Source organism: Bubalus kerabau, chromosome 1 (genome assembly GCF_029407905.1).
Source record: "Bubalus kerabau isolate K-KA32 ecotype Philippines breed swamp buffalo chromosome 1, PCC_UOA_SB_1v2, whole genome shotgun sequence".
NCBI lineage: Eukaryota > Metazoa > Chordata > Mammalia > Artiodactyla > Bovidae > Bubalus > Bubalus kerabau.
The window spans coordinates 90,899,070-90,971,158 of NC_073624.1; the positions used below are offsets into that span (position 1 = coordinate 90,899,070).

Genomic DNA, 72,089 nt, shown 5'->3' on the forward strand with positions numbered 1-72,089 from the left:
CAATCATCCCACCCTCTCCCTCTCCCACAGAGTCCTTAAGACTGTTCTATACATCTGTGTCTCTTTAGCTGTCTCACATACAGGGTTATCGTTACCATCTTTTTAAATTCCATATATATGCATTAGTATACTGTATTGGTGTTTTTCTTTCTGGTTTACTTCACTCTGTATAATGGGCTCCAGTTTCATCCACCTCATTAGAACTGATTCAAATGTATTCTTTTTTAATGGCTGAGTAATACTCCATTGTGTATATGTACACAGCTTTCTTATCCATTCATCTGCTGATGGACATCTAGGTTGCTTCCATGTCCTGGCTATTATAAACAGTGCTGCGATGAACATTGGGGTACATGTGTCTCTTTCAATTCTGGTTTCCTCGGTGTGTATGCCCAGCAGCGGGATTGCTGGGTCATAAGGCAGTTCTATTTCCAGTTTTTTTAAGGACTCTCCACACTGTTCTCCATAGTGGCTGTACTAGTTTGCATTCCCACCAACAGTGTAAGAGGGTTCCCTTTTCTCCACACCCTCTCCAGCATTTATTGCTTGTAGACTTTTGGATTGCAGCCATTCTGACTGGCGTGAAATGTACCTCGTTATGGTTTTGATTTGCATTTCTCTGATAATGAATGATGTTGAGCATCTTTTCATGTGTTTGTTAGCCATCTGTATGAGAATTTTAAGTGAAAATGCAAAATAATAAAATAGGCAAGCAATGGCCTCCACTCCCATATGACATGTTTCATTTCTTCCTAATCTTGAATATCTTTACTTTAGTATGCTAGAATTCTCACTAATACACTTACCTTTCTATTCATCTTTTCTTTTTGCTATAGATTAATAACTCGAGTACTCCATTGTATTTTGGGGTACCTAATATATAAGAACATATTCACCTCTTTTCCTGCTTGTGACTAGATACCTCTATATACAGCTATTTTCACTCCTTGCTTAAATTTATAGATGCTATGGACTGAATGGTATCTCCACAAAATTCATACACTGGCCTTAAACCCCAATGTGATGCTATTTGGAGATGTCACCTTTGGGAGCTAACTAAGTTTAGATGAGGTCATAAGGATGGAGCCCTCACTCATGGGATTAGGGCCTTCACAATAAAAGACACAGGAGAGCTTGCTCTCTCTGAATCTCTACCACTCAGACTATGGCATTTTGCTACGGAACTTGAGCTAACAGTCCTTCTCAATCAAAGACAAATCCCTCTACTTATGCTTTAGTTATTTAAAACTTGCTATTTTTTATAGTTGGTATTAAATTCTTCCTCCCCATTTGTCTTTACATTTAACACTCAGCACATTCAAACTATTTCATTTATTTGCATGTGTGTTTCTATAACATGGGCTTCCCTGGTGGCTCAGATGATAAAGAATCCACCTGCAGTGTGGAAGACCTGGGTTTGACCCCTGGGTTGGGAAGATCCTCTGGAGGAGGGCATGGCCACCCACTCCAGCATTCTTGCCTGGAGAATCCCCATGGACAGAGGAGACTGGCAGGCTACAGTCCATGGGGTCACAAACAGTTGGAGATGACTGAGTGACTAAGCGCAGCACATACAGTGTGTATATGTCAGATTTCAGATTTCCATAACATACATTATTTTCTAAAACTACTCTCCCTGTCCCATATACCCTACAGCTTCTGACTTAATTCTTGCATTTTTCATATCCAAGTATACTGATGTAAACTATATTATCTGGCAACCATTTCTACATCAACCATTCTTCTGAAGCTTTTCTATGTTTTTTTTTTTTAAATCTCTGAAGCCAGTATGAACTTGTTCTAAAACACCAAGATGCATGAAACACCATTTTCTATATTTTTAAATGTTTTTGTTTTTCATTTATTTAAAATTTTTTTGTTTTTATTATGTACTATTTCAAATATACATAAGACTTGAAAAATATAAATAACATCCATGATACACCATACATATTTAACAAATCTTAACTTTTACCAGATTTACTTCAGATTATTTTTTAAAAATATAACATTACAGATTTGAAGTCCTTTTTTTAATGCCATTTCCCAATCCCTTCCTTCCTACCCATAGATAATCACCATCCTAAAGTCAGAGTGTAGCTTCCTGTGGTAGGCAGAATGGCTCCCCAAAGATATTCACTCTCTAACCTCTGGAACCTGTGAATACCTTACATGGCAAAAGGTATGCTTTGTACAGACTTTAAAATAAGGAGTTATCATGGATTATCCAGGTGATCCCAATCTAATAACATAAGTTGTTAAAAGCAGAGAACTTTCTCCCACTGGCATGAGAATGCTGAGGTAGAAATGGAAATCAACGAGTTTGGAACCATGAAAAGACCCAGTTCATTTTCTCTTGAGGAGGAATATGAAGAAAGGATGAGAAGTGATATGACCAGCTTCTAGAAGCAGAGCCTAGCCCCAAGCTGCAAGCCAGCATAGAAACAGGGGCCTTAGTCCTACAATGTCTGAACTCAGCCATCAGTGTGAGCCTGGATATGGATTCATCCCTGGAACTTCTAGAAAGGCAAGTAGCCCTGCTGATATCGTGATTTCTACCTTCTGAGAATCCATCCAGAGGACCCAGTTGAGAGCACTGTAAATGAACTTCTAAGCTATAGGACCTTGAGATAATAAACAGGCATTACTTTAAGCTGTGAATGTGTGGTAATTTGTCACAGCAGCAACAGAAAACTAATACAACTTCTTTATGCATGCTTTTATATTTTTTATTAAATACGTGTCTGTGTATTTAAATTCTACATAAATGTCTCCCACTATATGAAACTTCCTGAAATTAGCTTTTATTCTGTAAGCCTGTTGTAGAAATTCATATAGGTTAATATGTAGAAATAATTTATCCATTTAATTGTTAGATATTACTCTGCTGTAAAGATGTACCACATTCTAGGTACTTTCCCAAAGATTAGAGCAATGTGATAACTTTGGGTATGTTCTGGTTTATCTGTAGACTCTATAGGATTTTCTATGCAGAAAAGCACATCCTCTTCAAATAACCTTTTTTCTTTCTTTCCAATTCTTAAATTTTAAGTTCTTTCATTTTCTTATCTTATTGTATCAATTGGGAATTTCAATATAGTATTAAATTGCAGAAGTGAAAGTAGCTGTCCTTTTCTCAACTGAATACAAATTTCCAAAATGTATTATTTAAGCAAAAGTTTACTGTAAGCTTTGTAATTACTCTATTATATTAAGAAAGATCTCTACCATTCCCAGTTTTCAAAGACCTTTATTTATAATGAATAAGTGCTGAATTTTATCGAATTCCTTTTTGCACTATTGAGAGAACATACAAAGCCAGAATAAGAGAAAAATACTGCCTTTTAATCATTTACATTATTCCTTTTTAACATTAATTCCAAATATCACATTTTTAAAATAGTGTTTGAGTAACCATTGTAAAAGAGATTTACATTTTTTTTCTTTATAACTGAATTATATGAAGCTCAAGGTTATAAACCTGGGGAGGAATAGAGTAAATGGAATTCTCAGGTGGCACAGTGGTGAAGAATCTGCCAGCCAATGCAGGAGATGCAAGAGACATGGGTTTGATTCCTGGCTGGGGAAGGTCCTCTGGAGCAGGAATGGCAACCCACTTCAGTATTCTTGCCTGGAAAATTCCATGGACAGAGGAGCCTAGCAGGCTGCAGTCCATGGGGTCACAAAGAGTGAGCTATGATTGAGCATACAGGCACATAACAGTAAATATGCCAGCTGGTTTGGATCTAATGGCTACGACTCCACTTCCTCTTCATGGTAAAATTCCAGAATGGCAAGTTCTGATTGAACTTCCCTGCTGGCTCAGATAGTAAAGAATCAGACTGCAGTGTAGGAGACCTGGGTTCTGATTACTGGGGGTTTAGTTTTCACACCATGGTTTTGACAACAAATGTCACAGAAGCAATTACTGGGGTAAAGAGAATGTTGTTACAGATCTCAGAGAGACATGAGAAAAACAGAAATTTTGGACAGAGAGTTATCCAGGTTTTTCTTTAAGAATTTCCAGGTATGGGGACACAGAAACTGAAGAAAATATTTGAGTTGGCAGGGGATCAAGATGGTGGAGTAGAAGAGGGACTGGGCTCACCTCCTCTCATGAGCAAATCAAAACAACTACATATAGAGCAACTTTAGCTAAAATTAACTTGGGAACTAGCAAAACAGCTCTCCTACAGGCAAGTTATAAAGAAATGTCCACATGTAGTCTGGCAAGAAGAAAAGAAAGTGACCTGGTCAGGACCCACAAGTACAATAGGGGACAAAAAGAAGAGAGGGATATCACATGCTAGGGGATCCTCCCTGGGAAACGAGAGGTTCGAGCTTACATATTAGGCACCTCAGCCCTGGTGTCCAACACCAGGAAGACAAGCCCCTTGGCTGGATTGAAAAAACCAGTGGGGTTTACCAGAAGGCTGTAAAAAACCAAGGCTCTGTTCTTGAAGAATGCATACAAAGATTTGCCTACTTCTGGTCACATCATAAAGGCAACAGACTGAAATCTGCCTAGGGATCTAGCCAAGACCATCCCAGCATGCACCCAGCCCACACTGGGATACTGCTTCAGCCACTCTTGCTCAGGCACTGCTCCCCACTAAATGGGAGCCCGCTGCTGTCAACAAGAGTGTGCACACTTGGAGGGAACAGAGCCAGTCCAGACCACGACCCTGCCTCTGACCAAGGCAGAGGCAGCCATCACCAGCTCATGCTTCCTTGCACACAATCTGAAGGGAGTAAATCGAGCTTCCCTGTGGAGACCACCATCACCGGAACACATGTCCTTGTGTATACCTGGGGGCAGGGCTAGCTTGTAGTGTCCCATCTTCCCCTCCAGCCTCTACTACTACTGCTAAGTCACTTCAGTCGTGTCCGACTCTGTGCAACCCCATAAACGGCAGCTCACCAGGCTCCCCCATCCCTGGGATTCTCCAGGCAAGAACACTGGAGTGGGTTGCCATTTCTTCTCCAATGCATGAAAGTGAAAAGTGAAAGGGAAGTCGCTCAGTCATGTCTGACTCTTAACGACCCCATGGACTGCAGCCTACCAGGCTCCCCTGTCCATGGGATTTTCCAGGCAAGAGTACTGGAGTGGGGTGCCATTGCCTTCTCCAACCTCTACCCATCCTCTAACCAAGGTGTGCACACCAGAGTGGGGGAGAAAGTGAAACCAGCAGAGAAATAACTCAGTCCCAAGCCCTCAGGTACTAACCACATCCCAAACATAGGTGACTGCCATTCCACCCAGGAGAAACCCAATGACCTCAGGGTGCCTGCTCCGGAACAAACCTAATGAAGCAGATAAATAATTAAACTGGTAAAAGTTCAGAGCAATATAGTAAAAAAGAATTCTAACTTAATTGGGTAAAAGAATAGATGAACACAGTGAGAATTTTAACAAAGAAATGAAAAATATAAAAAGAACCAATGAGAGCTAAAACACCAATACAGTATACTAATGCATATATATGGAATTTAGAAAGATGGTAACAATAACCCTGTGTATGAGACAGCAAAAGAGACACTGATGTATAGAACAGTCTTATGGACTCTGTGGGAGAGGGGGAGGGTGGGAAGATTTGGGAGAACGGCATTGAAACATGTAAAATATCATGTATGAAACGAGTTGCCAGTCCAGGTTCAATGCACGATACTGGATGCTTGGGGCTAGCGCACTGGGACAACCCAGAGGGATGGTATGGGGAGGGAGGAGGGAGGAGGGTTGAGGATGGGAAACACATGTATACCTGTGGCGGATTCATTTTGATATTTGGGAAAACTAATACAATTTTGTAAAGTTTAAAAATAAAATAAAATTAAAAAAAATGATAACTAAATGTAAAAATAAAATAAAATGCCTTCTCTCTATCGCTAAAAAAAAAAAAGAAAACTAGAAGGAATTAATATCAGATTAGGTAATATAGAAGAACACAGTGCAATCTGGAAGACAGAATAATGAAAATCACTGGATCAGAACAGGAAAAAGAAAAACAAATTTTTTAAAAATGAGAATAGTTGAAGGAAACTCTGGGACAACATCAAGTGTACTAACATTTACATTACATGGGTCCCAAAGGAAAAGAGATAAAGAGGTAGAAAATGTATTTGATGAAATTATAATTGAGTATTTACTGAACCTAAAGAAGGAAATAAATATCCAGGTATAGGAATCACAGAGAGTCCCAAACCAGAGGAACCCAAACAGGCCCACAACAAGACATATATATCATAATTAAAATGGTAAAAAGTTAAAAGATGAAGAGAAGATTCTATAGGCAACAAGAGAAAAAGAAAGAGTCACATGCAAGGGAATCTCCATAAGGTTAAATTTTTCTACAGAAACTTTGCAGGACAGAAGAGAGTGGTGTGATATATTTAAAGTGTTGAAGGAAAAAACTGCAACCTAGGCTATTCTACACACAAGGTCAAGATTCAAAACTGAAGGAAGAGCTTCTTAGTCAAGAAAAAACTAAGAGTTCATCAATACTAAATGGATATTACAAGAAGAGTTAAAGGGAGGGTCTTCTTTAAGTGAAAACCAAAAGGCTACAACAAGAAATAAGAAATTATAGGAAGGGACAAATTCCACAGGTAAAGGCAAATATATACTAAAGGTTATGGATCACTTAATTAAGCTGGTACAAAGGTTCAAGGAAAAAAATTGTAAAATCAACTATAGCTACAACACACAGTTGAGGGAAATGAAGATGTAAAAAATGACATCAAAAACACAAAATGTGGTAAGAGGAGTAAAAAATATAGAGCCATTAGAATGTGTCTGAACTTAAATAACTATCAGTTTATAACAAGTAGATATAGATAGATAAACAGATATGAACCCCATGGTAACCACAACTCAAAAACCTATCAATGCAATAGGTACACAAAAACTAAAAAGAGAGGAGGATAAGCATATCACTAAAAAAAAAAAATCATCAAATCATAAGGGAAGAAATTAAAAGAAGAAAAAAGGAGCAGTTAGGAATTACAAAAACAAGCAGAAAACAAGCAAAATGTCAAGAAGCACATATCAACTAACAATCACTTTAAGTGTCAATGAAGTAAATACTCCAACTGAAAGACACAGTGTGACTAACTGGATTTTAAAAAATTCCCATCTATGTACTTCTTACAAGAGACCCACTTTAGAGCTAAAGAAAGTGATGGGATGGAGAAAGATATTCCATTGCTGGGGTAGCAATACTCATCAGGCAAAGTAGACTGGAAAACAAAGTCTATAATATGATACAAAGGAAGACATATAATAATAAAGAGATGAATACAAAAAGAGGATACATTAACAATATTCATAAACATATATGCACCTAATATTAGAGCATCTAAATATATAAAGTATTAATAGATGTAAAAGGGAAAATTGAAGATAATGTACTAATACTGAGAGACTTTAATATCCCACTTACATCAATGGATAGACCATTCAGACAGAAAAGCAATATGGAAACACTGAAATTAAATGATTCATTAGGCCAGGTGCACTTAACAGATATTTATATGACATTATATCCAAAAAAAACAGAACACACATTCTTTTCAATTATACACTGAGCACATACTAGACCATAAAACAAGTCCCATCAAATTTAAGAGGATATAAAATATATCAAGCATCTTTTCCTATCACAATGTATGCTACTATAAATCAAATGCATGAAGAAAAATGGGGAAAAAACACAAACATGTGAAGACCAAACAACATATTAGTAAAAAACTGATTGGTCAATGAATAAATCAAAGAAAATATCAGAAAATACTTTAAGACAAATGAAAATAAAAAGCACAACTTCCCCAAATTTATGGGATGCAGCAAAAGAAGTTCTAAGAGCAAAGTTTATAGTGATACAGGTATACCTCAAGAAACAAGAAAAACTTCAAGTAAACAACCTAACTTACCATCTAAAGGAATTATAAAAAGAATAACAAACAAAGCCCCAAATCAGAAGGAAGGATATATTAAAGATCAGATAGGCAATAAATAAAATAGAAACCCCAAAATAACAGAAAAGATCAATGAACCCAAGAGCTGGTTTTTTGAAAAGATAAAATTGATAAGGCTTTATCTAGGCTCATTAAGAAATGGAGAGAACCAAAATAAACAAAATAAGATATGAAAGAGGAGAAATAACAACTGGTATCACATAAATATAATCATAAGAGGATCTATGAATAGCTATATGTCAGCAAACTGGACAACCTCAAGAAATGGATAAATTACTAGAAACACACAATCTTCCAAGATTGAATCAGGAATAAATAATGTGAACAGAACAATCACTAGTACTGAAATTGAATCACTAATCAAAAAACTTCTAACAAACAAAAAACCAGGACCAGATGCCTTCACAGGAGAATTGTACCTAACATATGAAGAAGTTAATACCTATTCTTCTCAAACTACTCCAAAAAATTGAAGAGGAGGAACACTTCCAAATTCATTTTATTTGGCCACCATAACACTGATACCAAAAGCACATAAAGACTACATAAAAAGAATACTACAGGACAATACGCCTAATGACTATAGATGCAACAATCCTCAATAAAATATTACCAAACCAAATTCAACAATATGTAAAAAGGATTATATCATGATCAAGTGGGATTCATTCCAAGGATGGAAGGATGATTCATCCACAAATCAATCAATATGATATACCACACTAACAAAACAAAGATAGAAATCAGACGATCATGTCAATAGATATAGAAAAGGCATTTGACAAAATCCAACACTCATTCATGATAAAAATTCTCAACAAAGAGTATATTGGGAACATATTTCAACAAAATAAAAGCCACTTATGACAAACCCACAGCTAACAGACTACTCAATGGTGAAAAACTAAAAGCTTTTCCTCTAAAAGAAGGATCAAGGATGCTCACTCTGTTTCTATGTGACATAGTGTTAGAAGTTGCAGCTACAGCAACCAGATAAGAAAAAGAAACAAAAGGCATTCAGATTTGAAGGGAAGAAGCAAAAGTGTCACAATTTACACCAAAAAATAGAGTCATATGTATATAAAACTCTAATGTCTTCACCCCAAAACTATTAGAACTAATAAATGAATTCAGTAAAGTTGCAGGATGTAAGACTAATATACAGAAGTCTGTTACTTTTCTATATAGTGATAATGAACTATCAGAAACAAAGAGAAACAAGAAAACAATCCCATTTACAACTGCATCCAAAAGAATGAAATAGGGAATTTCCTGGTGGTACAGTGGTTAGAATTCACCTGTTAATGCAGGGGACACAGGTTCAGTCCCTGGTCCAGGAAGATTCCACACACCAAAGGGCAACTATGGCCACGCACCACAACTACCGAGCGTGCACTCGAGCCTGTGAGCCACACTACTGAGTCTGCATGCCACCACTGCTGAAGACCAGATGCCCTAAGGCACATCCTCCACAAGGGAAGCCACTGAAATGAGAAGCCCACAAACTGCAACTAGAGAGCAGAACTAGAGAAAGCCCACCTTCAGCAACAAAGAGTGTTCATTTCCACAAAACCAAGCACCGCCAACAAATAAATATATAAAATCTAATTTTTAAAAACAGAATTTAACTTAACCAAGGAATACACTAAATCAAGGAAGTAAAAGACCTATACTCTGAAAGCTAGAAGATACTGATGAAGGAAACTGAACATGATACAAATAAATGGAAGGATACTCCACATTCATGAACTGAAAGAATTAGTATTGTTAAAATGTCCACAAAACTCAAAGCAATCTGCAGAATTCATGCAAGCCCTATCAAAACACTCATGAAAATTTTCACAGAACTAGAACAAATAATCCTGAAATTTGTATGGAATCACAACAGACCTTGATAGCAACTTCTGGAGAAAAATGAACAAAGCTTAAGGTTCCAGGTTCCCTGAATACAGACTATATTACAAAGCTATATTAATTTAAAAAACAGTATGGTCTTGGCAAAGAGACATATGAATCAATGGAACAGAATATAGAGCCCCAAAATAAACACATATACATGTGGTCAGTTAATTTACAACAAATGAGGCCAAAATATACAATAGGGAAAAGACAAGCTTCTTCAGTAAGTGATGTTAAGAAAACTGGACAGCTACATGCAAGAATATGAAATTAGAACATTTTCTCATACCACATAAAAAAATAAACACCTATATACCTATGATTGACTCATGTTGATGTATGGCAGTTGTTCAGTCACTCAGTAATGTCCAACTCTTTGAGACCCCATGAACTGCAGCATGCCAGGCTTCCCTGTCCTTCACTATCTCCTGGAGTTTGCTCAAACTCATGTCCATTGAGTCGATGATGCCATCCAACCATCTCATCCTCTGTCATTCCCTTCTTCTCCAGCCCTCAATCCTTCCCAACATCAGGGTCTTTTCCAGTGAGTCGGATCTTCACATCAGGTGGCCAAAATATTGGAGCCTTAGCTTCAGCATCAGTCCTTCCAATAAGTATTCAGGGTTTATTTCCTTTAGGACTCACTGTCCAAGGGACTCTCAAGAGTCTTCTCCAGCACCACAGTTCGAAAGCATCAATTCTTAAGCACTCAGCCTTCTTTGTGGTCCAACTCTCACATCCATACATGAAGTAGAAAAACCATAGTTCTGACTATACAGGCCTTTCTATAGAACTTCCAAGGTGGCTCAGTGGTAAAGAATCCACCTGTCAATGCAGGAGATGCAAAAGACATGAGTTCGATCCCTGGGTTGGGAAGATCCCCTGGAGAAGGAAATGGCCACCCACTCCAATATTCTTTCCTGGAAAAATCCCATAAACAGATGATCCTGGCGGGCTATAGTCCATAGGGTCGCAAAGAGTTGGACACGACTTAATGACTAACACACACATATGGACATTTGTAGGCAAACCAATGTCTCTGCTTTTGAATACACTGCCTAGGTTTACCATGGGTTTCCCAGATGGTGCAAGTAGTAAACAACTTGCCTGCCAATGCGGGAAATGAAAGAGACACTGGTTCGATCCCTGGGTCAGGAGGACCCCAGGAGAAGGGCCTTGCAATCCACTCCAGTATTCTTGCCTGGAGAATTCCACAGACAGAGAAGCCCTGGGTGGGCTACAGTCCATAGGGTCTTAAAGAGTTGACTGAAGGGACTTTTTCCAGTGGTCATGTATGGATGTGAGAGCTGGACTGTGAAGAAAGCTGAGCGCTGAAGAATTAATGCTTTTGAACAGTGGTATTGGAGAAGATTCTTGAGAGTCCCTTGGACTGCAAGGAGACCCAACCAGTCCATTCTAAAGGAGATCAGCCCTGGGATTTCTTTGGAAGGAATGAGGCTAAAGCTGAAACTCCAGTACTTTGGCCACCTCATGCGAAGAGTTGACTCATTGGAAAAGACTCTGATGCTGGGAAGGATTGGGGACAGGAGGAGAAGGGGACAACGGAGGATGAGATGGCTGGATGGCATCACTGACTCGATGGAAGTGAGTCTGAGTGAACTCCGGGAGTTGGTGATGGACAGGGAGGCCTGGCGTGCTGCGATTCATGGGGTCGCAAAGAGTTGGACACAACTGAGCGACTGAACTGAACTGAACTGAGGGGACTTACACACACACACACACACACACACACACACACACACACTAGGTTTGTCATAGTTTTTCTTCCAAGCAGAAAGCATCTTTTAATTTCATGCCTGCAGTCACCATCTACAATGATTTTGGAGCCCAAGAAAATAAAGTCTGTCACTGTTTCCATTTTTGCCCATCTATTTACCATAAAATGATGGGACCAGATGCCATGATCTTAATATTTTGAATGTTGAGCTTGAAGCCAGCTTTTTCACTCTCCTCTTTCACTTTCATCAAGAGGCTCTTTAGTTTCTCTTCACTTCCTGCCATTAGGGTGATGTCATCTGCATATCTGAGATTATTGATATTTCTCCAGGCAATCTTGATTCCAGCGAGTGCTTCATCCAGCCCAACATTTAGCAAGTTGTACTCTGCATAGAAAGTAAATAAGCAGGGTGACAATATACAGCCTTGACATACTTCTTTCCCAATTTGGAACCAGTCCATTGTTCCATGTCCTGTTCTGTTGTTTCTTGACCTGCATATAGGTTTCTCAGGAGGCAGGTAAGGTGGTCTGGTATTCCCATCACTTTAAGAATTTTCCACAGTTTGCTGTGATCCACACAAAAGTTTTAGCACAGTCAGTGAGTCTGACTTTGAAAGTCAGCAGGATTTAACTACAGAAATTCCACAGGACTGGGGAAACAGAGACTGTTGGCAGGCATAAAGAAAGCCTTGTGCACATCAGGACCCAGGAGAAATGAGCAACCCCTCAAGAGACTGAATCAGACTTGCCTGTGAGTGTTTGAGTCTCTGGTGTAGGCATGGGTTAACGGTGGCCTGCTGTGGGGTCAAGGGCACTGACAGCAATCCTGGGAGGTGCAGCATGCTGGCATAATACTGCCATTAGCCCCTATCGTTTCGCCTGAGGCCAAAGGGAACACTTCCCCACCCATCAACAGAAAACTGGATTGAAGACTGACAGAAAACTGGATTAAAGATTGATTGACCTTGGTCCTGCCCACCAGAGCAAGACCCAGGTCTCCCCACAGCCAATCCTTCCCATCAGGAAGCTTGCACAAACCTCTTATCTTCATCCATCAGAGGGCAGACAGAATGAAAACCACAATCACAGAAAATTAACCAAAATGATCACACGGATCACACCTTTGTGTAACTTAATGAAACCATGAGCCATGCCATGTAGGGCCACCCAAGACAGACGGGTCACAGTGGAGAGTTCTGACAAAATGTGGCCCACTGGAGAAGGGAATGGCAAACCACTTCAGCATCCGTGCATTGATGTATGGCAGAGGCCAACACAATATTGTGAAGTGATTTTCCTTCAATTAACAATAAGTAAGTTTGGAAAAAAAAATAAACTAAAAATGGATTAAAGACCTAAATGTAAGACCAAATATCATAAAAATTCTAGAAGAAAATACATGCAGTAAGCTCTTTTACATAAAAACTAGCAGCAGCAGATTCTAATAAAGAGTCTGTCTCCTCAGGGAGGCTAAACAAAAGCAAGTACAAACAAATGGAATAAATAGGTCTAATTAAATCAAAAGCTTTTGCACATCAAAGGAAACCATCAACAAAATGAGAAAACAACCTACTGAATGGGAGAAAATATTTGCAAATGATATGTTTGATAAGAGGTTAATATATGAAATATATAAAGAACTCATACAAATCAAAATCAAAAAAGAAAACCCAATTAAAAATAGGCAGAAGATCTGAATAGACATTTTTTCAAAGAAGATATACATGAAACAATGAAACAATGCTCAACGTGCTATCCTTCAGGGAAATGCAGATCAAAACCAAATGAGATATCACCTCACAACTGTCAGAATGGCTAGCATCAAAAAGACAACAAATAATAAATTCTGGCAAGGATGTGGAGAATAGGGAACCCTCATTCACTACTGGTGGGGATGGAAATTGATAGAGTTACTATGGAAAAAAAGCATGAAGGTTCCTAATAACATTTAAATGAAACTAAAAACTATCACATGATCCACCAATTCTACTCCTGGGTATACACCAAAAGAAAATGAAAACACTAATTTGAAAAGATACTTACACCCCAATGTTCACAGCAGCATTATTTACAATAGCAAAATATGGAAGCAATCAAAGTGTTCATCAACCAATGAATGGATAAAGAAAATGAGGTAGTGAGATACACACACACACACACTAGAATACTACTCAGTCATAAAAAGGCATGAAATTTGCCATTTGACACAAGAATAAACCTGGAGAGTACTAGGCTTAGTGAAGCAAATTAGAGAGACAGACAAACACTGTATGCTTTTACTTATATGTGAAATCTAAAAAAAAAAAAAAAAATGAATGACTATAACAACAGAAACAGACTCATAGATACAAAGAACAAGCTAGTTATCAGTGGGGAGAGGAGCGAGGGGAGGGGCAATATGGAAGGGGATTAAGAAGCACAAACAGTTCAGTTCAGTTGCTCAGTTGTGTCCAACACTTTTCAACCCCATGGAATGCAGCATGCCAGGCTTCCCTGTCCATCACCAACTCCCAGAGCTTGCTCAAACTCATGTCCATTGAGTTGGTGATATCATACAGCCATCATATCCTCTGTTGTCCCCTTCTCCTCCTGCCTTCAATCTTTCCCAGCATCAGGGTCTTTTCAAATGAATCAGTTCTTCGCATCCAGTAGCCAAAGTATGGGAGCTTCAGCTTCAGCATCAGTTCTTCCAATGAATATTCAGGACAGATTTCCTTTAGGATGGACTGGTTTGATCTCCTTGCAGTCCAAGGGACTCTCAAGAGTCTTCTCCAACACCACAGTTCAAAAGCATCAATTCAGTATCAAAAGCATCAAGAAGCACAAACTGCTGCCGTTGCTGCTGCTAAGTCGTTTCAGTCGTGTCCGACTCTGTGCGACCCCATAGACGGCAGCCCACCAGGCTCCTCTGTCCCTGGGACTCTCCAGGCAAGAACACTGGAGTGGGATGCCATTTCCTTCTCCAATGCATGAAAGTGAAAAGTGAAAGTGAAGTCGCTCAGTCGTGTCCGACTCTTAGCGGCCTCATAGACTGCAGCCTACCAGGCTCCTCCGCCCATGGGATTTTCCAGGCAAGAGTACTGGAGTGGGGTGCCATTGCCTTCTCCGGAAGCACAAACTACTACCTATTAAATAAATAAGATACAAGGGTGTAATGTACAGCACATGGAATATAGCCAATTTTTTATAGTAACTTTAGATGGCATATAATTTATAAAACTATCAAATTACTATATTGTACACCTGAAACTTCCTTCAGACTTCCCTGGTGGCTCAGACGGTAAAGCATCTGTCTACAATGCGGGAGACCTGGGTTCAATCCCTGGGTTGGGAAGATCCCCTAGAGAAGGAAATGGCAATCCACTCCAGTACTATTGCCTGGAAAATCCCATGGACAGAGGAGCCTGGTAGACTGCAGTCCATGGGGTCGCCAAGAGTCGGACACGACTGAGCTACTTCACTTCACACCTGAAACTAACATTGTAAATCAACTATACTTTAGTTAAAAATAAAGAAGAAAATCTGGAGTTGAGCAGCAGCAGAAGCACATGAACATCCAGAGCACAATTATACAGAAAGAAAACGAACAGCCACGAAATTGTGTGTAGATTATAGTCAATACTTTTTCATAAAAAGTATGAAAAAATACACACACACACACATGCATGCATGCACACAAAAGAAGCCTGGTTCTTTTTCTCAGGTTTAAAATATTTTATTTCTGGTCTATTTGAATAAGTTGCTTGTCTTTCTACTACTCAGTTTTCCTATATATAGAATACTTAACAATGCTCAAACTACCGCACAATTGCACTCATCTCACACGCTAGTCAAGTAATGCTCAAAATTCTCCAAGCCAGGCTTCAGCAATACGTGAACCGTGAACTTCCAGATGTTCAAGCTGGTTTTAGAAAAGGCAGAGGAACCAGAGACCAAATTGCCAACATCCGCTGGATCATGGAAAAAGCAAGAGAGTTCCAGAAAAGCATCTATTTCTGCTTTATTGACTATGCCAAAGCCTTTGACTGTGTGGATCACAATAAACTGTGGAAAATTCTGAAAGAGATGGGAATACCAGACCACCTGATCCGCCTCTTGAGAAACCTATATGCAGGTCAGGAAGCAACAGTTAGAACTGGACATGGAACAACAGACTGTTTCCAAACAGGAAAAGGAGTATGTCAAGGCTATATATTGTCACCCTGCTTATTTAACTTATATGCAAAATACATCATGAGAAACGCTGGACTGGAAGAAGCACAAGCTGGAACCAAGATTGCTGGGAGAAATATTAATAACCTCAGATATGCAGATAACACTACCGTTATGGCAGAAAGTGAAGAGGAACTAAAACTAAAAAGCCTCTTGATGAAGGTGAAAGAGGAGAGTAAAAAAGTTGGCTTAAAACTCAACATTCAGAAAACGAAGATCATGGCATCTGGACCCATCACTTCATGGGAAATAGATGGGGAAACAGTGGAAACAGTGTCAGACTTTATTTTTTGGGCTCCAAAATCACTGCAGATGGTGACTGCAGCCATGAAATTAAAAGACGCTTACTCCTTGGAAGGAAAGTTATGACCAACCTAGATAACATATTGAAAAGCAGAGACATTACTTTGCCAACAAAGGTCCATCTAGTCAAGGCTAGGGTTTTTCCAGTGGTCATGTATGGATGTGATAGTTGGACTGTGAAGAAGGCTGAGCGCCAAAGAATTGATGCTTTTGAACTGTGGTGTTGGAGAAGACTCTTGAGAGTTCCTTGGACTGCAAGGAGACCCAACCAGTCCATTCTGAAGGAGATCAGCCCTGGGATTTCTTTGGAAGGAATGATGCTAAAGCTGAAACTCCAGTACTTTGGCCACCTCATGAGAAGAGTTGACTCTGGAAAAGACTCTGATGCTGGGAGGGATTGGGGGCAGGAGGAGAAGGGACGACAGAGGATGAGATGGCTGGATGGCATCACTGACTCGATGGATGTGAGTCTGAGTGAACTCCAGGAGTTGGTGGTGGACAGGGAGGCCTGGCGTGCTGTGATTCATGGGGTCGCAAAGAGTCAGACACAACTGAGCGACTGAACTGAAGTAACAATCATAGTAACTACTTAGTGCATTTTTGCAACTCAGTTTAGTAATTTTTCGCATAATGATAATAACAAAAATAACTAATATTATTGCATATTTCAGAGAAGGCAATGGCAACCCACTCCAGTACTCTTGCCTGGAAAATCCCGTGGTCGGAGAGCCTGGAAGGCTGCAGTCCATGGGGTCGCTGAGGGTCGGACACGACTGAGCGACTTCACTTTCACTTTTCACTTTCATGCATTGGAGAAGGAAATGGCAACCCACTCCAGTGTTCCTTCCTGGAGAATCCCAGGGATGGGGGAGCCTGGTGGGCTGCTGTCTATGGGGTCACACAGTCAGACACGACTGAAGTGACTTAGCAGCAGCATTGCATCTTTACAATGTGTCACATGCTATTTTAAGTCTTTTTACGTTATCTTATTTCTTCTCAAGACATTTATAAAGCATGTAAAGCTCTGAGTTTGAACTGAGGTGTTGAAGAAGACTCTTGAGAGTCCTTTGGACTGCAAGAAGATCTAACCAGTCAATCCTAAAGGAAATCAGTCCTGAATATTCACTGGAAGAACTGATGCTGACGCTGAAGCTCCAATACTTTGGCCACCTGATGTGAAGAACTGACTCATTGGAAAAGACCCTGATGGTGGGAAGGGTTGAAGGAAGGAGGAGAAGGGGATGACAGAGGATGAGATGGTTGGATTATGACTTGCATTAATGACTTGATGTGCATGAGTTTGTTTGAGCAAGCTCCAGGAGTTGGTGATGGACAGGAAGCCTGGTGTACTGCAGTCCATGGAGTCGAAAAGAGTCGACATGACTGAGCAACTGAACTGAACAGAAAGCTCTTAGTTAATAGTATGTCAGGAGTTATACTCAATAAGGTCTGGAAAGCTTTCTGCTTATCTCAACCAAGTAGGAGAAACACATTTACCTAAGCAGTTCAGTCAACAAAGACTGTTGTCCAGACACACTGTAACAAGGTACAAACTTATGTTAGCAGCTATAATAGAATACAATAATTTATATTCTAACAGTGTGACAAGACTGTCATGGGAGTTATAAGGAAGGGAAAAATCACTTCTATCAGAATCACTAAGGAAAGATACTATTTGACTCTGCTTTATCTAAATAAGCAAGTCTTAGGAAAAGAAGTAAAAGAAAAAAATCATCAAGACAAAAGGTAAACAGAGAGAACATATAATGTTTAGATGAAGACCATGGACTTTGAAGTTAAACACAGTTGAACTCCTCACCTGCCTTGTGACCTTGGGCATGCTGTCTCTTTCTGCTGTTTTCTTGCCTAGAAAATGGATTTGGTGATTACAACCTATCATAGATTGGTTGTGAGGATTAAATGAGTTGTGCATCAAGCACATCGTCTAGCCCATTAGTGTTAATATATATCCCTTTAAATTGCCATTCACTGTAAACAGTGAGGGATTCCCAGGTGGCACTAGTGGCAAAGAACCCGCCTGCCAATGCAGGAGACATAAGAGACGAGGGTTCAATCACTGGGTCAGGAAGAACCCCTGGAAAAGGGCATGGCAACCTACTACAGTATTCTGGCCTGGAGAATCCCACGGACAGAGGAGTCTGGCAGGCTAAAGTCCACAGAGTTGCAAAGGGTCAGACACAAGTAAAGCAAATTAAAATGCACACACGTAAACAATAAAGTGAAAATAGTTTAGTCGCGTCTGACTCTTTGTGACCCCATGGACTATACAGTCCACGGAATTCTGCAGGCCACAATACTGGGGTGGGTAGCCTTTCCCTTCTCCAGGGGATCTTCCCAACCCAGGGATGGAACCGGGGTCCTCCTGCATTGCAGGCAGATTCTTTACCAACTGAGCTATTAATTGTTAGATTAAATATATATATATTATCAAGCAGAACTAACCACATTAAACACATATATTAATTATAAGATGTGTCTTAATTTCAGAAATACTAAAATATGAAAAATGTGCATCTCAAAATCAAGGAAAGTGTATTATCATCATTATGAGGACCATTATGCAATAAATCTTTAATGTAATTCTGTGTATTTAGATATGATCCTATTGCTAAAATCTTTCCATTCTTAGTGGTTTCGGGACATTTTGTAGTTCTTAAATCACAAATTATGGTTACTGTTTAGTTTTCTCATTCACGTGGTCTCTCTGTAAATGTTCTCAGCACACAGTGGACACTCCAAAGATCATGGAGTTAGTATCTGACCAACTTGGGGGTGGTTGAGGGTGAGAGGTGGTCATCACAGTCCCATCCTAGAGCTCAAAGGAATAAGCATTTGGCTCAATGCCAAATGAATGCCAAAAAAGCATTTTTGCCTGAACTTTATAGCTGATAGCTCACTTCCTCCGTGTGCCTGGCAATCCTAGAGAAGTAACCAGTACAGCAGTGGTTACCAAACTTTTGTGAGCATCTGAGTCACATGTTAAAACCAATTGCTGAACCCCACCCCTAGAGTTTCTAATTCAGTAGGTCCAGGGGCAGAGCCCAAGAACTTGACTTTCTAACAACTTCCTTGGCAGTACCAACGCATCTGGTCTGAAGACTACTCTTTGAAAACTACTGATGTGGAGAAAGTTGAGCCTCCAGAGCCTCAGCCAGGGGCAATCTTTCTTTTGGGGGCCGTTGGCTCATCTAAATCTCACTCTAGTGGGATAAGTAAGTCTGCCTCAAGGCCCAGAAGACTTGTGAGTCTCTCCAGCCCGCTTCTTGCTCTGATTTTACCTCCGTTTTGTTTGGCATTCTCTGCATCCAAAATGACACTGATATATTGTCCTGGGAAGAAGTGACTCTGATCCCATTGAGCATTATTAACCAGAGGAAGAGATGACTGGGGAGGGAGACTGCCAGGTGTCCCAGCTGTTGTCACTACAAACTGCCCTTGTTGTCCCTGCAGGCTCTGGCAGCTTCTGCTGAGGGAAGCTTTTGAGGGAAGTCTGTGGAAACAGCTTATATCCCACATATGACAGGAAGCTGCTGAGGGAAGTCTATGGAAACAGCTCCCCAGCATCTGAACCCAGGAATTACTGCTTGAGGGTGAGAATGTAGCCTCCCTCATCAAGAGACTTCTGAAGAATTTGGCCAGATGCCCACTTTGTCTTCAGCTTCCTCTCAGCAAAAGTACCAAAATTAAAAAAAAAAAAAAAAGAGGGAATGCTCCTGAGGCTTTCCTAAGGAGCTTCAGCCTGACCTGCCAATTACATACACAAATTGCCTTGAGCCACTCTCGCTGCAATTGTTCAGAAACTAGCTGGGAGAATATTCTGGATTTAGAAAATATCTGTTGACTGATACACAGAGGAATTAGAACTGTCAAGACCCTGAACCATAAACATGTAAAACATATAACTCAAATAATTAAATGTATATGGCATTTTATTTGTGGGGTGTTTGGTCAGAATAGGCTTCTCTTTCTCGTAATTGTTCACATACACCTTCTCCTGCCTTGCTGTTGTAACAGTCCCTGCTTTGATGACCTTCATCCCTGATTAACTTTGTCATTTACTGCATGGTTCATCCAAGCATTACTGCTTCACTGCAGAACAGCAAGGGGCTTCCCAGGGGGCTCAGTGGTGAAGAATCTGCCTGCCAAAGCAGGAGATGCAGGTTCAATCCCTGGGACAGGAAGATCCCCTAGAGACAGAAATGGCAACCCACTCCAGTGTTCTTGCCTGGGAAATCCCATGGACAGAGGAGTCTGGTTCATGAGGTCGAAAAGAGTCAGACACAACTTAGTGACTAAATAACAACAGAACAGCTACTCAAGGACTGGGACCATTCTCCTCCATTATTCACTCCCAGTTTCCAACCTAGTGCTCAAAACACATGAGGTACTTAACAAATATTTTAAAAATAATGAACTAATGTTAACATCAACTTCCTGATGTTATTATCTAGTTATTATCTAGTCATTATCGTTTTATCCCTGATACCCATTCCACAAGTTTACCTCAGTTGCTTTCTAAATTTTATGCCACATGTAAAATAGATAGCCAAAGGGAACTTGCTGTATGACTCAGGGACTCAAACCGGGACTCTGTAACAACCTAGATGGGTGGGATGGGGAGCGAGGTTCAAGAGGGAGGGGATATATGTAAACCTATGGTTGATTCATGTGAACGTTGACAGAAACCAACACAAATTCTGTAAAGCATTTATCCTTCAATTAAAAAATACATAATTTAGAAAGCTTAAAAAAGGTCTCTATCCTGGTGATAACTGCTCTTTGTATTTCAGAAAGCAGACTGAGATGGCTCAGCATGGACGAACATACTCATATACTTCTAGTGTTCACCAAAACATGTAAATCTCTAATTAGGTTTAATTAGGTTTTTAAACAGATTCTAAGCACTTATTAGAGTTTTTCATATCTTTTGTCTTATTTCTACTGCTGTGCTTTTCAAAGCATGTCCAAGTATACTGACATTTCCTACCCAGCAATTCTTTTCTTAAACCCTAATTCCTCTGTAAGCTGGCTTTCATCTACCCTTTTCTTCAAGAACTGCATACTGTTCATTCACTAAAATTTTATTCTTAGCAAATTGTAACTACCTCTTTGTGGGGTTGAATGGTGCCCGCCCCCCACCAAGAGATAAGTCCACTCAAAACGTGTAAATGTGAAAAAGGCTCTTTGCAAACATAATTATGTTAAGTATCTCAAGATTAGCTCATACCAGATTAGGGTGGGTTTTAAATGCAATGACAATTGTCCTTAGGAGAGAAGGAGAGAGCCAGACATATCAGAGGAGAGAGTCATGTGAAGATGAAGGCAGATAATTGCTTTACAATGTTGTGTTGGTTTCTGGAGTACAATAATGTGAGTCAGTCATAAGTGTACATATATCCCCTCCCTCTGAAGCCTCCCTCCCACCTTCCCACACTCCATCCCTATCCAACCCCTCTAGATCATCACAGATGGCTTTTAATAATGATTTCATGGGTGTACAAATATGCCCAAATTTGCCAAATATGTGCTGTTTATTGTGTGTCAATTATAATTCAATAAATTTCTTTTGAGAACTAAACTTTTTAATTTAATCTGAATTTAATCTTCGTGTGCGTGTATGAGAGAGATCACATGTATTAAGTATTGCCAACTTACTTTTCTCCTTCTCACTCTTGGTGACCTCTGTTTGTAGGAGAAGGCAATATCATGGCAGAAGAAGGGTTCCTCTCCTCTGTGGGATACCCCTTGTATCCTTACCAATGGTTTCTATCCATTTCTTTGGGAGAAGTCTCTGTATTGTTGATTGGCTAATCATTCAACATACATTTGAGCTGTTTCTATATTCCAGACATGGTTCTTGGCATGGTAGATATAATCAATATTGAATAAGACAAAAGCTTTCGTGGCGCTTATGTTCTATGAGATGAAACATGCAGACAAACAAAACTAATAGGAATTTATATTAAAATGGCAAATGATGATTAAAATAAATGTAAATCAAAATAAAGGGCTAGTCAGTGGCAGCAACTGCTGCCTTAGAGAGGAGACACAGAAAGACCTTTCTGAGAAAACATCATTGCACAGAGACCCGAAGTAACCAAGGTCACCGAACCCATGTTTAGGAGAAGAATGTTCTGGGAAGAAGGGACAGCAAGAATGGAAACCATGAGCCAGATGCTCATGTGTGCTGGGCATCTGGAAAAGCAAGGAAGCCAGTGTGACTGGAGCAGAATGAGCAAGATGGCAGTGTGCAGGAAATGATGTCTAAGGAGTAGGCCTGACTTGGAAGCTCTGTGTACTTTGTTCAAAGCATGATGCAAAGGGAATACAGGGTTTTGAGAAGAAAGTTATGTGATTTGTATGCCTTTAAAGATGATCATTTTGGCTGCTGCAGGAAAATAATGGACAAATTAAAAGGTTTCAGCAATAGTCCGAAAGAGAAATGATATGGCTTGACCTGGATGAGAAGTGACCAGATTCAAGATACAGCCAATGAGATTTTCTGAACTGAGACAGAAAAAGAGGCAACTTGATGATTCCAGGGTTTTTTAATTAAGCACCTGGATGAATGGTGGCACCATATAATGTGGTGGAGAGGAACAGGTTTTCAAGGTGGGAAGAATCAAGAATTCAGTTTTAAAGGGTAAAAGATTTGGAGTGGTTAGAGAGAACTAGGAACTTGAGCTAGGCTATGGCATGTATCTGGCCATAAAAGACTAAAAGTTCCTGTATGTGGAGTCATGGAGGGAGGAGCTTAGACTTTTTGTGAAAACTGACGCAAACAGGGAGTCAGGTCATGATGGGAATGGCCCCAGTGGCCTCTGAGAGGGAGGGAGAGAGTAATCTCTAATCAGAGCTTCTTCTGGTAACCAATCTTTTAAGTAGTTCATAATAGTAAGAAGGTGGTATTCAGGGACAGCCTATGGTGGTCTTGGTGTGTCTCATTAGTAGCACTTAAAGCTCTAAAATCTCTCTTCAAAGCTAGGGGTGGGCAGTATAATAGATCTTCCCTAAATACTGCTGAAGACAGGTAGGGACAAGCAATGTCCATGCTTTTATCCATGAACCTACAATGGTCTTTTGCTATAGGGCTCACACACTGTGAGTCCTCGTCATATGTCAGACCTCTCCTCCTCCACTCTGTAATTTCTGCCTGAGGGATAGTCTGGATCTTTTCTGCCTGATGGATAGCCTGGGCAGGCTGTGGGGAACTGGAAGGTACCATGTTAGTCCCTGTCTGCCTAAGTACACACCACACCACAAGTCCCATTTTATCACAATCTCCTCCTGTTGGTGCAGCACACTCTCTGAGTCTGTTCTTCCTAGGGTTCCAGTTGCAGGGAAGAAGTAGGTCCTTGGTCCCTTCTCTTCTAAGATTTCTATACATATTGGGATATTTCACATGTGTGTGTATGTATGCTCAGTTGTATCTGCCTCTTTGTGACCCCATGGACTGTAACCCACCAGGTTCCTCTGTCCATGGAATTTTCCAGGCAAAAATACTAGAGTGGATTTCCATTTCCTACTTCAGGGGATCTTCCCAACCGACAGATCGAACCCATGTCTCTTGCATCTCCTGCACTGGCAGGCAGATTCTCTACCACTGTGCCACCTGGGAAGCCCCAATTTACATACACGATCACCAAATAGTAACAGGTTCCTCTCAGAGCTGCACATCTATATCTAACTTTTCTCTAATACTCATTTCCTGCCTTCTTTTTAGCACTATTACACCTATTTTTAATATCTATAGATAAAAACTATCTTTTTTTCTGCAGAGAACTGTTTTCATCCCTTCTAAAACTTTACAGCCACAACAATTCACCAATCTTTGCTGCTCTTTCAAATCAAAGACTTTTGGAATTCAAAACAAAACCATTTTTCTCAAGGTGCTGTGCTATGCTCAGTTGTGTCCAACTCTTTGTGACCCTATGGACTGAAGCCCACCAGGTTTCTCTGCCCATGGGATTCTCCAGGGAAGAATACTGGAATAGATTGCCTTGTCCTACTTCACGGGATCTCTTTGACCCAGGGATCAAAGCCAGGTCTCCTGCATTGCAGGCGTGTGAGTCACCAGGACCTAACTCTTTAGACCCTATTTTGAAATTCAAAATAAAACATGGATTCTTCTGGGCTCATTCCTATCATCTCTCAGAAGTACAGAATGTCTAAGGCAATGGGTGGTGGTCAATGATGTAACAAAAATTCCCAGAAATTAAAATTTAACAGTATTATCTCACTATTGTATCATTTGTATGAAATGAAGCCTGGGTTGAGGGTGGGAGGAGAGAGTCAATTGTCTCAGATCTATGAGGTCACAGCTGAGGTCACAGAAGAGTTGAAAAGGGCTAGGTTGATAGGCGAGATGATAGGAAGCTGTTGTGAGATGCGGCTCAAGGAGGAGAAATTCTAGGAGGTTAGGGGTAGGGAGAAGAGCTATTTGGGGTGCCCAGCTGGGTAAGTTTCTGGACATAATTTTCTTATTAGTTCCTGACTCAGGTTTGGAGATGGGAAGGATGGGAGGAGGGGTTCTGGGAAGCAACTTCTCAAAGGAGGATTTAACTCTGAGTCACTGATTTGACCTCTCAGCCCCACGTGTTTTTGACAGTATCAGCTGTGGGGTTTTCCTCATGCCTCCAAGACACTTGAAGGCTGGAGCTCACAGACCTCCAGCCTCTGGTGCTACCCTTAGCTGCCTGACTAGGATGGAGGATGGGATGGGAAACTGTCCATTCTTGAATTTATTACATTACTACTTCCTAACCTTGTCTTAGAGCCACCGTTACCTCAAGCAGCCACTGGCCCGCTCCTTCCCCCAATCCCAGCCAGCTATTATTTTTTCACTGAGTTTCTCTTTTCTCTACCCACCTTCTCACTGGAATTTCTTTATCTGGTGCAAACACTTCTTCCCTCACACCCTTATCTTTACACATATGTGTACATGCACATACACACACATTCACACAAACACACTGACCCATTCAAAATACAGGTGCTTCCTGAACTACTGAGACATCTGTCCTGGTAGTTCTCCAACAGGGAAGTCTCCTCTCATCATTTACCTGCCCTCTTCCCCTATTCATTTACTCCTCTCCAGGACGTGGAGCTATCTCCATCTTCAGCTCCAGAGCATCTAGTTTCCGTTCAGACTAATGGCACAGCATGCCTTCCAAGATCAAGAACAAGAGGGAGGAAGGAACTCCAGGCAGCAGAAAAGGTAAATGGGGCTCATGATGACCTTCAAATTCCTTAGACTGGATATTTTCTATGGGAGAAGAATCAAGGTCCCCTGTCTCCCATCCCTGCCACTGCTGCGCCTATTTCCTGGTTGGGAAAGTTGGGACTTTCACGTGTCTTTTCTCCTCTCCTTAATGGAAGGAACAAAAGCAAGTCATTCTCATTCTACTTAGAAGGTGGGCATGAATCTGAAATTCCTGTAGGAGGAGTTAGTTGTGAATACCACCAAGGGGCATTTATTTATCCCAAGACCAACTTTCTCTAAGAAGTTCTTATGTCCTCTACAATGTAAATCAAGGCCAGATGCCCGAAACTTTGCTTTCCTTGTCCTAGGGTACAGAGAACGGCCAGAATCTGCTGTTTTAGACTGAATATGAGACCCAGGAAATATTATCCATAAAATCTGAAAAAAAAAAAAAAAGTAGGTTTTCTGTGCAGGTATAGGTCAAGAAAGATTCAGAAAGGAACTGGAACCTTGGTTTGAGCTTTTAAAGTATGCAGGAGATGTTATAAGAATTTATAGGAAGCAAAAACTGACACAATATTGTAAAGAAGTTATACTCCAATTTACAAAAAGCTACCTAATGTATGATTGGAGAAGGCAATGGCACCCCACTCCAGTACTTTTGCCTGGAAAATCCCATAGACAGACGAGCCTGATAGGCTGCAGTCCATGGGGTCGCTAGAGTCGAACACGACTGAGCGACTTCACTTTCACTTTTCACTTTCATGCACTGGAGAAGGAAATGGCAACCCACTCCAGTGTTCTTGCCTGGAGAATCCCAGGGATGGGGAAGCCTGGTGGGCTGCCGTCTATGGGGTCGCACAGAGTCGGACACGACTGAAGCGACTTAGCAGCAGCAGTAGCAATGTATGATTATATTTATAGGACATTCTGAAAATGGTACAACTACACTGAGAAGAAATAGATCAGTGCTTAGTTAACAAGGTCTGGGAGTAATGGAAAGAGACTGATTCCAAAGAGATAAGAGAGAATTTTGGAGAGTGATGGGAGTGTTCTATACCTTTACTGTGATGGTGATTACATGATGTTTGCATATGTCAATGAGCAAAATTGTACATGATAAAGAATAATATTTACTGTATATAAACTATTCCTCATAAACCCAGCTTTATAAATTGTGATTCTAATTACTCAATGTCTTCAGCACCATTTTAGCCAACTTCCATGAAATGCACAGTTACCACTATTTCCAAATGTATTGAGATGTTTCTCATCATCAAAACTAAGAATGCAGGAATCAAAAAATCACAGGATTTTGTGTAGTAAAGACTTTAAAGACCAAAAAAAAAGAAAAAGAAATGAGTTTAAAGGAATTCAGGAAGAAAAAGAGTTAAAAGTGTCTTCTAAGGTTTCTAGGTGGCATATCTGATTAAGGTGCTCATAACGATTAACTGAGCCTCAAGTCTGAGAGCCATTGAGGAATTGCAAAGCCTGACACTTGGAGGTAGAAGCAAGTTCTAAGAATATGAGTAATAGTTATGTAGTTCCACTACAGAACTATGAGGAGAAAATAGTCAGTAGGTGTGGAGTCAGAGAGTTCTGTTTGGGAAAATGCATTCTTGTTGTTCCTGTTCAGTTGCTAAGTTGTATCCACTCTTTGCCACCCCACGAACTGCAGCACGCCAGGCTTCTCTGTCCATCACTATCTCCATGAGTTTCCTCAAACTCATGGATGCCTTTTAATCCTTATTGTTGCCTAATTGCTCTGGTTAGGATTCCCAATATCCTGTTGAATAGGAAGGTGAGAGTGAGATTCCCTGTCTTTCCCTAACCTTGTAGGAAAAGCTTTTAGCTTTTTACCATTAAGTATGACATTGGTTATAGGTTTGTCATATACAGCCTTTATTATAGTGAGGTGAATTTCTTCTATAACTAGTTGTTGAGAGTTTTACCTTGAATGGATATTGAATTTTATCAAATTATTTTTCTGCATCTATTTAGAACATTATATGATTTTTATCCTTCATTCCGTTGATTTTGGGCTTCCCTGGTGGCTCAGCTGGTGAAGAATCTGCCTGCAATGTGGGAGACCTGGGTTAGATCCCTGGGTTGGGAAGATCCCCTGGAGAAGGGAAAGGCTACCCACTCCAGTATTCTGGTCTGGAGAATTTTGTGGACTGTATAGTCCATGGGGTTGCAAAGAGTTAGACATGATAGTGACCTTCACATTCTGTTGATGTGGTGGTGTATCACAATTGATATCCATTTGTAGACTCATTCTTATAGCCCAGGGTACATCTCATCTGATCATAGTGTATGAGCCTTTTAATGCATTGCTGAATTCAGTTTGTTAGTATGAAGTTGAGGATTTTTGCATCTACATTCATCAGGAATATTGGTGTGTAGTTTCCTTCTTGTTGTATCCTTATCTGGATTTTGTATGAGAGAAATGTGGGCCTCATAGAGTGAGTCTGAGCATGTGCCTTCCTCTTCAATTTTTTGGAAGAGTTTGAGGAGAACTAGTGTCAATTCATTGTTTGGTAGAAGTCACCTGTGAAGCCATCTGGTTCTCAGCTTTTCTTCGTAGGGAGGAGTTTGATTGCTAACTTAATCTTCTTACTCATTATTGGTCTGTTCAGATTTTTGTATTTCATCATGATTTGGTCTTAGTAGGTTGTATGTGTGCGTGCTAAGATGCTTCAGTTGTGTCTGACTCTTTGCAACCCAATGGACAGTAGCCTGACAGGCTCCTCTGCCCATGGGATTCTCCAGATAAGAATACTGGAGTGGTGCCGGGAGCCAGCATATTGCATATGAGTGCATATTGCATATTGCATATTGAGTGCAGCACTTTCCACAGCATCATCTTTCAGGATCTGGAATAGCTCAGCTGGAATTCTATCACTGCCAGGAGCCAGCGTGAGGAACTCTGCCCGTGGCAAAGGTCATGAGGAAGGAGGCTCAGCATACACAAGGGCGGGATCGAGCCTCAGGAGTCCCCCTAGAAATTCTCGAGCATCTACCCCCAAAACCAGAGTCTGCCTACTTTCTGCTTTGTGCTTTCACCTACACCTCTGACTTTATGGGGGGCTGTCCCCCACTACCTCTCTCTGAAAAAAGAGTTAGCTTACAGCTCCAGTTAATAATTCCTAGGTGTGACAGTGTTTCAACCTACAAACTCCTTTGGAAATCCTCTAGCCTGCCTGAATAGGTTTTTCCGGCCACATGTGATCGTTCAGAGCCTCCCAACTGTGAGAGGCAGGAGATGTTCTAAACTGTCTAAACACAGATTCCTTTGAGTAGTTAAAAGATTGATTAGAAATTGTATTGGTGAAGGGTTTTTCACTTATTGGGCCAATGTTCGCTGCTAAGTCTCCATATCCCTTACCTACTGTGTCCCTGGCAGTGTATTGATTAATATAATTGGTGTAAGTAGTAGCTTTAATGTTTGTAACCTTGGACCCTTGAGTTAATTCTTTTTCTTGTTGTAGCCCACCACACCTTTGCCCTATAGGAATGCAACTTTAATGCTTTTGGAGGGTGGCGCCTGACTAATCACCTTTAGAGAAAAATAAGTTTTCTGAAGAAAGGGTCTTAAAATGTTAACAGGCCTCCGGGCCAGAAGATGATGCAAATCACCTAAACTTTTGCATATGATAAGTTTGCAGGAAGAAAGCCTGGCTTACTGCATGACTCTACCCCTTCCCCCATTATCCTCTATGCATAACTTAAGGTATAAAAACTACTTTGGAAAATAAAGTGCGGGCCTTGTTCACCGAAACTTGGTCTCCCCATGTCGTTCTTTCTCTCACCTTCTGGCTGAATTATTCAGCCTCTTTTCTCCACTGAATTTCCTCACTGAGCTATCCTCATTCTATTACTCTTTATATCTTTGATGAATATTTAACTAAATAGGTCGCCGATGCCATCTCTCCTTCGAATACCCTGGATCGGCCGGGGCTGGACCCCGGCAGAATGGGTTGCCATGCCCTTCTCCAGGGGAACTTCCTGATCCAGGAATTGAACCTGTGTCTCCTGCAACTCCTGCACTGCAAATAGATTCTTTTACTGCTGAGCCACCAGAGAAGCCTGAGTAGGTTGCATATTTCTAGGAATTTATCCATTTCTTCTAAGATATCTACTTTTTTTTGGTATATAGTTTTTCATAGTAGTCTCTTTGGTATTAGCTGTGATATCTTTTTATATCTTTATTGAAGTCTTTCTTTTTCTTCAACATATTTTTTGTTTGAGTGCTCTTTAATTTCCACATGTTGTTGAATTTTAAGAATATCCTCTTGTTATTGATTTCCAGTTTAATATCATTGTGGTAGGAAAAAAATACATGATATGTTATCAATATTAAGTTTGTTAAGCTTGCTTTGTGGCCCAGCATATGACCTTGCCTGGAGAATGTTCTGTGTGTGCTTGAGAAGAATGTGTATTTTGTTGTTATTGGACGCAGTGTTTTGTATAGATCCATTTTGTCCATAATGCCATGTTTGTTATTTCCTTCGTAACTCTGCCTGTATGATCTATTCATTATTGAAAATGGGGTATTGAGGTCTGCTCTTATTATTTTTGTCAGTTTTTCCCTTTGGTTCTGCTTACATTTGCTATATATATATTTAGGTGCTTCAAAATTGTATGTATATATATTTACAACTGTCATATCATCTTGATGAACTAACTCTTTATTATATAATGACCTTCTTTGTCTCATATGACAAAGTGTACAGTTTTTTACTAAAAATCTGTTTTGTCTGATATAAATATAGCTAGTCCTGCTCTGGTTGTGTACCATTTGCCTGAAATATCTTTTCTCATCCCTTTACTTTCAGCCTATGTGCATGTGTGATAGCATATAGCTGGATTGTGTTTAATCCATTTAACTCATCTGTTTGGAGAATTTAATCTATTTATGTTTAAATAATTATTGATATGTAACTATCAGTAATTACCATTATTATTATGTTGTTGTATTCTATTCTGTAGTTCCTTTGTTTCTTCCTTCCCTTCTTGCTATCTTGTTTTGTGATTTATTGAAATTCTGCAACAGTTTGCTCCGATTCCTTTTTTTAAATATAAATTTATTTATTTTAATTGGAGGCTAATTACTTTACAATGTTGTATCGGTTTTGCCATACATCAACATGAATCCGCCACGGGTGTACACATGTTCCCCATCTTTTGTGTATCTTCTAGAGGTTTACATTACCATGAGACATATCCTACAGTATGTCTTTTTAAGCTGGTAACAGCAACTGCATACAAAAACTCTACATTTTTTCATTTCCCTTCACATTTTATGTCATTGATATCACTATTTAGACCTCTTTATAATATGTATCCATTAAAAAATTATTGTATTGATAGCTATAGCTACTTTTAATACTTTTAACTTTCACACTAGCATTACAAGTGATTTAATAAGCACCACCCTTACAGTATTTAAGTCTTCAAATTTGACTATATATATATCCCATTTCCAGTGAGATTTATACTTATGTTTTCCTCCTGCTGTTTAATATCCTTTCAACTTGAAGAACTCCCTTTAGCGTTTGTTGTATGCCAAGTCTAGTCGTGATCAAGCTTTTGTTTGTCTGGGAAAGTCTTTATCTCCACTTTATTTCTGAAGAGTAGCTTTGCCAGGTAAAGTATTCTTGGTTAGCAAGTTTGTTTGTTTTCGACACTTAGATTGTATCATCTTACTCCCTCATGGCATACAAGGCGTCTGCCGAGAAGTACTCTTTTGGGACTTCTCTTGTATGTGGTAATTCACTTTCCCTTGCTGCTTTCCAAATTCTATTTGTCTTTGACCTTAGACAATTTTATTATAATGTGTCAATGAAGATTTCCTTATGTTCAGCCTCCTTGGAATTTTTAAGCATTGTGGATCTAGATGTTAACTTCCCTACCAGATTTGGGAATTCTTTCTGTCATTATTTCATTAAATAAGCTTTCTACCATTTTCACTTTCCCTGTTCCTTCTGTGGCTTTCAAATAGCCCATATTATGTCATTTGATGGTGTCCCATAGTCATATAGGCATTCTTTACTCTTCTCAGTTCTTTTCTTTTTATTCTTCTGAATTTCAAATTATTTGTCTTCAAGTTCAATCATTCTCTTTTCTTCTTGATCAAGTCTGCTGTTGAAGACCTCTATTGAATTTTTCATCACAGCCATTGTATTCTTTAGTCCCATGAGTTTGTCTGGTTCTTTTTTATAGTTTTCATTTCCTTGTTGAACTTCTCATTTTGCTGTTTTCTTGATTTCCATTCACTGGTCATCTTCTCTTCTGGCTTAAAGATTCTTTAATATAACTGTTTAGAATTGCAATTGATCTCTATTCCTTTGAGATCCATCACTGGATCTTTTTGTTCTTTTGGTGGTGTTATGTTTCCTTGATTCTTCATGTTCCTTGAATTCTTCCATTTCTGTCTCTTTATTTGAAGAAGTAGTCTTCTTCCAGTCTTTACTGACTGGCTTCAAAAGTGAAAGATCTAATGCCACAATAAAGAGAACTTCATAAACTGCCAGAATACAGAAAGGACACCCCAAACTCAGCAACTTAAACAAGATGAAGAGACAGAGGAATACCCAGCAGATAAAGGAACAGGATAAATGCCCACCAAACCAAACAAAAGAGGAAGAGATAGGGAATCTACCTGATAAAGAATTTCAAATAATGATAGTGAAATTGATCCAAAATCTTGAAATTAAAATGGAATCACAGATAAATAGCCTGGAGGCAAGGATTGAGAAGATGCAAGAAAGGTTTAACAAGGACTTAGAAGAAATAAAAAAGAGTCAATATATAATGAATAATGCAATAAGTGAAATTAAAAACACTCTGGAGGCAACAAATAGTAGAATAACAGAGGCAGAAGATAGGATTAGTGAATTAGAAGATAGAATGGTAGAAATAAATGAATCAGAGAGGATAAAAGAAAAACGAATTAAAAGAAATGAGGACAATCTCAGAGACCTCCAGGACAATATTAAACGCTACAACATTCAAATCATGGGGGTCCCAGAAGAAGAAGACAAAAAGAAAGACCATGAGAAAATACTTGAGGAGATAATAGTTGAAAACTTCCCTAAAATGGGGAAGGAAATAATCACCCAAGTCCAAGAAACCCAGAGAGTCCCAAACAGGATAAACCCAAGGCGAAACACCCCAAGACACATAGTAATCAAATTAACAAAGATCAAACACAAAGAACAAATATTAAAAGCAGCAAGGGAAAAACAATAAATAACACACAAGGGAATACCCATAAGGATAACAGCTGATCTTTCAATAGAAACTCTTCAAGCCAGGAGGGAGTGGCAAGACATACTTAAAATGATGAAAGAAAATAACCTACAGCCCAGATTATTGTACCCAGCAAGGATCTCATTCAAGTATGAAGGAGAAATCAAAAGCTTTACAGACAAGCAAAAGCTGAGAGAATTCTGCACCACCAAACCAGCTCTCCAACAAATACCAAAGGATATTCTCTAGACAGGAAACACAAAAAGGGTGTATAAATTCGAACCCAAAACAATAAAGTAAATGGCAACGGGGTCATACTTATCAGTAATTACCTTAAACGTAAATGGGTTGAATGCCCCAACCAAAAGACAAAGACTGGCTGAATGGATACAAAAACAAGACCCCTACATATGTTGTCTACGAGACCCACCTCAAAACAGGGGACACATACAGACTGAAAGTGAAGGGCTGGAAAAAGATTTTCCATGCAAATAGGGACCAAAAGAAAGCAGGAGTAGCAATACTCATATCAGATAAAATAGACTTTAAAACAAAGGCTGTGAAAAGAGACAAAGAAGGTCACTACATAATGATCAAAGGATCAATCCAAGAAGAAGATATAACAATTATAAATATATATGCACCCAACACGGGAGCACCGCAGTATGTAAGACAAATGCTAACAAGTATGAAAGGAGAAATTAACAATAACACAATAATAGTGGGAGACTTTAATACCCCACTCACACCTATGGATAGATCAACTAAACAGAAAATTAACAAGGAAACACAAACTTTAAACGATACAATAGACCAGTTAGACCTAATTGACATCTATAGGACATTTGATCCCAAAACAATGAATTTCACCTTCTTCTCAAGTGCACATGGAACCTTCTCCAGGATAGATCACATCCTGGGCCATAAAGCTAGCCTTGGTAAATTCAAAAAAATAGAAATCATTCCAAGCATCTTTTCTGACCACAATGCAGTAAGATTAGATCTCAATTACAAGAGAAAAACTATTAAAAATTCCAACATATGGAGGCTGAACAACACGCTGCTGAATAACCAACAAATCACAGAAGAAATCAAAAAAGAAATCAAAATTTGCATAGAAACGAATGAAAATGAAAACACAACAACCCAAAGCCTGTGGGACATGGTAAAAGCAGTCCTAAGGGGAAAGTTCATAGCAATACAGGCACACCTCAAGAAACAAGAAAAAAGTCAAATAAATAACCTAACTCTACACCTAAAGCAACTAGAAAAGGAAGAAATGAAGAACCCCAGGGTTAGTAGAAGGAAAGAAATCTTAAAACTTAGAGCAGAAATAAATGCAAAAGAAACGAAAGAGATCATAGCAAAAATCAACAAAACCAAAAGCTGGTTTTTTGAAAGGATAAATAAAATTGACAAACCATTAGCCAGACTCATCAAGAAACAAAGGGAGAAAAATCAAATCAATAAAATTAGAAATGAAAATGGAGAGATCACAACAGACAACACAGAAATACAAAGGATCATAAGAGACTACTATCAACAATTATATGCCAATAAAATGGACAAAGTGGAAGAAATGGACAAATTCTTAGAAAAGTACAACTTTCCAAAACTCGACCAGGAAGAAATAGAAAATCTTAACAGACCCATCACAAGCACGGAAATTGAAACTGTAATCAAAAATCTTCCAGCAAACAAAAGCCCAGGTCCAGACGGCTTCACAGCTGAATTCTACCAAAAATTTAGAGAAGAGCTAACACCTATCCTGCTCAAACTCTTCCAGAAAATTGCAGAGGATGGTAAACTTCCAAACTCATTCTATGAGGCCACCATCACCCTAATACCAAAACCTGACAAAGATCCCACAAAAAAAGAAAACTACAGGCCAATATCACTGATGAACATAGATGCAAAAATCCTTAATAAAATTCTAGCAATCAGAATCCAACAACACATTAAAAAGATCATACACCATGACCAAGTGGGCTTTATCCCAGGGATGCAAGGATTCTTCAATATCCACAAATCAATCAATGTAATACACCACATTAACAAATTGAAAAATAAAAACCATATGATTATCTCAATAGATGCAGAGAAAGCCTTTGACAAAATTCAACATCCATGTATGATAAAAACTCTCCAGAAAGCAGGAATAGAAGGAACATACCTCAACATAATAAAAGCTATATATGACAAACCCACAGCAAACATTATCCTCAATGGTGAAAAATTGAAAGCATTTCCTCTAAAGTCAGGAACAAGACAAGGGTGCCCACTTTCACCATTACTATTCAACATAGTTTTGGAAGTTTTGGCCACAGCAATCAGAGCAGAAAAAGAAATAAAAGGAATCCAAATTGGAAAAGAAGAAGTAAAGCTCTCACTGTTTGCAGATGACATTATCCTCTACATAGAAAACCCTAAAGACTCCACCAGAAAATTACTAGAACTAATCAATGACTATAGTAAAGTTGCAGGATATAAAATCAACACACAGAAATCCCTTGCATTCCTATACACTAATAATGAGAAAACAGAAAGAGAAATTAAGGAAACAATTCCATTCACCATTGCAACAGAAAGAATAAAATACTTAGGAATATATCTACCGAAAGAAACTAAAGACCTATATATAGAAAACTATAAAACACTGGTGAAAGAAACCAAAGAGGACACTAACAGATGGAGAAATATACCATGTTCATGGATTGGAAGAATCAATATAGTGAAAATGAGTATACTACCCATAGCAATCTATAGATTCAAAGCAATCCCTATCAAGCTACCAACAGTATTCTTCACAGAGCTAGAACAAATAATTTCCCAATTTGTATGGAAATACAAAAAACCTTGAATAGCCAAAGCGATCTTGAGAAAGAAGAATGGAACTGGAGGAATCAACCTACCTGACTTCAGGCTCTACTACAAAGCCACAGTTATCAAGACAGTATGATACTGGCACAAAGACAGAAATATAGATCAATGGAACAAAATAGAAAGCCCAGAGATAAATCCACGCACATATGGACACCTTATCTTTGACAAAGGAGGCAAGAATATACAATGGATTAAAGACAATCTCTTTAACAAGTGGTGCTGGGAAATCTGGTCAACCACTTGTAAAAGAATGAAACTAGAACACTTTCTAACACCATACACAAAAATAAACTCAAAATGGATTAAAGATCTCAATGTAAGACCAGAAACTATAAAACTCCTAGAGGAGAACATAGGCAAAACACTCTCTGACATACATCACAGCAGGATCCTCTATGACCCACCTCCCAGAATATTGGAAATAAAAGCAAAAATAAACAAATGGGCCCTAATTAACCTTAAAAGCTTCTGCACATCAAAGGAAACTATTAGCAAGGTGAAAAGACAGCCTTCAGAATGGGAGAAGATAATAGCAAATGAAGCAACTGACAAACAACTAATCTCAAAAATATACAAGCAACTCATACAGCTCAACTCCAGAAAAATAAATGACCCAATCAAAAAATGGGCCAAAGAACTAAATAGACATTTCTCCAAAGAAGACATACAGATGGCTAACAAACACATGAAAAGATGCTCAACATCACTCATTATCAGAGAAATGCAAATCAAAACCACTATGAGGTACCATTTCACACCAGTCAGAATGGCTGCGATCCAAAAGCCTACAAGTAATAAATGCTGGAGAGGGTGTGGAGAAAAGGGAACCCTCTTACACTGTTGGTGGGAATGCAAACTAGTACAGCCATTATGGAGAACAGTGTGGAGATTCCTTAAAAAACTGGAAATAGAACTGCCTTATGATCCAGCAATCCCACTGCTGGGCATACACACTGAGGAAACCAGAAGGGAAAGAGACACATGTACCCCAATGTTCATCGCAGCACTGTTTATAATAGCCAGGACATGGAAGCAACCTAGATGTCCATCAGCAGATGAATGGATAAGAAAGCTGTGGTACATATACACAATGGAGTATTACTCAGCCATTAAAAAGAATACATTTGAGTCAGTTCTAATGAGGTAGATGAAACTGGAGCCTATCATACAGAGTGAAGTAAGCCAGAAAGAAAAACACCAATACAGTATACTAACACATATATATGGAATTTAGAAAGATGGTAACAATAACCCTGTGTACGAGACAGCAAAAGAGACACTAATGTATAGAACAGTCTTAAGGACTCTGTGGGAGAGGGAGAGGGTGGGAAGATTTGGGAGAATGGCATTGAAACATGTAAAATATCATGTATGAAACGAGTTGCCAGTCCAGGTTCAATGCACGATACTGGATGCTTGGGCCTGGTGCACTGGGACGACCCAGAGGGATGGTATGGGGAGGGAGAGGGGAGGAGGGTTCAGGATGGGGAACACATGTATACCTGTGGCGGATTCATTTTGATGTTTGGCAAAACTAATACAATTATGTAAAGTTTAAAGATAAAATAAAATTAAAAAAAAAAAAAGTGAAAGATCTTCACCAGTCAGCCCAGCCAAAGATTTTGGGAGTCTTTCAGGTCTTTCCTATGGGTGCGCTCATCTCTGTTTTCTTGTTGCCTCTTGAGGAGAGGCCTTCTCTTAATCCCAGAAAGTCAGTCTGGGTACTGAGAGCCTCCTGTTTATTTTCCCCAGAGTATTCAAGATTCTTTCAAATGTTCCTTCTCTCATTCTCACATAGTTGTGCCAGCTGCTGATATCTTCATACCATCTGAAGAGGCTTTTACTTGCCATCTGCGGAGGCTAACATGTTACCATCTCAAGGTTATGTGAAATACTAGGAGCATTTGTGGAGAAGGCAATGGCAACCCACTCCAGTACTCTTGCCTGGAAAATCCCATGGACAGAGGAGCCTGGTAGGCTGCAGTCCATGGGCTCGCTAAGAGTTGGACACGACTGAACGACTTCACTTTCACTTTTCACTTTCGTGCATTGGAGGAGGAAATGGCAACCCACTCCAGTGTTCTTGCCTGGAGAATCCCAGGGACGGTGGGGCCTGGTGGGCTGCTGTCTATGGGGTCACACAGAGTTGGAAACGACTGACGCGACTTAGCAGCAGGAGCATTTGTCAGTCAGTCGAGGGATGTAACTGACAGGTGAGAAGTCAAAAGGTGTTCTGGATAACCCTCTTGGTGGAGTTCACCTAGATCTAATAGGTGATCTCAGCTGGTTCTGGAGATCCATGTAGTGAATGCCATGAGTGCCCACCCCTTTCTTCTGTTCCCAACTCCCCCAATACTATTCAGCTGTGCCAATCACCTTAGCCATCTGGGTGGGATGAGACAGAAGTGGGCCTCCTAGTCAATGTCTTATAAGCCTGGACAATCAGAGAGCTAATTCCACTCTCACTTCCCTCATAGGAGAAATCATAGGTTGAGAAGGTCCCTACCAGCACTAAGCTATGCTGCCTTTGGGGAGGAGTGTCTTGGGTGGGGGGGGTGGTGGAGTGAAACTGTCTTTCTTACCCTCTTCAATGCATCTATTTATGGATTTCTTTTGCTTAAATGAGGTTTTGGAAGCTCTCCCCTGGACTCCTGATTTCCCAAAAGGTATTTCCATCCATGGATGGTTGTCAAAATTGATGTTTATGCTGAAGATATGAGGGCTGTAACCTCCTATTCTGACACTTTTTTTATGTCACCTATCTAGTGACTCATCAGATTTTTATCACCCTTTCTTTCCAGAAAATCCTTTGAAGACACAGTGAAACCAAAGGTGGGTGAGACTTCCAAATATACTAGTTCCTTTGGGCTTCCCTGGTAGCTCAGACAGTAAAGCATCTGCCTGCAATGAGGGAGACCTGTGTTCGATCCCCGGGTCAGGGAGATCCCCTGGAGAAGGAAATGGCAACCCACTCCAGTACTCTTGCCTGGAAAATTCCATGGATGGAGGAGCCTGGTAGGCTACAGTCCATGGGATTGCAAAGAGTCAGATATGACTAAGCAGCTTCACTGGTTGGGAATCAAGGTTCCTGGGGAAAGCAGAGGTGAAAAGGATGTGTCCAGGAGGCAGGAAAACTGTCTAACAAGAACCATATCTTGGAAGACTTGGGCACTGTAGCTCAGAATGGTCACCACCTGGTCATTGTGCACCATGACTAAGTAACATCTTCAGTGCCACAACTACACTCAATTCAGTTCAGTTCAGTCACTCATCACATTTTTGTCCCTGTAGTGATGCTATGAAATTGATATCAGATGAGATCAGATCAGTCACTCAGTCATGTCCGACTCTTTGCGACCCCATGAATTGCAGCACGCCAGGCCTCCCTGTCTACCACCAACTCCCAGAGTTCACTCAAACCCACGTCCATCGAGTCAGTGATGCCATCCAGCCATCACATCCTCTGTCGTCCCCTTTTCCTCCTGCCCACAATCCCTCCCAGCATCGGAGTCTTTTCCAATGAGTCAATCTTCGCGTGAGGTGGCCAAAGTACTGGAGTTTCAGCTTTAGCATCATTCCTTCCAAAGAACACCCAGGGCTGATCTCCTTCAGAATGGACTGGTTGGATCTCCTTGCAGTCCAAGGGACTCTCAAGAGTCTTCTCCAATATCACAACTACACTAGATGACTTCAAAAGCAGGCAGGCTATATATGTGGGTATTAATAAGGTGAGTCATCATAGGAGTCTGCTTATATCTGTTACCGACTAGCTAGATTAAGAGATGACAAGGCATATGGGCTGAAAAATGACTCAGTAGGGCTGAAGAAGACTTAGGGCTGCCTGACAAATGGCATGCCTTTGAATGTCCATCTCAACTCCAAAAAACGCGTCATATTCTATCTGTTTCATGATGTGTCAGTTCAGATTCTGGGAGAGTTAAGGTAATGTTCCCAATATGTGTATCTTATTTCAACAGGCAGTAGAATTAATGATCACTGAAACCCTGTGGGATCAGGTGAGTACAGAGGGGTCCTCTTTGACAGCATAGTGAGAGATGAGAGAAGGGAGAGAAGCTTAAAAAAAGAGCACATTTCCTTCTCCATGAGTAATTTACTGATTGATGGTAAGGATTTCCCATGCTCCCTCCCATCTTGTTCTACTACTCATCTAGTCCCAAATCCTCAGACACTCGTTGTGTCTGTGCATCTCAGTGCCCATTCTCAACATCCACTCTCCATTAGATAAGCCCTTTCAAGTATATTTTCTCTACCAGCATTGTATAAGCACTGTAAAATTAATAATTTAAATCTCATCCACTAGCAAGTACCTTAGGGCAAGTACTGAAAAACCCATATATTTTAACTCTCATATGAGAGGAAGACAATTTACCATTTTGATACAAAAATTAAAGATCCTAACTCCATTTCTTATTAGAAAGAAATATTTTACCTCCAGAGCCACTCAGATGATATGACAAATTGTCTGCCAATAGCCCTTGATTCCTATGTCATAAAAAATAAAGATTTGGCCCTTCCAGAATGAGGTACCTTCAAAATTAACCTCTCAAAAATAAATACGTCAACCTAAAGAGTAGACACGTTTAATTTCATTCATTTGAATGAAAAGTTAACCATAAAACGACTAATCTCTGCATAATTACTAGTGAGCTGTTGTTTCTGAGGGAAACATGCCAATTGTTTCTGGAGTTCCTGTTTGTAACATGATTATGATCGTGTCATTAGCACAGAAGAGGATTCTTTTGTTCCATCGACTATGGCAAAAAGGTCTATATAAAGGCATTAAAAGACATAGAATTTGCTTAAGTCACTCATATATAATTTAAACATAATTTCAATAGGTGGGACATCATTCTGTTTTGATTATTTACAGTGATAAACTGCTTTGTTACTGAATTTCTTTAGAGTATTTTAATAAAGATTCTGAAGAAGAATAAATGCCAGATTCACTCTGCAGCATCAGAGATTACCAACATGATTTTTTTTAATGCTTCAAAATGTTCTACAGACCACCAAATTTATTGACAATAATTTAAATCAGAATAATGGCCAGCAGCAGAAACATTCATGGAGCTTTCCTGTCCTTTAACTTAATATATTTTAGAGATTCATACCTGTTATTGGAGAGGTCTGAGGTGTTGAAAAGAAAAGAATGTGAGTTTGTACTTGGATGTGAAGAACTGCCCTTTGTGTGGTTATGAAAAACATAGTGTTTTAACATCATTTCAAGGAAATTAGATAAAATAATTAGAATTGTTTTAAAGAGAACAAGTCGAAAAAAAATCTTCTTTTAGAGAAGACAGATTAATCATATGTTTGGTAATGAATGAAACTGTTGAATCTATCAAGAGAGTGTTTTGGGTTCTGAAAACTTTTTGAGTTGAAAGAGAAATACAGGTTCACTAGGTCACCAATGGGAATTTGTTGCCTTCAGTCTTCTAACTGAGGCAATGTCATGAGCAGTTACTCTCAGAATCCACATGATTAAGCCCTGCATTTTGAAAATGCTTTAAAATAGACTTGTATTTAGAGAATGTGAGAGAAAATTATTTTAATTCTATAAAAAGGGATGTCTTTTTCACTTTGATGAAATTTCCTTGTTTTCCCAGAAATAGAAAAATGACAACCAAGGTGACAATTCTCAAATATAAAAACACAAGATTTCACTTTATATTTAAATGATCTATTAGTGCAGAAGCTAACTCTGCTCATTAATAGCCAAAGCAAACTGCTATAAACTTTCACAGAACACAGATATTCACTTGGAGTTTCTGAGACCTTTCCAAAATTATCAGCTATTTCAACTTCCCAATCTTGACATTCTAGTTGCATACACATTTAAACTGTGATACAGAGATGAGAATTAGAGGGAAAGTGATCACTTCTGAACCTATAATAGCAATTATTCACATGAAGCTAAGCAGAAAAAGACTTTAAATCAAAGACTATGAATTCTTTAAATTAAAAGAAAAAAGTAAGTGAAAGTCTCCATAGCCTCTCTCCTGCAAGGCCCCACTGAACAGAATATGTAATGTAATCAAATTATGTTGTACAAAAATAATTAATGTTCTTATAATTACTGTATTACTAAAGAGTTGATTATATAGGTCAGAAAACCGTCCTATAGGGAACCAGTGCATAACTGGATACTTACAACATAATAAAAGATGAATTTATTTGGATAAAATTCTCAATTCAGAGAAATGATTTGATGTTTCTGTAGTCACTTTGCCAGCTCAAAAGAAGACAATACCCTATCTGTAGTTGTGGAAGTTTATGCTAATATTGTGTAATTGATATTAAACCTAAATGTTCTGCCCACCCTGTTGGTATAAAGGTATTTTGAGCAGAATGCGAACAACAAAAAAATCATGCTTTGTTAGCAAAATTGCCTAGTAATGTTAATTTGCTCAAAATTTGATGTTTGGTTTTATGCACTTTGTCGCTATTAACATCCTTCTGTTTTCATATAGATTTCAATAATTGAGTAATTTTAGAAGCATTATTTTAGAAATATATAGTTGTCACAGTAAACATCTTGTTTTTCTATGTGCATTGTACAAATTTTTCATTCCTTTTGCTCTTTGTGGTTGGATCTTCTAACACTAACTGTATTGTTTTGTTACATCAAATAAACATCTTCTGTGGACCAGGAAAAAAAAAACAAAAATAAAAATAAAAGATGAATATAAAACAAATATAAATATATAAGAGATTTATATAAATATATAAGAGATGAATATAAAACTGCAGATGGTGACTGCAGCCATGAAATTAAAAGACGCTTGCTCCTTGGAAGAAAACTTATGACCAACCTAGACAGCTTATTAAAAAGCAGAGACATTATTTTGCCAACAAAGGTCTGTCTAGTCAAAGCTATGGTTTTTCCAGTGGTCATGTATGGATGTGAGAGTTGGACTATAAAGAAAGCTGAGCGCCAAAGAATAGATGCTTTTGAACTGTGGTGTTGGAGAAGATTCTTGAGAATCCCTTGGACTGCAAGGAGATCCAACCAGTCCATCCCAAAAGAAATCAGTCCTGAATATTCATTGAAAGGACTGTTGCTAAAGCTGAAACTCCAATACTTTGGCCACCTGATGTGAAGAACTGACTCTTTTGAAAAGACCCTGATGCTGGGAAAGACTGAAGGCAGGAGGAAAAGGGGACAACAGAAGATGATATGGTTGGATGGCATCATCAACTCAATGGACATGAATTTGAGTAAACTCTGGGAGTTGGTGATGGACAGGGAAGCCTGGCGTGCTGCAGTCCATGGGGTCGCAAAGAGTTGGACACAACTGAGCAACTGAACTGATAAAACAAAGAATGAACACAGAGTTGATGAGAAGCAATAAGCTGATAATTGGCACAGCCCATCCCACTGACTATTCAGATTCTATATGCTCCCTTATAAGCATGTGAAAGTAGGAAAGTCCACTAGACCATTCAGGTATGACCTATATCAAATTCCTTATGATTACACAGTGGAGATTACAAATAGATTCAAGGGATTAGATCTGGTATCGGAGTGCCAGAAGAACTATGGACAGAGGTTTGTAACATTGTACAGGACACAGTGACCAAAACCATTTCAAAGAAAAAGAAATGCAAGAAGGCAAAGTGGTTGTTTAAGGAGGCTTTACTAATATATGAGGAAAGAAAAGAAGCAAAAAGCAGGGGAGAAAGGGAAAGATATACCCAACTGAATGCAGAGTTCCAGAGAAAAGCAAGGAGAGATTAGAAAGCCTTCTTAAAATAACAATTCAAAGAAGTGGAGGAAAACAATAGAATGGAAATGACTAGAGGTCTCTTCAAGAAAACTGGAGATATCAAGGGAACACTTCAAGCAAGGATGGCATGATAAAGGACCTAACAGAGGTAGAGATTAAGAAGAGGTAGCAAGAATACACAGAAGAATTGCACAAAAAAGGTCTTAATGACCCAGATAACCATAATGGTGTGGTCACTCACCTAGAGCCACACATCCTGGCATGTGAAGTCAAGTGGGCCTTAGGAAGCATTACTACCAACAAGGCTAGTGGAGGTGATTGAATACCAGCTGAGCTATTTAAAATCCTAAAAGATGATGCTGTGAAAGTGCTGCACTCAAAATGTCAGCAAATTTGGAAAACTCAGCAGTGGCCACATGACTGGAAAAGATCAGTTTTTATTCCAATCCCAAAGAAGGGCAATGCCAAAGAATGTTCAAGCTACCATACAATTGCGCTCATTTCGCCAGTTAGCAAAGTAATGCTCAACATCCTTCAAGCTAGGTTTAGCAGTACATGAACTGAGAACTTCCAGACATACAAGCTGGATTTCGAAGAGGCAGAGGAACTAGAGGTCAAATTGCCAACATTAACTGGATCATAGAGAAAGCAAGCAAGTTACAGAAAAACATCTACATTTGCTTCATTGACTATGTTAAAGCCTTTGACTGTGTGTATGACAACAAACTATGCAGATGAAGAGATGGGAGTACCAGACCACCTCACCTGTCTCCTAAAAAACCTGTATGCAGGTCAAGAATCAACGGTTAGAACCAAACATGGAACAACAGACTGGTTCAAAACTGGGAAAGGCTCTATATTGTCACTCTGCTTATTTAATTTTCTGTGCAGCATGTATCATGCAAAGTGTCAGGCTGGGTGAATCACAACTTGGAATCAAGATTGCCAGGAGAAATATCAATAACCTCAGATATGTAGATGATATCACTTTAACAGCAGAAAGTGAAGAGCCTCTTTATGAGAGGGTAAAAGAGGAGAGTGAAAAAGCTGACTCAAAACTCAACATTCAAAAAACTAGTAAGATCATGGCACCTGCTCCCATTACTTCATGGCAAATAGATGATGAAAAAGTAGAAATAGTGACAGATTATATTTTCCTGGGCTCCAAAATCACTGTGGACAGTGACTGAAGCCATGAAACTAAAAGACACTTGCTCTTTGGAAGGAAAACTATGACAAACCTAAACAGCATATTAAAAACCAAAGACATCACTTTGCCAACAAAGGTCCATATAGTCAAAACTATGGTTTTTTCAGTAGTCATATACAGATGTGAGAGTTGGACCATAAAGAAAACTTGAGTGCTAAAGACTTGATGCTTTCAAATTGTGCTGCTGGAGAAGACTCCTGAGAGTCCCCTGGACTGCAAGATCAAACTAGTCAATCCTAAAGGAAATCAACCCTGAATATTCACTGGAAGGACTGACACTAAAGCTTTAATACTTTGGCAACCTGATACGAAGAGCTGACTCACCTGAAAGCCTGTGATGATGGGAAAGATTGATGACAAAAGGATATGGGGACAGTAGAGGATGAGATGGTTAGATAGCATCACTGATTTAAAGCACATGAATCTGAGCAAACTCCAGAGGACAGAGGAGCCTGGGGTGCTGCAGTCCAAGGAATTGCAAAGAGTCAGACATAACTTAGTGAATGAACAACAAAGCATGTTAAAATTCCTGATTATCAACAAAAACAATTCTATATTTCAACTGAATAAGGTATACCTATCTGTCTTAAAGTCCTCATCCTTTCCCCACAATGAAGAAACTCAGACTACCAATAGTCACTGTATCCATCTATGTCTGGATGAAGAATATAGGTACATGTTTAGTTTTTGAAGAATCTGCCAGAGCTTTTCCCACAGTAATCATACACTTCTGTACTTCTTCCAACAATATATGAGAGTTTGAGCTTCTCTATGTTCTCATCAACACATGGTCTTGGTCTACTGGTGTGTTATAATCTAAATGTAAATGTATTGATTTCCACAGCTATGTTTAGCTTCAGAACAAACACCAATGAAATGAAGTACAATAGTGGGTTTCATTGACATTCCTTTCACAACTTGGCCTACTTCCTGTATTTCACCCACCTACCATATGAAGAAATGGTGGCCCAGAAATATGAATGAGAGTGGAATTCAATGGGATTTATTTCTTTGAGCTAGGAAGCCATAGTCTGTTGGCATTCATACTCTACAGCCTACTAATGACTGAGAGATTCTATATATAAAATCCCTTTGTAATAAAGCCTGTAACGTTAATTTTTCCATAATTTTTTCTCTTCTGTCAGGTGCTAATGGCCTTTAAGGATATACAAAATGAGGTGAGATTAAATTTCCATTCTTTAAATTCCCTGACCATATCACTTCTCTTGCTTCTGATTTTCCTATACCCTTCTGTGCTGTTGACTTTGATCAAGCTTTTAATTTCATTTCTTTATCTAGAGATTTCTCCCTTAAAGACTAGTACTCATTTGTCAGTCTAGTAAAACCAGAAGATGCCTAACAATTCCCTTATGAAAATATGATAATACAGAGAGAAAATCATATCTATCAGAACTACTCTCAGCAAGAATACTATGCAGTTACGTGAAACAGATAGGTGACTGAGTTGGGAGGATCCAAATGACATGGTAAATTATTAGGATCATATGTTTATTAATTATAGGGTAGTACAAATTAGAGTCCAGAGCTAAATTTCGCTCTACAACAATCCTCCTCTTCTGCTCTTTCATGCAGGTTCTAGTATTTTTTCTATACAAACACTAATTAAATATCTAAAAATATAGTCCAAAAATGGAGTATGTTATTGGCCTACCCCAGACATTGAGTTACTACATTTGCTTGCTCAAGGTGTTGATATGTCTCAGTCCTACTAAGGTTGGACCAAAAGGACCTGAAAGAAATTTCCTCTACTTCACTAACTGGACCACTCTTAGCCTTTGAACTAACCCTTTTCCTATAGTCCAAGAAGCCATGCCATTGGATCCTGCTGCTGTGTCTGGGACTTGCCCTAGGAAAAAACTACAGCAGCCTCTGCCTCTGGCTGGAGGTAAAAAGGAGAAGAGATCAAAAGCTTGGTATTTTCACAAAGTATTCCTCGGCCTCAGGGCACCTCATATTACCCAGAATTTTAGTCCCCTGAGTCCTTCCTAAGTGTCCTCCAAGCAGGACTTGAGCTAGTGAGAGAAGGAGGTTTGTCCATAAGTGGGACTCACATGTGTTGATTTCATCCTCACAAGGCCCATAAGCAAAGTTAAATGTCCCACCTGACATCTTCTGTGCTGAAGCTCTATTCTAGGTCTAGTGGTTCTTCTGGGGTTCATCAGACACAGTCCCTGCCCTCATGGAACACCTGGGCTGGAGCAGACTGTTAGGTCAGTCTGACGAACACTTTCAAACATATAGACACACTGAGAGAAGAAAATCAAGCAAAAGATATCTGGGAGAGACTGAACTAGAAAGCACTTCCTTGCCCCAGAGCACTGTTACATAGAAACACCATCTAGCCAGCTCCTAAGAGCTCAGGGGCCCCAAACTACATAGCATCAGCAGCTATTTACTCTGGGGTGAGTAAGAGGGAATTTTTTAAAAAACAGATACTTAAAGGTTCATCTCAGAGAACCAATGCATACAAGGTCTTTTCAAATGAGTCAGTTCTTCACATCATGTGGCCAAAGTATTGGAGTTACAGCTTTAGCATCGGTCCTTCCAATGAATATTCAGGACTGACTTCCTTTAGGATGGACTGGTTGGATCTTCTTGCTGTCCAAGGGACTTGCAAGAGTCTTCTCCAAACCACAGTTCAAAAGCATCAATTCTTCAGTGCTCAGCTTTCTTCATAGTACAACTCTCACATCCATACATGACTAATAGAAAAACCATAGCTTTGACTAGATGAACCTTTGTTGGCAAAGTAATGCCTCTGCTTTTTAATATGCTGTCTAGGTTGATCATAGCTTTTCTTCCAAGGAGCAAGGGTCTCTTAATTTCATGGCTGCAGTCACCATCTGCAGTGATTTTGGAGCCCCCCAAAATAAAGTTTCTCACTATTTCCATTGTTTCCCCATCTATTTGCTATGAAGTGATGAGACTGAATGCCACGATCTTCGTTTTCTGAATGTTGACTTTTAAGACAACTTTTTCACTCTCCTCTTTCACTTTCATCAAGAGGCTCTAGTTCCTCTTCACTTTCTGCCATAAGGGTGGTGCCATCTGCGTATCTGAGGTTATTGATATTTCTCCTGGTAATCTTGACTCAAGCTTGTGCTTCATCCAGCCCATCATTTCTCATGATATATTCTGCATATAAGTTAAATAAGCAGGGTGACAATACACAGCCTTGACGTAATCCTTTACCAATTTGGAACAAGTCTGTTGTTCCATGTCCAGTTCTAACTGTTGTTTCCTGACCTGCATACAGATTTCTCAGGAGTCAGGTCAGGTGGTCTGGTATTCCCATCTCTTGAAGAATTTCCACAGTTTGTTGTGATCCACACAGTCAAAGGCTTTGGTGTAGTCAATAAAGCAGAAGAAATAGATGTTTTTTTTGGAACTATCTTGGTTTTTTGATGATCCAACGGATGTTGTCAATTTGACCTCTGGTTCCTCTGCCTTTTCTAAATCCAACTTGAACATCTGGAAGTTCATGGTTCACGTACTGTTGAAGCCTGGCTTGGAGAATTTTGAGCATTACTTTGCTAGTGTGTGAGATGAGTGCAATTGTGCTTTAGTTTGAACATTCTTTGGCATTGCCTTTCTTTGGGATTGGAATGAAAACTGACCTTTTCCAGTCCCGTGGCCACGGCTGAGTTTTCCAAATTTGCTGGCATATTGAGTGCAGCACTTTCACAGCATCATCTTTTAGGATTTGGAATAGCTCAACTGCAATTCCATCACCTCCACTAGCTTTGTTCGTAGTGATGCTTCCTAAGTCCCACTTGACTTCACATTCCAGGATGTCTGACTCTAGGTCAGTGATCACACCATCGTGGTTATCTGGGTCATGAAGATCTTTTTTGTATAGTTCTTCTGTGTATTCTTGCCACCTCTTTGTAATATCTTCTGCTTCCCTTAGGTCCATACCATTTCTGTCCCTTATTGTGCCCATCTTTGCATGAAATATTCCTTTGGTATCTCTAATTTTCTTGAAGAAATCTACAGTCTTTCTCGTTCTATTGTTTTCCTCTATTTCTTTACGTTGATCATTAAGGAAGGCTTTCTTTCTCTCTCTCCTTGCTATTCTTTGGAACTCTGCAATCAAATGGTTGTATCTTTCCTTTTCTCCTTTGCCTTTAGCTTATCTTCTTTTCTCAGCTATTTGTAAGGCCTCTTCAGACAACCATTTTGCCTTTTTGTATTTTTTTTTCTTGGGGGTGGTCTTGATCATTGCCTCCTGTACAATGTCATGAACCTCCATCCATAGTTCTTCAGGGACTCTATCAGATCTAATCCCTTGAATCTATTTGCCACTTCCACTGTATAATCGTAAGGGATTTGATTCAGGTCATACCTGAATGATCTAGTGGTTTTTCCTACTTTCTTCAATTTAAGCCTGAATTTGGCAATAAGGAGTTCATGATCTGAGCCACAGTCAGCTCCTGTTCTTGTGTTTGCTGACTGTATAGAGCTTTTCCATCTTTAGCTGCAAAGAATATAATTAATCTGACTTTGCTATTGACCATCTGGTGATGTCCAGGTGTAGTCTTTTCTTGAATGAGGAGAGTGAAAGTGAAAAGAAAAGTGAATGTCACTCAGTCATGCCCTGCTCTTTGTGATCCCATGGACTGTAGCCTGCCAGGCTCCTCTGTCCATGGGATTCTCCAGGCAAGAACACTGAAGTGGGTTGCCATTCTATTCCCAAGGGGATCATCCCAACCCAGGGATCAAACCTAGGTCTCCTGCATTGCAGGTGCATTCTTTACCATCTGAGCCACTAGGGAAGCCTGAAGAGAATGAAAGAGGCCAGAAAATAGCACAGAAAGGCCAGAAAAAATAAAAGAGGACAGGTCATTGCATGAATCATTATGACTGTAGGTAATGAACTGTGTATTTCCTACCCCTAATAAGGCCAGAGTTTGTCCTATTTATTATTCAGCAAACATTTATTGAATATGCTATATGCAGTGCATTGTGTTTGATGTGAGGCATAAAAAAACAACACACACTCTTTCAGGAAACTTGGAATTTCATTACATTCCCAAGAAGCCCACATGTCTCACACAGACACCCCTATAATCTTACCAAGTCTAGCCGATACACTGAAGAGGAGAGTGGCCCCTGACTCTCTGACTTTCTCTCATTTTTTTCAGCTGCAAGAAGATGCTCGGACTCGAGGTAAAAAGCAATATTTCAAGGTTCGGGTAAACCAAGGGTGAGGGGAGGGAATAAGAATGAGTTTATATCAAAGTCTCAACGTGGGAGCTTCTATTTGGCTGAAAGCTGGAGTCTGGGCCCCGCTAGTCTCTCCTCTTTCCGGTCCAGTTATCTGGACAGAGACAGCAGGGTCCCTTTCTCCCTTGGAATGGCTGTTGAGGGCCAGAGGACACTCTCAGCCCTGTCAGACATGGCACTTGTCAGGAGAGGAGAGACAACAATCGGAGGGAAGCTTCCCAGCTCTGTGTTTAGGGTTTAGGAGGCACTGAAGAGTGGGGAAACCAAAATGGAATGATTATTTAGGGTGATCAAATTATAGTACTCAAATGATCATATGCAGATTTTAAGTTTCAATTAAAACATGTAGGTGCTGTGCTTAATTGGCTCAGTCATGTCCAACACTTTGCAACCCCATGGACTGTAGCATACCAGGCTCCTCTATCCATGGAGATTTTCCAGGCAAGAATACTGGAGTGGGTTGCCATGCTCTCCTCCAGGAGCCTAGAATTATAGCATAAATTTAGCCATAGTTGGAGTTCCTTCTTTTCCAAAAAGGAACTTATAAATCAGGGCTTTTCAAACATTTGAATGTACACAAATTACCCTGGTACTTAATTCAACAGGCCTGAGAATCATGTGATGCTGGAACCTGTGGTTCATGAATCAGACTTTGAATACTAAGGATATAAATGAATTCACTGAAATATCCTCTAATGTCACAAACACACACTACTACATATAAAACAGATAACCAACAATGACTTACTGTATAGCACAGGGAACTCCACTCAACATTCTGTAACAACCCATATGGGGAAAGAATCTGAAAAAGAATGAATATATGTATACGTATAATTGAATCACTTTGCTGTACACCTGAAACTGACATAACATTGGAAATCAACTACTTTTTTCATTTTTAATTCAATGTATATTATTTTAATATTTGTCCACAAGAACATTTATAACTGATCATCTAATTTGGGTTAAATGTATTGCTGTGCTTAGTTGCTCAGTCGTGTCTGACTCTTTGTGATCCCATGGACTATAGCCTGCCAGGCTCCTCTGCCCCATGGGATTCTCCAGGCAAGAATACTTGAGTGGGGTGCCATTGCCTACTCCGAGAGATCTTCCTGGTCCAGGGATCAAACCCATGTCTCTTCTGTCTCCTGCACTGGCTGGTGGATTATTTACCACTAGCGACACCCGGGAAGCCCAAAAGTATCACTACTCAGTTTTGTCTTTTGAAGTGTTCTCCAAACAGGACTTGCTCAGTGATGTAAGCTATTTTGTTTTCATTCTGTAGCATATGCTATCTCTGTACAGTTTGGAGGTGATCTTAGCTTTGGAGGTGCACATAAGATTAATAGCATTCAGTGAGTACTGTACTGAAAATATCCATAAGTTACCACCCAGGAATCTCTGCTGAATTCTGAATATCAGTTTCCATTCCTTGGGCCCATGCAGGGCAGCAGACAGGACCAAAAATATGGAAATATGGCCAAGCAGAATCCATCTTGAAGTACAGGGAAAACTTCTCTTGGCTGCCAAGGCCTAAGGGTCTTCAGGTCAAAAGGGTTAAGTTTACCTAAGCTTGAAAGATGTTCTCCTTTATTCAAGGAAGGCTGTTTTCCAAATAGGTCACTACAGGCCCTGGAATACCTGCTTGATGATCCAAAGTCAAAAACATGGGTTTAGGATCTTGATTGTTGTTGTTTTCTGCTTCCTAAAAGGTGGGTGGGTGAGGGAATTCAGAATAAGACAAGAAGAATTCATCTCATTGTATTTTCCATACTAGAAAAGGAGACAAGGTGGATTAGAAGGCAGAGAGAGCAAGGAGACAGAGATAGCATATGCTACTAATGACACTAATCTAGTGTCAGTGCCCCGGGACTGAGGAATTTGACTAACTCCAAATGCCCAGAGCTGTTAAATCTGGTGGCCATGATTTGATATATGCTTTGTAAGTGACCAAATGTCCACTGTCACGTTCTGCAACTGCCTCTCTGACAGGCCTATAGTTCTTTAGCTTCTCCACAAGTTCTGGTCTCTCCCACTTTGACTGGCCATACTCCAAACTAAGGATGTGAGCAGGGCTCAAGATTCCTAAGGAGATAACTTTCAGAGCCCTGCAATGGAATGACTCCTTCCTGTGTCCCATTCAGGGATGAGCTCCGTGACACCCACATCATCTGCATCCAAGATTGGGTAAGTGACCCTCTTTTGAGAGTCCCTAAGGGAGGTAGCATCCACCTGGATATGGTGTAGTGACTAGGAATACTGCCATCTCTGAGCCTTGAGCCTTCAGAACACTGTACTTCCAACGTATCTCTCAGGAGATGGTCCCCCACCATTCTCAATTAATGGTGAACTACAGAGCCAGGGCTTCTTCCTTCATCCTCAGCCCCACCAGAAATCTCTGGAATTTCAGGATCAGTCTGCACCTCACCATACAGATTTTGGGAGATTCTATTCACTCAATTTAAGGGAAAAAAGGAGACGCAGAAAGAATGACAGATAAGAAAGGAAAGCCACACAAAGAAAAAAAAAAAAGTAAAATGAGGAACTTAGAAAGAGAAGGACTTAGAAAAAGAAAATTTTAAAAACTTGGAAGTCTAATGCCTCGACACTGGGAGATGTCCATTTATTTTCCATCTAAAAGAAAGACTAGGAGAAAAAAATTCAGGCTATACCACCAGAGATTTAATTTAGACACTAGGAAAAACTTTATGAGAGTGAAAACAGAAAATCAGAGTACTGTGTAGCATATTCTGCAGAGAACTTCGAAAGTACTTTTAAAAATCACTTTGACCTGTTAAAGATACGGTTCCACCTGAACCAGGAAATGGATAAGGTGAACTTCCTAGATCCCTGTTTCAACCCAATTTGATCCTATTCTAGAGAATTGACCCTAGTGAAGTAAAAAAGCATTCCTCTTAAAAAGATATATCACTATAGTTTAAATTGATCATTCCTGAAACCATGAAAGGAATAATGGACTGGAGATCTCATATTTACATAAATCTTAAATGTAATTATTATAAACCTTTACATATGAAGAGCATTTTTGATTGGTCAAAACTATATTGGATCAATGATTTTACTTTATTTCAGTATTCCTTTCTGGGGCAAACATGAGGAATTTACCTGAATTTCCTGATGAAAACATAGGCTCTGATAAGACACATCTCCTAATCCCATTAAGGGTGCTCTCTTATAGGACACAAGATCATCAGGGAATTGCAATTCCCAGAGCTAATGATGCCCATTCCTGGTGAAGTCTGAAAACAGAATAAATCCTTAAGGACAGTGGAGGCCAGGGAGGGGGCCCAAGGGATGGGATCTCTCTCCCTCATACATTCACAGCCTCCTCTTATTTGGTACAAAGCACCAAGACTTCAGATGCTGCAATGACCCCAAAGTTGGGAGGACTGCTGTCAGGCACTGGAGAGCAGCCATCAGGGATCCAGGCCCAAAGCCTGAGAGGACAGTCCTCTGATCAGTCAGCTTGCTACCCTCAACCTTAATCCAACAATCAATGAAGAAGACCATCTTCAGGTATTTCACCGAGGTCTTTCCCCTGAACTCCACCCTTCATATCCTCAGGAACCCAGGCCTCAAGTCCTCACTCCAAAATGGCAGAGTAGCAAACTCCATCCCCTCTCCAAAGCTGAGGTTACCTGAGGAGCAATCAATTGAGAAGGTAGAAGCCTGAGGGCAGGGCCAAGCTGGAATCTTTCAGTTTCTTGATTGAGGAAGAGCCAGACAGAGTGAGTCAGGTACAGATCTGTATAGGGAGGAGTGTTCAGAAATCAAGAGAGATAATTATGGGATAGAGAAATGGACAGATAGAAAGTTTTAAAACACACTAAGAAACATGAGGTCCATTATCCCCTTCGGGAAAGTACTCTGTAAACCTATGTTATTTTGAGGGCTTAATTCAGAAACAAGAGTCAAACACTGTAGGTCTACAATAGACTCCATTGTCAGGATTTTCATTAATAAAGCAGTTAAATAAACTGCCCTCAAAGGAACTGCTTAAGTGATAGCCCATTTCCTCAACCTTTCAAACTCCCTCTCTAGTTTCATCTGACACCTAATCTCATTTGGAGAAAAAGACAATTCTCAGATATTTATCTGTGTCACAGGCTAAGCTAGTGATACCCTCTCTATGGCCCTATATAAAACTTACTGGGAACTGCTGAAAACAGAATCTGAGTGACGAATGGTAGAGAAAATCAGGTTCATCTGCGTGTGTCTAAGTACAGTGACTCTGTGTATTTTCCTGAATAGTCCTGTTTCAAATATTTTATCTCATCTCCCCCATATAGCATCAAAATACAAAATGTCCCAGTATTTTGGCAACAAGATCACACCTTTCTGAAAGAATATACACACCCACAAAACCTCTGTCATCATTTAAAACTCACTTTTGACTCAGAAATTAAGGCAGAAAATGTCCTTTCTCCTCAGTACAACATAGGCAGCAAGTGTAGGACAGCAAAGCATGGGCACCTACAATGGTGTACAACCAGTGGGTCTCCTCCCTCAGAGTGTGTTTGATATCCTGGGAAACAGTCATGAGGGCAGAAGTATCACCTGTAGGACTGATTTTAATTTCGGTGCCTTCTTCCTGGTAAACTAAATTTCTTTTATTCTCATCCATATGACTCTGAAATCTAGGGCACAGCTTTGGTTGCCTGAAAAGCAAAGTTATTGGGAAGGCATCACCACTGATCTGGAAGAGGGAGTGATACTCATGGGCAGAGATGCCAAGGTCTATGTCTACAACCGGGAACCTGGAAATCAAGTGAGACCCACACACATCACAACTGCCAAGCAAAGAAACCAGCAAACAACTGATAAAAATAAATGTGGTGTAAAAGACGTCTATCCTATTGGCTCTTACTGGGTAGTGGAATGTAGTGCTTGAATGTCCAAGTATGGTCTTGCATTTGGTTCAGAGAACAGCATAAGTTAGGAGAAGATCTGGATTAGAAAGTTACAAACCCATTTTAATTTTACCCAACTTACGGATTCATAGGTCTCAGTTTCCTCCCCTATAAATAAGGCAACATAACTAGAAAATGTTGGAGGCTCCTTTCATTTCTAATATCTTGTGATCTGACTAGCCTCACAGTCTATGGCTCCAACATGGCTATATCCCCCGAAACTACAGAAAAAGCCAACTAGTCCAAAAATACTTCCTGCAAGAAAAAAACTACTTAGGATATTTATCAAAGATGTTGCAAACACATATAAAGCATATATCATGACATAAAAGGTGGAGTTTTTAATTATTACTTGTTCTTTTCCCAATAAAATTTAGACAAAAAGAAAATAACATATTAAAAATGATACAACATAGATTTTAAAACCAGTGGTGAGAATTTGTCACAATACCAGTAAAATAACAAATAAAAATCCATTCTAACAATAAAATAAGTTTTAAAAAGTATCACCTCATTAGATACTGACTTGGCATTTGTTAGGAGATAAATCTTGAGTTTTTAAATTGAGACTACAAAAGTAATGGAATTTTTTTCACATGATAGAGAGACCCCATAATTTCCGGGTTGTACTGAAAACAGAAACAACACAAGCATCCTTTATATTTTCATGCCAATTCAGAAGTATTTAAAATGCTTTCAGTGCTTTTCCCAGTTCCCAGAGCAGATAAATATAAATCCCTGTAAGACATTTTATAGAAGTTGACAGACAGTAAAATTAATCAAGAAAAATAGGCAAAAAAATTTTTAAAAGGAGTATTGATGAAGTTACCTTCAAAATTTTACTTCTAAAAGTCAAGAGAATGAGAAGACAAGTCACATATTGGCAGAAAATATTTGCAAAAGACACATCAGATAAACAAAAATATACCAAAAAATGTTTAAAACTCAACAATAAGAAAATGAACAACTCAGTTTAAAAATTGAGAACAGACTGCTCACTAAAGAAGATATACAGATACAAAGAGTTCAGTCGCTCAGTCGTGTCCGACTCTTTGTGACCCCATGAACCGCAGCAGGCCAGGCCTCCCTGTCCATCACCAACTCCCGGAGTTCACCCAGACTCACGTCCATCGAGTCAGTGATGCCATCCAGCCATTTTATCCTCTGTCGTTCCCTTCTCCTCCTGCCCCCAATCCCTCTGCATAGAAGTTAAATAAGCAGGGTGACAATATACAGCCTTGACGAACTCCTTTTCCTATTTGGAACCAGTCTGTTGTTCCATGTCCAGTTCTAACTGTTGCTTCCTGACCTGCATACAGATTTCTCAAGAGGCAGGTCAGGTGGTCTGGTATTCCCATCTCTCTCAGAATTTTCCACAGTTTCTTGTGATCCACATAGTCAAAGGCTTTGGCATAGTCAATAAAACAGAAATAGATGTTTTTCTGGAACTCTCTTGCTTTTTCCATGATCCAGCGGATGTTGGCAATTTGATCTCTGGTTCCTCTGCCTTTTCGAAAACCAGCTTGAACATCAGGAAGTTCACAGTTCACGTATTGCTGAAGCCTGGCTTGGAGAATTTTGAGCATTACTTGACTAGCGTGTGAGATGAGTGCAATTGTGCGGTAGTTTGAGCATTCTTTGGCATTGCCTTTCTTTGGGATTGGAATGAAAACTGACCTTTTCCAGTCCTGTGGCCACTGCTGAGTTTTCCAGATTTGCTGGCATATTGAGTGTAGCGCTTTCACAGCATCATCTTTCAGGATTTGAAACAAGCATATAAAAAGACACTCAATATCAATGTCATTAGGGAACTTAAAACAAAAATAACAATTAGATACCATGAGACACCTATTACAATGGCCTAAATCTAAAAACTCACAATACATAAATGGTGAGAATGTAGAACAACAAGAGCTCTCATTCACGGCTAGGGGGAATGCAAAATGGTATAATCACTTTGAAAGACAATTTGGCAGTTTCTTAGAAAATTAAACTTACTTTTACCATATAATTCAGCAATCATGCTCCTTTGTATTCCCCAAATGAGTTGAAAAGATATATCCACACAAAATGGACACAGATATTCACAGCAGCTTTATTCATAATTCCCCAAACTTGGAAGCAGACAAGATTTCCTTCAATAGGTTAATGGAAAAAATAACTGCTACATTCAGACAAAGGAACATTATTCAGCCCTGAAAAACAATGAGCTATCAACTCATGGAAAGACATTACTACGTGTTAGAAGCCAATCTGAAAAGGCAGCATACTGTATGATTCCAAGAATATGACATTCTGGAAAAGACAAAACTACAGAGAAGGTAGAAAGATAACTTTGGTGTGGAATGTTGATAGGAGAGGAAATTGTGCATGGGTCAGGGAAGGAGTATAAGGCCTGTACTTTGTGCTCAATTTTGCTTTGTATCTAAAACTTAAGAATATTTTTATTTTTATCTTTTTTTAAATTTTATTTTATTTTTAAACTTTACATAATTGTATTAGTTTTGCCAAATATCAAAATGAATCCGCCACAGGCATACATGTGTTCCCCACCCTGAACCCTCTTCCCTCCTCGCTCCCCATACCATCCCTCTGGGTCGTCCCAGTGCACTAGCCCCAAGCATCCAGTATAGTGGACCACATTGTCATGAGGCTGAAGACCAAAAGAATGTTACCCAGTCTGAGGAAAATGCTAAACCCTCTTGGCTAGCTGACTCACATTTCAAAAGGTAACACAACATCAAAAATGTTAAATTTGCAGGTGATACAGTTTCTGAAGACCAGGAGGCTGTGGAAGAATTTTTTTTAATACCTATTAAGTGTTACACAGGGAAAGGGTTATGTGGAAGAGAAAGTTTTCAACACTGATGAGACTGACTTGTTTTACAAGGATGTTGGCAAATAAACATATATAATAAAAATGAGCTCCAAAGCCCCTGGTTTAAAATCTTTTAAGACTGTGCAATTAATTATTTGTAAGTATATATAAGATGTCTTTAGGCAGAAACACATAAAACAAGGTTATGTACTGATCACCTGGTGAAAATGTGGACTGAAGGTTTACAGGAATCTGATCCTGTATTTCCCCTAGGAGCAAAAGTCTGTATTCACTAATTCAGTGTTCACAGGGACTTTACAGAACTATCATGAGTAATTAGAACTGACTGTGCTTAGAGTTGTATAAAAACCAGAAGCAACCAAGATGTTCTTCAGTAGTTGAATGGATAAACTAGGGTACATTCAGACAGGGATGTAATTCAGTGATAAAAAGAAATGAGCTATCAAATCACAGGGGCTTCCCTTGTGGCTCAGCTGGTAAAGAATCCACCTGCAATGCGGGAGACCTGGGTTTGATCACTGGGTTGGGAAGATCCCCTGGAAAAGGGAAAGGCTACCCATTCCAGTATTCTGGCCTGGAGAATTCCATGACCATATAATCCACGGAGTCACAAAGAGCTGGACATGACTGAGCGACTTTTCACACACTTTATCAAACCACAGAGGGGGAAAAAGAAACACAAATAAATCTTAAATACATATTGGTGAGTGAAAAAAGTCAGTCTGAACTCTATTTTTTATTTTTATAATCTTTTAGAAAAGGCAAAACTATACAGGCAGTAGATATAAGTAGTCACTACTTTAGGGGAAAGTGGTAGGGGCTGAATAAGTGAGGCGTAGGACTTTTAGGGCAGTGAAACTATTCCGTGTGGTACTATAATTGTGGATACATCACACTAGGCATCTGACGAGGCCCCCCAAACTTTACAGCAAAAAAAAATAGTAAACTAATGTATACAAATTTAAAAACATATCATTAGCAGGATGGAAAGCAGAATGTAATCAAGCAATTCAACTATGTTATAAATATAAGAAACAAGTTCACTGAAGTGGTTATGGGGAAAAGGGGCTGATCTAAATAGCTCTGGAAATTAGTAGAATCTGTAAGATGTATGACTAAAGACAAAAGCAACTATACATAAGCACGGTACCTTAATTGACAAACTTGTTTCCCACAGTGGGAATGGGTTAACAATTCTGATGCTTCTATTCATGTATACTGGAATTAAATAAATAAACAGCAGGTGGTAGGAACCAAGATTCTCACTGTTGAAACAGGAGATTACAGATAAGCAGGGAAGACTAGAATGATCCATATGATAACAGAGTTGGAAACATCAGTATGAACTCATGTTTAGCTTAATACAGTTACAAATGGTTTCATATAAAAATATTTATAGATATGTTTATACAGATGGGTTAGAATGCACACATATATTTTCTTGCTATCAATTGAGAGGGCCTTGAACATATTAGAAGCAACAAATCACATCGACTTCTCAGATCTTGGTTTCTAGTACCAGGACTCCTTGAAGAAATGGCTTATTCTAGGGATAAAACAGGGAATATACAAGATGAATTTGAAGCATCTTATAGTACCAAAGAGTATGCAAATGCTAAAAAACACAAAGACACACACACACACACACAAATAAATAATGGGTGTTTGTCAAAGGATCACAGGAACCAATTGAAAGAGGTCTCAATGACCAAAGCCAGAACAATTTGAGCAAAAACTAAAGTAGTACTGGATTAAAACACAAAACATGTGATCACAATGATGTAAATAAATGACTGAACACTTAAATGGTTAAAAAGAAACAAATCTCCCATGCAGAATTTCAAATAATTTATGCAAATACATCACCCTCAAGGAGGTGAAGAATAACCTCATTCCATAATTATAAGGTGTGCATAGTAACTTCCTTCCAAAGGTGGTGGGGGAAGCCAACTTGGAGGAAATAAGAATAACTACAATGTGTAAATCTGAAAAACACTAGCTGAGACACGTGAGCTAGGTAACCTTCAACAGTGATAAGGTTTGTTGGTTGTGTGTACTCTTGAGATGACGTGATGAAAATGGTGCTTTACCTTTGTGATCTTCCTCTCTAAAACCTTCAACTCCAGTCTAATCATGAGGAAAACATCAGACAAGCTCAAATTTAGGGACAGTCTTCAAAATATCTGACCAGAATTCATTGGAAGGACTGACGCTGAAGCTGAAACTCCAATACTTTGGCCACCTGACGCAAAGAATTGACTCATTTGAAAAGACCCTGATACTGGGAAACTTTAAAGGTGGGCGGAGAAGGGGACGTCAGAGAATGAGATGGTTGGATGGCATCACTGACTCAATGGACATGAGTTTGAGTAGGCTCCGGGACTTGGTGATGGACAGGGAAGCCTGGCGTGTTGCAGTCCATGGAGTTGCAAAGGGTAGGACATGACTGAGCAACTGAACTGAACTACTTAGAATTGTCAAGATCATTACAACAAAAAAAGCCTAAAAAACTGTCACAACCAAGTAAGTCTTATGGCAACATGACAACTCAATATAATATGGTATCCCTGGATAGGACCCTAGGGCAGCCAAAAAAGAGGACATTATGTAAAACCTAAATAAATCTGAACTTTTAAACTATGGAGCTCAATGAATAATTTTCAATATTGTTTCATTAATTTTAATGTATACTGCATTAATATAAGATGTTAATAGGTGAAACTGGATTCAGGGGATATGAAAAATATCCTATCTTTTCAATTTTTCTGTAAATAGTTACTTCAAAAATAACTGTTCTGAAAAATAGTTAATTTAAATATTAAAAGAATAATAATAAATATTGATAGTTAATAGGTTTCTCACCATAAATTCTGAAATGTATTTTAAAAATTTTTTGTATATATTTTTACATTTTACATTGTAAAATGTATTTTTCTATAGATTTTACAAATGTATTTCTAAAATACATTTTTTATGTATTTATCTACAAAGGATTTGGAGACAAATAGGAGCCAAGGTTCTCACTGTTAGAAAAGAGAATACCAAATACGGAAAGGCTGAGATAAATCTGTATGTTTATATAATACATTTATATAAATGTGTTTATAATTATACACAAACTCATTTTTCCTAGCTCTTATCTGCTAAGAGAGTCTAGAGGCAATGATATAATAATGACATAATGATGACTCACCTAGGATCCAGATCTTATTTTCTAAATATATTTTCCCTTTAAGAAACCAGGGTATCTTGGAATAAAGACTGATCCAAGGCTAAGGCAAGGAAAGTACAGGATGAATCTTTCTGTGCTCTGGAAGGAACTGATTAAGTAATGATAAGTGTGTTAGTAGCTCAATAGTGACCAACTCTTTTGCGACCCCATGGACCATAATCCGCCTGGCTCCTCTGTCCATGGAATTCTCCAGGCAAGAATACTGGAGTGGGTTGCTATTTCCTTCTCCACAAGTAATGATGGGACACAACAAAAGGAAAGAGAAGCCAACTTGGAGGGAAACCCACTGGGCATATCTGAGATAACTTGAGCATAACAATAAATAATAATAGTAATTGATTATAATCTATGAATAAAATAAGAACCCATGAGTATGTACTGAGAAAATGAGGAGAAAGAGACACAGAGATAGGAAGAAAGACTATAATTGCAGAAGAATGTAAACTAATAAAGAAGGAATGAAGGCGTTAGGAAGTTATTAAACAATATTTATCTATGGGGTAAAAGTTTAATGGGACTTCCCAGGTGGCACTAGTGGTAAAGAACCCACCTTCCAATGCAGGAGACATAAGAGACACGGGTTCAATCCCTGGGTCAGGAAGATACCCTGGAGGAAAGAAAGTGAAAAGTGAAAATGAAGTCGCTCGGTCGTGTCCGACTCTTTGCAACCACATGGACTGTAGCCTACCAGGCTCCTCCATCCATGGGATTTTTCAGGCAAGAATACTGGAGTGGATTGCCATTTCCTTCTCCAGGGGATCTTCCCAACCCAGGGATCAAACCTGGGTCTCCCGCATTGCAGGCAGACACTCTACAATCTGAGCCACCAGGGAAGACACCCTGGAGGAGGGCATGGCAACCAAAGAACAAGATATTTATATAGTCTCAAAATACCTTTCTGCAAATTAATTACAAAAGAAAAGGCTACTTTACAGTGAAGAAACTATGTAACACCATGCTACATATTTTTAGGTTTTATACATACATACACACACACACACACACTCACAAGGGGGCTTCCCTGGTGGCCCAGATGGTAAACAATCCACCTGCAATGCAGGAGGCCTGGGTTCAATCCCTGGGTCAGGAAGATCCCCTGGAGAAGGGAATGACAACCCACTCCAGTATTCTTGCCTGGAGAATTCCATGGACAGAGGAGCCTGGTGGGCTACAGTCCATAGGGTCACAAAGAGTTGGACACAACTGAGCAATTAACACTTTCATTTTTCATATATTAATACACACTTACATATATATACACACAAATATATAATATATCTAACATGTATATAATACTTATATATATTTTATACATAATATATGTATTCTAATTTACAATAAAAATATTTTTATAAAACAAGCAGGATAACTTGAAGAAAATAAGAGCTAATACTTTATGTGCCTGAAATGAATTAACAAACCTCATTACAAGTTGTGAAAATTCAAGGAAAAAATTAAAACATATCTAGATTACTTTTTTACATTTTATCTTTATGGTGGTATACACATATTTTCTACCATAATTATATTAATCCCATCATATATAAATTTGACATGTATGTCATTTTGATTATACTCTATGTTAATTAGAGAGAATGGAAATAAGACTAATCTAGAGAGTCATTTACAAGTGGCCTTCTTTTTTTTTCCTTTATGGAAATGAGTATACAGCAGAAGTTCAGAATATTCAGATATCTGGATCACAGACATCTTCTCGAGATAGACTGATTTTTACAAGTAAATCAATGTATGAGTAAATGAAGAAATGTAAAGATGGGTAAATATAAAGAAAGCTGGGCATGGACCACTTATGTGAGTATGTAACAAACATGTCTTATTATTATACATTACTATAGCACTGAATGGAGAATGACATGGCAACCCATTCCAGTATTCTTGCCTGGAGAATCCCAGGGACAGAGAAGCCTGGTGGGCTGCCATCCATGGGGTCACAAAGAGTCGGACACGACTGAGTGACTAAGTACACAGAGAGTTTGGGGGATCCAATTTGGGGTCAATATTAGAATTTTTTGATAACAAAATGCTCTGCCTTAACTAGAAAACCAGTGGGAGGGATGCAAAAACAAAGCATAACTCTATAGAGAGTGATCTTTCCAAAATGAAATATATTTAACACCCCCAGCTTACAGCACTTCAGTGATGCTCCATCACCCACATAACCAAGTCCAAGTTTCTTTACATAGAATAAAGAACACTTGATTAACATGTGGTCCAGTCTAAATTTCTACCCTCTTAACATTTCTCACCACTCTGTCAAAAATTCCCACTGCAGGCACAATAGGTTACTTTCTGTTCTTAGAGCAGGTCACATTTTTCATCTTGGGACTATGGATACAGAGTGCTGTTACTCTATCCTCACTTGGAATTTACTTCAGTTTTCTAAACCTTGGCATAACTCTTACTTATCCTTCTAGTCTATCTCACATATCACTTTCTCAAGGAAGCACTTCCTTATCTGCCAAATTGGAATACAATTCCTAAAATACACCTTACTTACAGTGATATATTTCTTATGAAGTTATGTTTTGTAGTGCTTGTATCTATGGCTCTGGATAAGGCTGTCTTGATTGGAATTTTAGCTTTGCTATTTAACAGCTGTGTAATGTAGTGCAAGTTAGCTTGGCATTTCTGGTCTTAAGCTTCCTCACCTAGAAAACATAATTATTATACTCCTCATAGTCATACTATAATATATAGTATATACTCCTCATATTTTGGCCACCTAATGCAAAGAGCCAACTCACTGGAAAAGATCCTGATTCTGGGAAAGACTGAAGGCAGGAAGAGAAGGGGACGACAGAGGATGAGATGGTTGGATGGCATCACCAACTCAATGGGAACTGGAGCAAACTCTGGGAGATGGTGAATGACAGGGAAGCCTGGCATGCTGCAGTCCATGGGGTCGCAAACAGTCAGATACAACTTAGTGACTGAACAAGAACTCCTCATATTATACTCCTCATAAAGAGTACTGAAAGAAATAATACATATACATGTAATAAGTGAAAAATATAGTTCATAAGAGGCTGCCATTCTATTTTAATGTCCATAAAAGTATATATAAATAACTTTTGGACCCCTGACACTGCTGTGATGAAACAATTTGGCCTAACATGGCATCTTAGCTGGTAAAGAATCTGCCTGCAATATAGGAGACCCCAGTTTGATTCCTGGGTCAGGAAGATCCTTGGAAAAGAGATTAGCTACCCATTCCAGTATTCTTGGGTTTCCCTAGTGGCTCAGATGGTAAGAATTTACCTGCAACACGGGAGACCTGGGTTTGATCCCTGGGTTGGGAAGATCCCCTGAAGGAGGGCATGGTAACCCACTCCAGTATTTGTTATGGGTTCCCTGGTGGCTCAGACAGTAAAGAATCTGCAAATCTGCCTGCAATGCAGGAGACCTGGGTTCAATCCCTGGGTCGGGAAAATGCCAATCTTAAGTGAAATCTCAGTGAAATTTAACATGGTAAGACAGTTTCCTTAAGATTAAAGATCTCTATTGTTCTTTCTTCATGGCTCAGATGGTAAAGAATCTGCCTGCAATGCAAGAAACCTGAGTTCAATTTCTGGGTTGGGAAGATTCCCTGGAGAAGGGAACAGCGACCCACTCCAGTATTCTTGACTAGAAAATTCCATGGACACACGAGCCTGGTTGGCTACAATCCATGGAGTTGCAGAGTTGGACACATCTGCACAACTGCACTTTCACTTTGACTTTTTTCAAAATCATCTTATAGTTTCTTTAAAGTCAATCTTTTTAATAGAATTTTAGGGTTTTTTTTAAATGTTATTAGAATAGTGCACTAGTATAAAATGAATGCATTGGGTAAAATTACACACACGAGTGTTTAAATAACAGTTCTTGACAGTCTGGGCTTTAGATAATTCTCTTCTAACCAATCAATACTTTATAATAAGAGTTCAATTGAACTCGTCAGTCTTTGGCTAAATTGTAATAGTGTACCTAGACATTCAGTATAGAAAACAGAAAACACTTTTGTTTTCATTTTTTATTAGTAAAAGAAAATGAGGAATTGTCAAGGATTTCTTTTCCCCTTCCTCCACCATTTTTTTTTTTGTATTGGTGAATTGTAGAAAGTATTTTTACATTTGTGATCTGCAGAAAATTTATAAACCCTATAAACTTTTAAAAAACCTATAAATAGAAGTCCACTTTTCCAGAGCATGGATTAAATACAATGTGGTTCCCTAGGATACATTCTGCATAAAAGTCTTACAATCCTTGGGGCAAACACAGCACCAGTTTTGTAACGGTGAAGAGCAAATCTGACTCCATATGAAATCTGTTTCTTTTACTTTAACCTTTGTATTCTATTGCATTTGCTGCCAGATAAGAATGCTGCCAATACCCTGAAATATATAGGATAGCCCATTCTCAAGATTCTGACCTTTTATTTTTCCATTCATCCAGAGATTAAAAAGTTTCAAAATAAAGGATAACATGAGTCTTGCTGAAAGTTTACAAGTACAGCATGACCTGACCTGTGGGGGTAGCTGTAAGAACAAGGGATTCCCCCACCAAGAAGTTTACAACAACCAACGCTCCTTCACCTTGCTTTTAGAAATGTTGTGCTGAAACCCTTTTGGGTGTTCAAGGTTTTGGGGGACATGAGCCACTAATTCTTGTATGGCCCTGCACTAAATTTTCTCTATCTCAAACTCCAATATTTCAGTTTGCTTGGCCTCTCTATGGATGCAGCACATGAACTTGTGTTTGATAAGTTTTTTCAAACCAGAAATAGGAAGTTGGAAATGTGTTGTTATTGTTAACAGAAAATATTTTAAATATCGCCAAGTGTGCAAGAAAAGATACAGAATCTGAATAGCCACAGTCCAACAGTTACCTTGGCAGCAAGTGTGTAGTGCTTGGGCACACTGAAACGAATGCCTTAGGATTGTCTGTCTTTTGCTGAACACGCCTCAGCTATATACACTCAGAGAGTTGAATATTTATGAGAGAAATTAATAGAAGCAATCACTCAAATGTCATCCCTGAATAGGGAATGATACTTATCCTGATATTCCTAAAGGACTTTGTTGAAAGATTCAGAAACCTGGGATATGAATACTAGGAACACTATCAATGCATTTAATTTTTCTGGGCATTAGAGAAGGGTGCAGAGGTGGACAGAGTGTGGTTTGCCAGATCCTATCAAACCAGATTTTTTCATCTTTCTTTCTCTTTCCCCCACCCAAACATTTGAAAAATGAAAAGATTTAGACTTTCTCTTTAAGTCACCTCACACTGCCCAATTATCACAGAGGTGAAGGTAGAGCATCCAGAGAAAAGCAACTAAGAGCTGAATGATAGAGAAATATAAGACAGCCCAAACTGAGACTTTTGGGGAAGTCAAGGCTTTAGTTTAAAAGTTAGGCCATCATTCTATAAATCTCATGTTTTCTGAGTTATAAAGAATGTAGACACTTTACTTCTGATCATGCAGGGCCAGCTTTATCTGATCAACATTCCCTTTGAGAACTAGAAAAAGATAAATGAAAAGGAAAATGCATTTGTTTGAAAGTACTGGAAAGTCTAACAAGTCTGCCAAGAGTCAGAGAATAAGACCTCACAGGGAAGAGAAGAATACTGAGATGAGCTTGATATTCTGCATTAACTGTCTCCTCAAGGCCTTTGTCTATTTGTAAGTGGTACATGGCCAAGAGACTGAGAAGCCTAGCAGAAACTAATAGCAAAGAGGCTGAGAACACTAGTTGAGCTTTTGGCAGTTTATGGGTATACGGACACAAAACTTAAAGTTCAGGGATACCAAAGCAGCCAGGATTTATTTGGCCAAGATTCCCAAAAGAAGCAAAATGTTTTAAGGTGAGCCCAACATTCTGCATCAATTTTCCTCAGGAGATACATTTATGCATATGCAGCACATGATAAGAGGATAATAAACTGAACAGAAAGTGGAGGCTATGAAGCTGAGAAGCCAAGCAGATCTATCTGTAGAGCTGAGGACCCACCAAGAAGGGGTGAGTGGTAATTATTCCTTTAGTTAGAATCATGGAGGGTCATGGAAGCACTATACCATAAGAGTAATACTGAACAGGAAATAGAACAAAGCAAAAGTCATTCTTTTCTGTACTAAGATAACATAAGCCACAGTCTCAATTTCATTTCTAAAAATGTCAGATATTCCTTAAGACAGGACTAAATGAGTCAAAAAAAAAAAAAAAAAAGAAAGAAAAAGACCATAGGAACAGACTCACTGGAGATCTCAGTAGTTAGTAGACATCCTTTTTATTTTTTTCATATTCATTCATCCATTTGTTTGTTCAATAAACATTTGCCTTTTTTCCTATCTTTATACAATTGACAAATAACATTGTGTGAGTATAAAGCACACAGCAGGATGATTTGATACACATGTATATTGTGAAATAATTACCACAATAACGGTTCCTTCCCTGGGTCAGGAAGAATCCCTGGAGTAGGAAATGGCAACACAGTCCACTATTCTTGCCTGGAAAATTCCATGGACAGCAAAGCCTGGGTGGGCTACAGTCAATGGTGTTGGAAAGAGTCAAACATGATCAAGTGAATGAGCACAGCAAGGTTAATTAACACATTCATCACCTCAGGTAATTACCATTTTGTGGCTACATGCTGAGTACATTTAAGACCTACTCTGTCAGAAAATTTAAAGAATGTAATATAATGTTAACTAGTCACTGTGCTGTACATTAGATTCCCAGAATTTATTCATTTTATAAATCCAAAGTTTATACCCTCTGACCAGCAACTCATTTCCCCCAATCCTCAGCCCCTGGCAACCACCAATATTCTCTCTGTTAGTATTTTTCTTTCCCTTTTTGTCTTATTTCACTTAGCTTACTGCCCTCTGGGTCCATCCGTTTTGTCACAAATGGTAGGATTTCCTTTTTGTGGCTGAATAATATTCCATTGTATAGATATACCACATTTTCTTTAACCATTCATCCACTGGCATACACTTAGATTGTTTCCATGTCTTGGCTCTTGAATAAACTGCAGTGAACATAGTAATGCAGATATCTCTTCAATTATTTCTCTTCCTTTGGGAATACACTCAGAAGTAGGATGCTGAATCATACATCAGTCCTATTTTTTTCATTTTCTGAGGACCCTCCATACTGTCTTCTATAATGGCTATACTAATTTATATTCCCAGCAACAGTGCACGAGGGTTCCTTTTTCTCCACATCCTTGGCAACACTTGTTTACTATTCAGACATGCATTTTTTAAATGACTTTGATTAATATGTTCAAGAAAATATATGACAAAATGGAGAATGTCTCTAGAGGACTGGATTCTATAAAATATAACCAACAGTAACTCTAGAATTGAAAAATATAATAACCAAAATTAAACAGATTAGAAACAGAAGAAGATAATAAAACTAGAATGTGGGTCAACAGAAAATATCCTAACTGAAAGAGATTTTTTAAAAGAGAGAAATATAGCATAAAATCATCAAAGTCTTGTGGGAAATAGTAAAGATCTAACATATTTAGAGTTATAGAAAGAGAGGACAAGACAGAATGGGACAGAGCAATATAATTTAATATAGAAACACAGTTAAACAGAAGTTGAAAAATTAGAAAAGAGAAAAGGGAACATTATGGTAATACAGAGATAGTAATCACAGGAACTGGGGCTAAGGGAACAAAGATAAGAGGTTGTATCATCAGCACTTGAAAGCCTGCAAGAGATTCTGTGAGCTGGGACTCAGATCCCTAACGGGGATGCTGTCCATCTATGCTGCCATCTCAGGAGCTCAGAGAAGGGGGTGTCTAATGGACCTGGGAAGGAGTGCTTTCTTGCTGCTTCTATGTCTGAGAGGGTCTCAGGGCCCTCTTTCCATAGAAGCGCACACATCAGGCCAGAGGAGTGAGCATCGAGCTCGACAGTGTGTGCTGAATTCTGCAACCATGTACAACTCCCTCACTTCATGAATGACCCAAGGGCCTCCATCTGTACCTTTCACTCAGGAAATAAGTAATTATGAGCCTGCTTTCCAAGGAGCCAACATTAGACTGAAATTGATTTCCCAACAGAAGTGATGGAAGCCTAAAGACTGTGGGTTCAGTTCAGTTCAGTTCAGTTGCTCAGTTGTGTCCGACTCTTTGCTACCCCATGAATCATAGCACACCAGGCCTCCCTGTCCATCACCAACTCCCAGAGTTCACTCAAACTCACATCCATCAAGTCGGTGACACCATCCAGCTGTCTCATCCTCTGCCGTCCCCTTCTCCTCCTGCCCCCAATCCCTCCCAGCATCAGAGTCTTTTCCAATGAGTCAACTCTTCGCATGAGGCAGCCAAAGTACTGGAGTTTCAGCTTTAGCATCATTCCTTCCAAAGAAATCCCAGGACTGATCTCCTTTAGAATGGACTGGTTGGATCCCTTGCAGTCCAAGGGACTCTCAAGAGTCTTCTCCAACACCACAGTTCAAAAGCATCAATTCTTCAGTGCTCAGCTTTCTTCACAGTCCAACTCTCACATCCATACATGACTACTGGAAAAACCATAGCCTTAACTAGAAGGACCTTGTTGGCAAAGTAATGTCTCTGCTTTTGAATATGCTATCTAGGTTAGTCATAACTTTCCTTCCAAGGAGTAGGCGTCTTTTAATTTCATGGCTTAATATTCCGGAAAGCATGAAAGAAAATAAAAGTGCAAACACACTTTATAATAAAAATGTACCTCAAAGGGAAAGAAAAGGAGAGGGAGACAGTGGGATGATTTGGGAGAATTGCACTGAAACATGTATAATATCATATAAGAAACGAATAGCCAGTCCAGGTTCGATACAGAATACAGGATGCTTGGGGCTGGTGCACTGGGATGACCCAGAAGGATGATACGGGGAGGGAGGTGGGAGGAGGGTTCAGGATGGGGAACATGTGTATACCTGTGGTGGATTCATGTTGATATATGGCAAAACCAATACAATATTGTAAAGTAATTAGCCTCCAATTAAAATAAATAAATTTAAAATTTTTAAAAAGTTACTCTAAAAAACAAAACAAAACAAAACACATAGCTCATAAAGCCCTGGCAAGGGGAGGCAAGAGAAGCCCCACGCCCCGTGCACTGGATTCCTGGTTCCACACCACTGTTTACCGTGTGGTTTGGCACCAACAGGCAGATTCGGCTCCTGCAGATCAGGTGGCTGGTGACAAGAAGGGAGAGGACTGTGAAGAAGGTTCGAGCTTAGAAGGCAGCCTGCCCCAGGGCCAACGCAAGCACACCTCTCCTCGTGGCCCCTCCGCAGCACTCACATGTGCTTTGGCCCTTGGCCTCAGTCCAACCACGCAGGCTGGCTCCACTCACCTGGCAGCACCATGGCAACCGTGATGAAACTTAAAGCTGGTTTCTTCAAGCTGGCTCCTTCGGCCATGGTGCTAGCATAATGGAGGACAAGCTGATGGAAGTCATCGAGACCTGGGAGAGTGAGGAGCAGAAGCAGTGCGTGGCATCCTGAGAATCATCAAACCCCGCAACCAAGTGCGTATCCGGTCCATCCCCATCCTGTGCCAGTACGGCTCCTGGGAGGTCACTGAGGGCTACTGGGTCCAGCAGAGCTTAGCATCACACACCCTGCAAAGTAAGTACTGGTTAATGAGAAGATGTGAGTATAGATAAAGTAAAAGCTTTGGTTTGCCTGATGAGGTATAAATGTGCTATGTTGATGTGCCATTTGGCGGTGCTAAAGCTGATGTTAAGATCAATCCCAGGAACCATACTGATAATTAAGTGGAAAAGATCCCAAGGAAGTTCACCATGGAACTGGAAAAACAGAGCTTTATTGGTCCTGGCATTGATGTGCCTTCCCAAGTCAGGGCCACATGTGAGCGAGAAAATGTCCTGGATTGCTGATACCTGTGCCAGCACCAATGGGCACTGAGATATTAATGCACATCCCTGCTATTACTGGTAAACCCATCAGTCAGAGTGGCATCCACAGAGGTATCTCTGCCACTGGTCGTGGTGTTTGCCATGGGATTGAAAATTTCCTCAATGAAATTTCTTACACAAGCATTGTACAAATACACCGGGGTTTGGAGATAAACATTTTTTTTTCAGAGATGTGGCAATGTGGGCCTATACTGTATGGCATATTTACATCATATTGGTGCTAAATGTGTTGATGGTGGTGAAGTCGATGGTAGCATATGAAATTCAGATGGCACTGACCCAGAGGAACTAGAAGACTACAAATTGCAACATGAATCAATTCTGGACTTCCCCAAGGCAAAACCCTTGGAAGGAAGCATCTTGGAAGCAGACTGTGACATACCAGTCCCTGCAGCCAACGAGAAGCAGTTAACCAAATCCAGCGCACTGAAAGCAAGGATCATTGCTGAAGCTGCCAGTGGGTCAACAACTCCAGAACCTTAGGTTTTTCTGGGGAAGAATAGTATGGTTATTTCTGATCTCTGCTTGAATGCTAAGGGCTTCCCTGGTAACTCAGACCGTAAAGAATTGGCCCACAATGTGGGAGACCAGGGTTTGATCCCTGGGTCGGGAAGATCCCCTGGAGAAGGGAATGGAAACCCACTCCAGTATTCTTGCCTGGAAAATCCCATGGACAGAGGAGCCTGGCAGGCTACAGTTCATGGGGTCTCAAGAGTTGGACACAACTGAGCGACTAACACACATATACACACTTGAATGCTAAGGGAGTGGCTGAGGAATATAATCATGTCAGCTGTGGCCATTTGACCTTCAAATATGACAGATTCTAACCACCACTTGTTCACGTTTTTTCAAGAGAATTTAGAAAGAAAATTTGGAGGGCGTGGTGGAAATATTCCCATTGTACCCACAGCAGATTCTAAAACAGAGTACCAGGTACATCCAAGAAAGATATTGTGTAATTTGGTTTAGCTTACACTATGGAATTTTCTGCCAGGCAAATCATGCCCACAGCCACAAAGTATCACCTAGGATTGGCTGCCTATGTCAGTGCCATTGAGAAAGTCTTTGGGGTATACAGTGAAGCTGGTTAACTTCTTCACTACCCTATTTATCTATAACTTATGCTAAACTATCATAAGTTCTATAACCACAGATATCTTTTTCTGTTACAGACATTATTCTCAACAAGTCAACCCAAATCAGCCCTTTAAGAAAGAAATTAAAGTTTAGAATATCATAGACAGCTTGAAGAGTGTGAAAGTATTACAGAAATTAACTGTGCCAGAGGGCTGTTTGGAATATCATACCTTTAAATAAAAAGACTCTTTTCATCTAGTCATGCTCCCTTGCTCCATAGCTTGTTCTCAATATGTTAGTTACCTGTTGTTTGACCTCAGTAATCAGTTGCTTGCAATATTTTGCTCTGGCCAAGTATGAG

General features: G+C 39.4%; 1 protein-coding gene and 1 pseudogene across 1 annotated transcript; both read left to right on the forward strand.

Annotated features, from left to right (window-relative positions):
• The first annotated feature begins 24,481 nt into the window (after positions 1–24,481).
• Positions 24,482–54,558, forward strand: C1H12orf54 (chromosome 1 C12orf54 homolog). Its single transcript, XM_055582256.1, is given in 10 exon segments — positions 24,482–24,604; positions 25,245–25,364; positions 38,288–38,318; positions 39,464–39,502; positions 45,590–45,622; positions 49,610–49,634; positions 51,839–51,881; positions 53,062–53,197; positions 53,199–53,231; positions 54,357–54,558. Coding segments are annotated over 9 exon segments (426 nt in total). The 5' UTR covers positions 24,482–24,604; positions 25,245–25,299; the 3' UTR covers positions 54,378–54,558.
• Positions 54,559–65,181: 10,623 nt separating this feature from the next.
• Positions 65,182–71,742, forward strand: LOC129650347 (glutamate dehydrogenase 1, mitochondrial-like; annotated as a pseudogene).
• Positions 71,743–72,089: the final 347 nt, after the last annotated feature.